The following is a 72089-nucleotide window of genomic DNA, read 5'->3' as shown; positions in this document are numbered from 1 at the left end:
CGTACTTAGATCATTCCTAGTGCCAGGACCCAGCCTAAGGTGTCCTCAGCCTCCATCCAGCCTTGCTCCAGCGAGGTCCCAAAGCATCTGCAGGGAAGGGTTTGGTCTCTGCAAGAGCAAGTTCACCCACAGCACCTGTAGTCACGCCCCAGCAGCTGGCCAGGGAACGGGCAGCTGAATTTGGGTGCTGATACAGAGAGGCACTGCAGTCTGGAATTGAGCTGGAGTTCTCTGGTATGCTGGAGAGGCTGCCCCTGAATCAGTGTGGGGGGAACCGGGCACCTGGGTTCACAGAATGCAATCATTTGATCACAGGCCTCAGGGGAAATACTGCTACTCCTTTTCATCTGTGGGTTTGATGCCGTAAGGTGTTGGTGTCTTTCATGTTCCCATGAGTGTGGTGGCAGCTGGGAAACTCAGCTCCTCACAGAGCTGGGCTAGGTGGTGTAGGGTGGTCCACCAGAAAAACCAATGCAGAGCAGCAGCCCTTAACAGGCAGCCAAGTTGGCTTCAGCACCCTTTTTTTCCCCACTGCTCTTTTCTCACTGTATTTTTAAATAATCTGAAGATTTTGGGGATTGGACTAGATGACCTTTGAAGGTCCTTTCCAACCCAAACTATTCTATGATTCTATGATATCTGAATTCATACCCATGTAACTTTGCGTAAAACAATGTAGATCCACGAAATGCAAGTAAAACGTTTACTGAGAACTACCTAGTACTGACTTCGATGTATGAACATTCTTAACATACTTTACAGGAACATTTATGAGAACGCAATAACTGTGGTGTCCAGCACTTAATGTTCAATGTGCATTCTTGAAACACCTGAATTATAGTACTTAAAGACTTTACAATGCAGAGTAAAAAGGTATTAGACTGGAATATAGAGTTGTACTTATTCACAGTGTCACAGTATCACAGTATCACAGTATCACAGTATGTTTGGGATTGGAAGGGACCTCAAAAGATCATCTAGTCCAATCCCCCTGCTGGAGCAGGAACGCCTAGGTGAGGTCGCACAGGAACATGTCCAGGCGGGTTTTGAATGTCTCCAGAGAAGGAGACTCCACAACCCCCCTGGGCAGCCTGTTCCAGTGCTCTGTCACCCTCACGGAGAAGAAGTTTCTTCTCAAATTTAAGTGGAACCTCTTGTGTTCCAGCTTGATCCCATTACCCCTTGTCCTATCATTGTTTGCCACCGAGAAGAGCCTGGCTCCATCCTCGTGGCACTCACCCTTTATATATTTATAAACATTAATAAGGTCACCCCTCAGTCTCCTCTTCTCTAAGCTAAAGAGCCCCAGCTCCCTCAGCCTTTCTTCATAAGGGAGATGCTCAACTCCCTTAATCATCTTTGTTGCCCTGCGCTGGACCCTCTCCAGCAGTTCCCTGTCCTTCTGGAACTGAGGGGCCCAGAACTTATTATTGTACCCAATTGTATTTTGCAGGAAAATATTAAATGAATCAGCTCTAACACTAGTGCAATTTCTTATTTCCAGCACTAAAACACCTCTGCAATAATGGAAACCCAGTGAAGAGTATTAACGGAAAAGGTCTTTTCGGTGTTCATGTGCTCAGTTCTCCTTTTGGTAAGAAAAAACATTTTTTTGGTCCACATTTTCCACAGATTTCAGTGCATTGCTTTCACTCTGTTTATGACTTGTTTTGACAGTTCAGACTGTATATGTTTAGAAAGGTAATGTAGACAAAAGGCACAACAGAGAAAGAATGGCAAAATTCAGTGCCAAAACATGGAGGTTACTTTATCTAGTAAACATAAAGCAAGGCATTTAGAACAAGGCTGAGTATCATCAAAGTAAATAGCAAATACATAGCAGTCCATTTATTTTCCCTTTCTTCCCATCAGAAATAATTACTATTTAAAGATACCTACCTGAAGACCCATCACATCTAGGAAAGACCAACAGAAATAATCACTTCCTTCAAAACTGATAAGAACTCAAACTGTGCAAATTAAATTTTCCTCACTTTGTCTGGCAAAAACTGTCAATCATACAAGGTATAGCAAACAATTCTCTGATTAAAAGAGCAGAAGCAGTGCATTTTTTTTCCCCAAAGATAAAGCAGAAAAAATTTCTCAGCAGGTTTTATGGCAAATACAGCAATTAGACAATGGAAGGACATAAAAGATACTGTGGTTTGATTTCAGGTTTGCTGTAACTCTGTTTCTTTTACTGGAGTTTGTAGTCCTTTTCATAATTGCCTATCTGCATGGAAAGTTCAAATCAAATTAATTTATTTTTTCCTCAAATACAGCCTCTACACCATATTCCATTTCTATTAAGTGGGACACAAAACCTGAAATAAAAACAACTGAATAAATTAAAGATACCATACTATTTTTAACATTCAGATCATCTTTTACCTGGTAAAAAGAAGAACAAAAAAAAAGAGTAATCACCGGTTGTCCTGGTTTTGTTAAAAACAAGTTTCTCTTTCAGTGAATTTTGCCTGTCAGCTAAAGCCTTCATATTAACTGCATTTTCCTGGAGAACCAGACACATGTTTTGGTAAACATAGCAATGGAATGCAAACTTATTGATAAGCATGGATGGACATCTCGCGAGAGGGGCGATGAGAAACAAGTGACCAAGAAACTGACCAACTGTGTATAACATTCCATTCACGTGAATACTTCATATAAAAGTGGGAGATCGCGAGGATCTCGTCTCTTTTTCCCTTTTGCCTTTTTGCTTTTTCCCTTCTGCTTATGGCCGACCTTAGGAGAGGATCTTGCTGGTCGTCCCTGCGAACTGAGGCCTAGTGACAGACTGAATCCAGCTCCGCTTGGCTGCAGAGTCTAATCCAGGACTTTGGTGGCCGGCTCTGCAGTTGCTGAGACTTTCAAGATTGGTTTTGTATATTTTGTATTATTTTCTCTATTCTTATTAGTAGCATTAGTAAAACATTGTTAATTTTTCCAACTCTCTTCTCTCTGTTCTTCTTTTCCTCCCGATCGCCTGTCCTGAGTGGGAAGGGGGAGAGGGAGGGGCAAAAAGGGGGAAGTCGGGGGGAGAGGGGGTTAACAATACATCTGCCAGGGTATGTCACCCCCGCAATCTTAACCCTCGACACCGGTGGAAGGTTTATTTTTTTGGTCTGGTCTTCACAAGTCCCCAAAATAACATAGAATTATTTTAGTCAATTCAGTCTTGCTTTAGCTACAGGATACAGCCACAGTGATTTGCTGGTACCTTCTCAGGTGCACCCAAGCAGTGCTGGGGGTTCGATGCACTGTGGCACTGTGTGGCCTTTGCCAGCACATTCCTCTTAATCTCATTCATACAGTCAGCATTCCTAGTAAACACAGTGCGAAATCTCGAGGCTCAAATTTAAAATTCCCTTAACAATATTTTTTTCCCCCAACACAGGTATTTAATCTATATTGAGGAAAATAAAAAGTGTTATCTGGACCAATTTATCACAGCGTTGGTAAGGTATTAAAGGAAAACTGAAAGGAAATGAAGCTGTAAAGCAGAACTAGGTAGGAAGATTAATTTGGGGATTTCCTTTTTCTTTATGTCCTACTGCATATTTAATATTTAAAGAAGTTACCTTCTTCTCCAAGAAGCAATAGAAAATACAGGGGAAAAAAGAACATAAAAAGATAAAGCGTAGTCATAAAACAGAGAGGGAAATTATAAAACTGGCACTGAAGTGAACATGAGCTGTTGAAAGAGAAAAAGGAATAGATTTTTTTTTTCTGAAAAAAAAACCCACATGCATTTAAATTTAAAGTGTAATTAAACAGAAGGCTGGCTGGCAATTTAATATAGAGAAGATATTAAACAGCCATTGCACAGTAGTAAAGTGTTTAGTTAGCCAAGCTGATGGATTAAGTAAAGACTGTATGTCCCAACTCTTAACATCACCAGAAATTAAAACATATCTGAACTGCCGACAACACTAGGCATAAAGTTACTGCTTAGACTCTTGTCATTCCAGAGACTGCCTTGACCACCTCACACTTACTTCCTAGCTAAAGGTTGGATATTCATTGCCTGTGCTGTCCAGAATTCCTAAATTAATGATGTTAAATATTTATGTGCCTTGAAGCAATAAAGAAGCGTAAGTAAATGCATTAAAAAAGCTACCAAATAAAACAAAAACAAAAACCAAAAAACCCAAGCATATGCACATTAGCTCTACCTCACTTAGACACTTTGGTGTCCAGGTAAATAAACAGCCTCACAGTCCATCTCCCTCTGCTGACCAGATCATCCCCTGGCAGGGGAGTGTGGGGCGTCCAGAAGACAACTTAGCCCACCAAAGATCCTGACTGTGCTCCAGCGGTGACTTTCTGTGCTGAATAGAAACGTGGCCCAGGGCAACAGGGTCAGAGCTGTGAGACTCGAGGGCACCTAAACTGTAGGCATTACATAGCTGCAAAGGAAAATACTTTCCACACCGTCACTTGAAGACCTTTTAGTATGTTTTAGTTGGAGAACATGATACCTGCATCCAAGAACATCCTTGTTTGGAGAAGGAAACCTGCAGGATTTGATGCCTAGTGCAGAACCATCAGTCTCACAAGGGTTAACCACACAACTACTGGGGCAACGGGCCTGGACATTGTCTTTCACTGGTGGAATTTTGTGGGAAGTCAACACATGTACGAGCGAATGGTCCAAGCCCTGAAACCTCACACACATGAATGCAGAGGTTGTAAATTTCCCTCAGGGGAGGGGGAAATCTTCAGCCATCAGGCTGGTGTTTGATCTGCACGTTTTCTTTTACAGCGTCTCTGCTTAGTCCAGAATTTATTTATACAGGAGTCTTACATGTGGATGTCGTAGGTTTAACATAAAACTGTAATAATGAGGGTCATAAATCAGCTAATGGTGTGATGTTGGTTAATGATTCATTGAAAAGCTGAAATAATAGAACTTAATAAATTATTGGATTAGGGTAGGAAAAAAAAAACACCTGTATTTTAAAACAGAAAGGCATATGCATGACCCCTTACAGACAGTAACAGAAACTTCACGTTTGTTGTCCGGCAGCTGGAACTCTTCTCCCTTGCATACTATGTGGAACTAATCGTTTTCCAAAAATAAACAGTCAGTGTGAGCTTAAATAACAAATACGTAGCTTTTCAGGGTGGTAAAATCCATAACTTCTCAAGGTTCTTCTATATAATTCAGCAATGACCTGCTAGTGCCTTTCAAAGGATAACATAAAAATCAATACTGAGTTATAGAATTTTTTTGGTAACTTTCCCATTATCGATTTAACTCTTTTTAGAATTTAAGGCAATGAAACATTTATTACTTTTTCAAACTTTATTTTCCTGAAAAATTCTTACTCCAGTTTTGCTGTCCTGTCCTTACATGTGAGTTAATGTAAGAGCAAAAGTATTGCCTGACCTGAGCAGAATTTGTAGCAACCATTTGAGGCTTGTTCTTAGGGACAAACAGGGTAAATCACGCACTGCTGCTGTGGGAGGTTGATGTCAGGCAGAAAGGGTGACTGGGCCAAGTGATTTCTGCTTCTTCTTCATTTCATGGTCATTATCTTCTCACCAGCAACCCTGAGTACTACTCCACCAATGCTTGTGAAGCAAATCAAAGAATCATTTTGATTGGAAAAGACCTTTGAGATCCTCAAGTCCAGCTATTAATGTAACACTGCCAAGTTCACACCGAACCATGTCCCTAGGAACCTCATCTATGCATCTGTTAAACACCTCCAGGGATGGTGATGCCACCACTTCCCTGGGCAGCCTGTTCCAACGCCTTACAACCCTTTCCATAAAAAAAAAGTTTGTAATATCCAATCTAAACCTCCTCTGGCACAACTTGAGGCCATTTCCTCTCATTCTATCGCTTGCTACTTGAGAGAACTGACCAACACCCTCTATGCTAAAACCTCCTCCCAGGAGGTGAAACAGGGCACACACACACCAGTGACACCCACACAACTTGCTCTCCTCATCCCGATGAAGGCTCTAGGATGACTGGGAAAATGTTGCTGGGCAGTGGGAAACGCCACCAGACTCAGCCATGGTCAGCAGTTCCCCAGGTCTCCGGTAGCCCAGGTATGACCCCTGCGCTGGGCAAGCACAGAGCGCGTCTTGTGCCAGCAGCCACTGCATGGGATTTTCCAGCAACAGCTTCCCTTGACCTACTGAAAAGCACAGTGGACAGTCAACTCACCTCTGTTCCTACTATTTGCACTAATTGTCTGTTATTTCATCACAGGAAGGATTAAAAATACGTCGTTGGGTGCTGGCTAACTACTTCTGCAATAGAAAATAAAGAGAAAGCAACCTGTCTTCTCTTGATCCAAATTCATAGTCTTGATGACCACTGGAGTAAACCATCTCTTTAGAGATAATCACAGTCCATTCACATGTAGGCATGTGCCCACATCCCTAAACCTTCTTCACTAACTCCTGCTTGCTCTGATGAAGTGTAAGTGTTTGGAAATGTTATTAATGTGCAAACAAGACCTGATCAGACCCCATAGTCATTTAGAGATCAAATCAACAGCCCAATACATAATATTTATCCTGGAGGAGCTACACAAACATCACTTGGCTGATTTTAAATGACTAATCATGCCTTGCAATAACACTTTTCTCATCAAAAATTGTTTCTTACCAGCAATTAAGTTTTGGGTGGTTTACTGCCTTTGGGATATTTTGCATAAACTTTGCTCATTATCCCCATCAGGAACGGCAGAAACAGAATGAAGTTTATTTTGAAGCTAAAATGATCATGCAAGGAAACAAACACTCTGGCTGAAAACTCAACCTGGAGCTGATGGGTCATCACAGTTAATATGTAATAGATCTGTGATACAATATAAATAATACAAGTCCTACCATGCAGTCTGGAAAACACAATAATTACAAGGACTTTACATATTCATCCACCTACTCACATTTTGATTTTAGAGTGGTCTGTGACCTTTTTGCTTTCTAATAATAAACCCTTTTATTCACTTTCCTCTCATCAGAAAAAATGTCAGACTACAATTAAGACAATTATTCATATGTTACAGATTAAATAATAAAAAGCAGAAAACATAGTTTAATTAAATATAGGGACACAGGAAAACAAAAATCAGCTATTTGACATATGAAAACTATATGAAACACTATAGTCTAAGCTTCTCTTCTCAGAAAGAGAGGTAATGAAAAAATAATAAACTTCAAGCACAATGTTCCAGATGTACTCCTCCTATTCTACATATAGGAAAAAAAAAGCTACATAGAAATAAAGAGAAGATAAGCTATGGTAGACTCAACAGACCTTCTAAGAGGTCTTCCAAAGTCCAGTTAGAGGATGGAAATATGCTGCCATGTCCAACAACTCAATCACTACGTAATTTGAAAAATAGAACTATTTCTATATTCTTGAGCTTGAGAGAGAGAAAAGATTAAAAAGGTGAAAACTAGAAGCTTTAAAATACGTATATATACATATAGCTATACCTGCAATTAATAATTTTAACCCAGTACGGTGAAATTTGTATTAAAATAATTAAAGCTAACAGTGGCAATCCCATTAGGTGCAAAAGTGATCCCTAGGGAGAGAGAAAGCGGAAAAGCAAAGAACCAATGGCCAGAAAACAAGTTGTAGTAAGAGTAGTTGCATTTAAACAGTCCTAAAATTACATTCAGCCCTTTGAAGGCAACTGCAAGGCTGATGTGGCCCTTGGTGAAAATGAATTTGACACCCATGCCCTAGAGGAAGGGAATAAATCCTGTATATTGCCCGTGCCCCTTAGGGTTTACATCTACCTCCATTTGGTAAATACACCATCCCTGGGGCAGTGATATCATGACCTTCCTCACCAGCTAAAGATTCACAGCAACAGAGAGGCTGGTGGTGATGAGAAACATCCACCCCCACACCACTGGGATGAGTAATTTCCTAATGAAGAGCTTTACTTTCCACTCCAGCATTACGGATGTATCATTGAAAACTGTTTTGGATATAGCTGTAAATAATTAAATGCTGCTGGATACAACTCATTTATTGACCATCCAGGAGTGAGACAAGGGGTCTTCCTAACTCATGAATAAAGAGCAGCGGGGTCCCATATTGACAAATAGATGAGCAGTAATCAGGAGAAAAGCACGTGTGTTGGGTGAAAGAGTACGGCAGAACAGCAAAGTTCCTATTCACTGTAATACTGGATGAAACGTGTAGATAACAGTAGATCCTCACTGTAAGAGGGAACACAAAGAAGCAGGCTGACAATCCTGTTTGAGTTTTGTGACCTTTTCCAGACATATCCTCGCTAATGGCACTTTGGCTCCTACTGGAGCTAATCCTGCAAAATTTGTACATTGGACTGCCCAAAGAAATCTCTCTTTGCCTGACAATGTCCCTTTCCTGGGGAGAGCAACAAACTGCAGCTACTGCAAAAGGCAGAGCCCTTTTTGCCCCTTATTTTTCAGAAAACATCAGACTTTCTTTGTGTGCAAAACCAAACACAGAAAAACAGTAAGGAGGAACCATGTGCTTGACAAAATGTAGAGGGAAAACTCAGAAAGTCCAGCTTCATTTTGCCAGAAAGCTGTAATTTGGGGTCAGTTAAGTCAGAACAGGGGAAAATAAAGCTATGGTTCTGAAAAGGACACCGAAAGGAGGAGGGAGGGAAGGGAAAGTGGAAGCGATGAAAGCACCACCTCCACTTTCAAGCTGTTAATGATATCCAGCTGGTTTTCACCACTGAGAATATTGCTTTCCTCCCTCTGAAAGTTAAGGTAATGCATTCTATTAAGCAGGAAAGTGTTCGAACTGACTAATATCCACTATTCTGTGGAGAGGTGTCAGCATGGTATTTTTATTCTTCTCCTTCCTACTCCATCAGTAAAGCAGCAAAGGAAGCCGTGTTGAACAGCATTAGGCAATTAACGCAACTGATGCACTGACATTTTCCAGTGAAATCCTTTTGCTAGAATTTAATTATAAAACTTGGTTGACTCCTTTTACACAGTGAAATTAATTTTAATTAAAACTTTTGCAGGGCTTTCAGTCAACTTCCTTTACACAATTTACTTGATGAATTTGATAAACACGTGCAATTACAGTGCTCTGGATTTTTAAATTGGTTTTATTTTCGTCAGGAATTCTAGCAGGCTTCTAAATGTCACCTGGGCAAAGATGATGTGATATGAATGGCTGGGTGGGAGCTGCCCTTGGCCACCATCCTAGTTAAGGGCTCAGTCTTTGATCAAATTATGCCTATCTGTCTAGGTCCTGTCATTTGAGAGTAATGGCCCTGAGTGAAAGCATCCCAGACTCCTGGTGTGACTCAGGGTGAATTACTTAGTCCTATTGCAAGTACCATGTTTTGGACATCCAATCTGGACAGTGTGTCTTTGGAGGTCCAAAATGAAGCCTCAAAGTCTGTGAAGTTCCCTCAAAAGTACCACTTTGCACTGCATGTTGGGCATGAGGTTAGGGCACCATTCTGGCAAGCTGCTGGTCTCAATGCCGTGGTCCCCAAATGCAAAGGGGTGAAGAAAGCAGCCCCTCATGGCCTAGTTGTCACCTCTGACGGGGCACTGAAACTGCGTGGCTTCAGCTTGTGTGCTTGGTTTTTAGGGGAAGCAAGGAGAACACCTTCAGGTGAGAATCTTTTTGCTGCCTCACGGATGGAGGGCATTTGTGGAGCTGGTGTGTGTGACTTGCTGTGCTACTGCATGGTGGGAAAGCACAATTTTGCCTCCCAGGGCCAGCTCTGTGCTCCCAAGGGACTTCCAGTCACATGGGGTTGATGGGATGAAGCCCAAGAGACTTACTGGTTCCTGACAGCTTAGGGGTTAGGCTTAAATTTACATACAACTACATCCATCATAGACAGGATTATTCCACTCATAGCTAACCAGGGTTAAGAGACTCTGTGCTTTTTCATCTCTACTAGGATACCCAACACAGTATTTAAAAAAAAAGGAAATACAGCAGAACAATGAATAACTGAGTGACATTTCCCACACTGCACTGGTCTAGCACAACTATTAAGAAATGGTTAGTCTTATTTTGAGTAATTTAAACACAACAAAACAGTCAGACAATGGCATTAGAAACTCCTTTGGTATCTATCAGACGTGTAGCTACACAGGGACAAACTGTAATCTCAACAGACATCCTAATGCCCAAAGACATAGTCCAGGTTTAAGTGGCAACAAGTATCCACTTGTGTATGTGGTGCACAAGGGTAAGAGAGTAAGACTTAGTCTGCTGCCTGTGCTTGGCTTGTTTTCTGAATAAACAAAGAGCTTCTCTTTTTTTTTAGTTATAAACAGCCAGTACTTTTCAGCAAAGACAGAATGTGGTTAAGAAAGCTAACACAATTTTCTGGTCCTCTATTAAGAAGATCAATTTATGCTTTAAATTTTTAACCAGTCAAAGGCTTCAGATTTAAAGCATAACTTACCATAACCATATAGAAGTTTTTTATGCTTCAGTTGTTTACAAACTACACAATCATTTAGAATTTTCTCTCAGGTCACCTGTGGCATTAACTTAATGCTAACCTAGGTGGCACTAATAAATGATGAAAACATCAAAGAATGAAAACAAATGTATATTTGTTGAAAATGAACATAATAAATAACATAATAAATATCTGTGCAACTGGCTTTTGAGTACAAATATGCCTTGATTAAATAATAGAAGTCCCATGCCTTGGGCCAGCAATGTCTGGTTACTTGGCTGATCAAACAGGAGTTTCATTTTTATAGTTACGGCTACATTTCCTTAATATCTGCTGTGGCAGGAAAATGACAGTGGTGACAAATCTGTTTTTTGGAAAGTTTGCACCATATGGGTTGGTAGCAAAGATTAACATAAAGAAAAAAGGAGACTGGAGGAATCAGTCTGAACTGTGCACATACCCAAATAAAGGGATACCATCCCTGGGGGCTTTCTTTAAAACTCTTACCCATAATTCCTATCTCAAGTGCTTTAGAAGTTTTCTTCATTGAAGAAAGATTACTTTTGAATAGATTAGCTTTATTCTACATTGTTTAAATTAGGAGTGTCATGCAACTTAGCCTGAAAAACAAGCTATTAAAATTGCTGTGATAACAGTCTGGTTTAGTTCAAGCCCAAGATGCCAAGGCTAGGTCTGCAAAACGGTTTCTTAAAGCACAGAAATAAGGCCATTTTGCTGTGGTAAGACAGAGATTTTAGATCAGTTCCCATCTAAAAGGCCAGTGAAGCCAGTGAAAGCACAGCATTGCCGCTATGTCTAACGTACATGGGTGCTAAGGTATCAACCAAGCAAAGTGCCCGTGTCCCCAGGGGAATCACAGCTGTGCTGGCAAAGGGTTACAGTGTGGGCTGCACTTCAGCACTGAGGTGGGGATGGAGAAGGATTATTTGAATTTATACAAATGCAAATATACTTTTTTCTTCTGAATGCTCTTTTCCAGAAGCAGTTTTGTCATGATGGAAACCAGATCCACAAAAATCCCTATAAGGTACTATCCTGAACCCCAACAAACACCCAATGTGTGAACTTCAGCATCACTCTTCTTCAGTTCATCCCTCTGTACAGTGTTTCTTTCATACTGTAGCTACAAGGCCATCTGTCAAGAGGAAGGATTAGCTCTGTAAAGGTGGATAAGGAGTACACACGCTCTGAAAAATGTATCTTTAAAGTATGAAAATGTCTGGCATGGCTACATTTTGTCTAAGACTGTCAGACAGTATCTCGCTACAGTAGCAGGGTGAGGGGACAGACGGAGAAACCCCAGCTTCTTGTTCCTGTACTGGAATGGCAACACTTTTACTGACATGAGGTCCTGACTCAAAGTGATGAGGTAGATAAGCAAACCCCAAATAACAAACAAACAGCTATTAGCAGCCTTCTGAGTGGATAAAATGTTTGAGTTTTTTCAGGGCCAGAGAAAAGAGGTAGAGAGAAAGAGGTACCTTGGAGATGCCTGTGAAAAGGTATTAGCTTAGTATAATTTCAGGCACCACAAGAATGAGAACCCATGCCTTATGCACTGCAAAACCTCTAACTTCAAAATAAAATAAAATAAAGAGACATGGATCCCAGTTATATGTGTTTTCTTCACTATGGAACATCAGTTCATTTAAAAACCTAGGCAGTGTCCAATATTAAATAGCCATAGGGAGAAAGAAATTACATACAAACTGGGAGACAAGATGCTGGAAAGCAGTTCTGCAGAGAAGGATTTGGGAGTTTTGGTGGACAGCAAGTTGAAGGTGAGCCAGCAGTGTGCCCTGGCAGCCAAGAGGGTCACCCGTGTCCTGGGTGCATCCAGCGCAGCGTTGCCAGCCAGGCGAGGGAGGTGATTGTCCCGCTCTGCTCTGCACTGGTGCGGCCTCACCTGGAGCACTGTGTGCAGTTCTGGGCAACACAGGGTAACAAGGGTATAAAGCTCCTGGAGAGTGTCCAGAAGAGGGATACAAAGTCGGTGAAGGGTTTGAAGGGGAAGCCGTATGAGGAGCGGCTAAAGTCACTGGGTTTGTTCAGCCTGGAGGAGACTTAGGGGAGACCTCATGGCAGCTACAGCTTCCTCACAAGGGGAGGAGGAGGAGCAGATGCTGAGCTCTTTTCTTTAGTGACCAACCACAGAATCTGAGGGAACGTCAGGAAGAGGTGCCAGGGGAGGTTTAGGTTGGACATGAGGAAAAGGTTCATCCCCCAGAGGGTGGTGGAGCACTGGAACAGGCTCCCCAGGGAGGTGTCACGGCCCCAAGCCTGACAGTGTTCAAGAAGAGACTGGACAACGCCCTCGGACACATGGTGTGAACTGTGGGGTTGTCCTGTGCAGGGACAGGGGTTGGACTCGATGATCCTTGTAGGTCCCTTCCAACTCAGGACATTCTATGATTCTACCTAATTATACTTTAACGGCTACTTTGTGCATATGGAGTATTAGTTCTGTGTGTAACCTTGGCACTGGAACGGTGTGAATTTTGAGTGAAAATTTGTAACCTTACAAGTCTTAGGGGGATTTCTGTAAACAAGAATTGCTACATCTCTTGTTTTTTATTTTATTATGAAAGAACTCACTGTCTGTCCTCATACGCAGTTATTACTATGCATTTACTGCAAACTAGTTTGGTAGCACTGATCTACAGTGTGTAAATGAATTGCTCATATGCTGATGTTATCTTTGTTTCTATTGTAAGGTAGTACAGCCGTGACTCATGTTTTTGTATAAATATTTAAATTATTATTTCAACATTTTCATTTAGAGAATACTGTGCCAAATGCTGCTGTGATAGCTTCAACAGATGCGATTTTGAAAGCAAGTAGGAATTTCTTTTTTCTTTTTTTTTTTTTTTTTAGTGAAACTATAACAAAATCTTCCAACAATTTCAGAAATTCAAGGATATTATGTAAACCACTATCATCCTACTACTATGACCCGCAACCATCCTGTTGCTTGTTATATTGATCTACTGTTGCTTACACTTGATTCTGCACTGCTAAAATTCTGGTATGTTTTTTCCTATGTTTCCTAAGTGCTTATCTCACACACCAAATATTAAAACCATGCCTGCATATTCCAACATACAACAAGCCTCATTTACGTAGCAGTTGGGACTTGGTGTTTCACATACTCATGAATAAACAAATAGCCTATTTCAAGATTAGCAAATAAAATCTTTCATCACTACTGTAATATGTTTAACTTAATTAATTAATTAATATGAATTCTACTTAACATTACTTAACAGTTAGTAGTTTGACAAACCCTGCACTGTATATGCTTGTTTGTTGTAGTATCAGTGGGGAAACAGAAAGATTGGTATCAAAGAAATGATAGCATGATCTGAGATCTATTGCTGGCTATGACAGCCCTTGGTCGTGCTTGAGTCTGAAGTTCATCAATGAGCTGAAATGCAAACCAAGGTCAGGTACAATTCATTTACTTTAAGGCTTATGTATCAGAAAGTCACAGAATAGAGGCATCATGTTGCATATGAAGTGGTATGCACCTCGTTGAAGACTAACTAGAGTTCAAATAGAATAGGTTGTGTTGGTAATACAAACCTGTTTCTTGAGGGGGCGTGTCTTAAAGAGACTCAATAATACTTGTCTTGAGGTTTAACTGAGATACACCATTACTTAGAGAACAATGTTAAAGTTATCATCTCATATTTTGAAGACAGGGTTCTTGCATGTTCCATATAGGTCACTCTCTCCCCTTTTCCCCTTCTTCCTTAACGCAAAAAGTTTGGACAGTATCAGATGCCTCCAATATTTGTAGCATGAGAGCTCTAGAAGCTTTTCTTCTTGTCAGCATTTTCTTCAGCTGAAGAATTCTTTAATGTTTGTGGATGAAAGTGATGTTAATATTGAAACACAATGCAGGGGAGTGCATTAATATTTGTGTAATGCGCCCTCTCAACTGTAAGCTGACTTCAGTTTTTTCATATGGAGTATTAATACAGTAGGCATTTCTGTGCTCATAAAAGCTGACAAGAAACACTCATCAGTCTTGAATTCCTCTGTATCAAAGAGTAAGCTCAGGTTTTCAGTAATCAGTTCACCTGCAAGATAACATTTGCAAGAAAGATGGGTAGGGCTGATGCAGTCAGAAAACTTAAAAAATAAGTAGCTGCAGTGATATGCTCAAAGTTCCTGATGCTGTTTATGAAGGAGCCTGGGAAATGCAGGCACTGCAGAGCACACTGACTAACCCATCCTGTTGCCAAAACAAATAGAAGACCACCTGAACAGCTTTGGAACTGCGAGGGAAAGTGCTTGTTCAAGGCAGTGACAGCTGATCACCAATACCATCCTGTCTGCAAGGTCTTTTCTAGTTGCACAAGACACAAGAAGTGTGTCAGGTGATCCAGAAGCTAGAGCTCCTGGACCTTCAGTTCTGGGAGTGCTCCATCCCTGCAAAAATGAAAAATAATGGTGCTGGAGATTCTTCCAATGGAAGTGAATGTAAGGATAGTCAGAGAAGGAAGCCCCAGATCAGAATCCCATGGATTTAAAGAAAAAACACCATAGACAAAAAGAAATTACTCCCAAACTGGTATCTTCCCATCATAAAAGTTTAAGGTATCCATATTTTTAGGTTTTGCTAACTACAATATAACTACAGTCTCTTTGGAAGCATGTCATACCATGGCTGGCTTTTGGGCAGTTTTGAAGCACCTGGTGGTATAATTCCATATAAAAAATAGGGTATTGAACTAATGCAATCAGGAATCTGAAAAAAACAGTCTGGTTAAGCTCCCACTAGCAACTGCTTAAAAAAGCAGAGTCAGTGAGAGCAGGGCCATGTCCCGCTGGGTTTTGAGAATCTTGAAGGATGGAGACTCCACAACCTCTCTGAGTAACGTGCTCCTGTGTGTGACCACCTTTTCTTTTGTTTGAATGGAATTTCCTGCATTTCAGTTTGTGCCCACTGCCCCTCGTCCTGTCACTGGGCACCATAGAGAAGGGTCTTGCTCCATTGCTTTATTCCCTGCATCGGTATTTCTATCTGAGCTTTCTCCAAGCTGAGAGGTCCCAGATCTCTCAGTGTCTCCCGTACAACAGATGATCCCATTCTTTAACCATCTTCGTGGCCTGTCACAGGACTCACTTTGGTATGTTCGTCTGTCTCTCATACTGGCAATACCAGAGCTGGACCCAGCACGCCAGGTGTGTCTCACCAGGGGAAGGATCACTCCCTTGACCTGTTGGAGATGCTCTGCCTGATGCAGCCCATGGTGCTGTTGGCCTTCTTTCCTGCAAGCACTGCCTCATGTTCAACTTGGTGTCCACCAGGGCCATTTCTGCAAAGCTGCTTCCCAGCAGGTTGGCCCTCAACATGCCCCAGTACAACAGGCTGGACTTGGCACTTCCCCTTATTGAACTTCACATGGTTCCTATCAGTCCTTTCTCCACCTTCTTGAGATCCCTCCGGAGAGCATGGGAAAACCATTCCAGTAATGTTCTTTCGTCATTTTTTCGAGATTTAGAGGGCTGCTACTCATTTGCCTGCCCTTATCTCCAGGACTGATGAGTACTACTTCCATGAATGCTGGTAAATTATGATAATGAAAAAAACCAACCCCAACAACAGCCAAAGATCCTGGGCTTGTGTTACAGCTCTTAATGGGACAGCATTCCACAGCTACAGATCTCAAATTCTTTAGATGGAAAGATTAGGGCCTGGATGCTGGTATGGATATTAAGAAGCTTATTTGGATAGGGCTCCAATAATAGACTAGACATTGTTTTAGCTTTTGTTGAACAAAAAAATCTTCATACATATAAATTTCTGCTACTAATTACATTAATAAAGTTCTCATCTCATAATATTCCAGCTTGATGAATCATGGGATTTGAGTGTGCTCTTGTGCAGCACAGCCAAGGGCAAGCCTGTAATTTTGCTGTGTGAAAGGAAGACTGAAGTCTGATATTGAGTAATAATGTATTACCTCAGGTTTCTGTGTCCCGATGTGATATTTAAATGCCTTTTTTGGCAGGGGGGTGAGGAGGTGTGTTGGTTCTGACTCACACAACCGATTTCGATATAGGGGACTAAAGACTCTGTAAAAACTATGGATGAAGGTCATATCCTTGGGATCATTATGCAGCATCAGATGTGCAGAACAGAAGTGGGAGCTTTGTAGAGCCAGAACAAATGAGAATCTGGCAGGTACCCTTCATACATGTATCATCTCCACATATACATGTACCCCCATGCTTCTTTCTTAAAATAACACCTGACACTCCTGGCTAGTGCCCTCAGCAGTGTTTTCTATTCCATGAGCATTTCTTCCCCCAACCCATAAAGGCTTTTGATCTGTAGCAGTTACCAGACCATGGTATAAGAGCAAAAGCCATTGGGCCTGTTGGCCCCACCATGCAAAGTTGTTTGAGATCTTTGGATCAAACCTGTATTATGACTGTATCCTTTTTAGTTTTTCTCCTTGTGTTTTCCTGCTTTTGATCCTGAATATGGAGGGACTTGAGGAAATGTAATTTCTAATCCAGTCCTTGAAACTGAATATATCACTGAAAAGCAGAATGAAGTACTGCATGGATTTGAGGTGTACATGAGAGCACATGAAAGGACATCTGTGATATTTAAAGAGGGTGCTCTACTAGAGAAGAAACTTCTTCTCAGTGAGGGTGACAGAACACTGGAACAGGCTGCCCAGGGAAGTTGTGGAGTCTCCTTCTCTGGAGACATTCAAAACCCGCCTGGACATGTTCCTGTGCGACCTCACAGTATCACACAGTATCACAGTATGTTTGGGATTGGAAGGGACCTCAAAAGATCATCTAGTCCAATCCCCCTGCTGGAGCAGGAACACCTAGGCGACCTCACCTAGGTGTTCCTGCTCCAGCAGGGGGATTGGACTAGATGATCTTTTGAGGTCCCTTCCAATCCCAAACATACTGTGATACTGTGATACTGTGATACTATTTAATGTGTCAATGTATGCTAATGCCTCATGCAAAAAACATTAATTAAAATGTGTCTGAAATATAATGTGCAAGAATAAACTGACAGCTTATATTGATTTATTTATGGTATTTTAATACCAAGTTAACGTATTTCTCAAGTAAGAATTTTATAAATCTGGCAATTTATAGAAAAAAATAAATCACAGCTTCACAAAAAGCTAACTTTCAACAGTTTGTTCCCTCCCCCCCAACACGCAGTTTAAAATATATTTCAACTATGTTGGTAGAAAGTTAACAGTGGTGTGAAGTTCTTAAAAAACATTTGCAACAACAATTGAAAATAAAATAACGATTTTTGCTCAGTGAAAAAGTAACAGGAATTGTGTTTCCCGGTAAAATTCAGAAAAGCAGCAAAAAATCTCCCTTCTACTTATTATGTGCTACTTTTCCCCCTGCCACGTACATCACCAGCAAAGGCAACACTTCAACATTAACCATTCCCAGGTTCAGTACTTCAGTGTTTTTGGCAAGAAGTCAAGGGCAGAGGTCCGGTGTTTGAGGTGTGTACTTCCCTTGCCCTGTGTGCTCCAGAGCCTGCTGTCACTCTTGTTCCTTAGGGTGAGGTGGGATCAGTAACAACCCCAAGTAAAGGTAAGGAGTATAAAGATATTTCTATGGATTGACGTTGATTTTTCATTCTTTCTTTACCTCTCCAATACAAACTGGAAAACACAGAAATTTTAGCTGGCACACCTCACATTTGAGTATTTATGAGACAGAGGATTCGAATGATGTTGTTATATTTTCTCCTGTGCACAAAACCCCCCTCTGTTGAATTTATACATGTAATCACAGGACAAAAAAAAATGTTCCCTTCTCTAACTTCTTAAGTAAAAGTCACATTTTCAAAAGTCATTGCACTCAATAATAAAAAGGCAATTAATATGCATTTGATATTAAATATATTGTACAGACCTGAACTTCTGTGCAATCCATTGCTTCAGACACACACATATTTAACATCTTTTTAAAAACTAAGCCTCTAAACATAGTTTCTATACTGATCTAATGGCACTAGACAAAAATACATTTTCTTTTACCTAAGCAATAAGGCTGACACTTGTCATGCTCTTGGTGCAAACAGGAAAGCTGAACATACTATTATTGCATCACTCCTTTACCCCTGGAGGACAAAAAACTTCCAAGTGGATGCAACTCAGTTGTCATACACGTTGCCTGTGAATTCCAGTGGCCCAGTTCAGGTGCCAAGTGCTTACTCTTTCAGGTCAGGGTTTTGGTTGTCCCAGCATACTTTGTGACAACTTGCTGTTAAAACTATGGACATTGAAACTGAGATTTTGGTCCCTGAGATATACTAAATGAGATCAAGAACTAAAGCACTGATATTTAATTTAGAGTGGACTCTCTTTAAGGAAAACTAAGTTAGCTTCAACTTTCAGAAGTTTAACAAATATCACTAAAATATTCTTATGCAGGATGTCAGAATATATGTGGTATTGCTGAAGAAAAGTGCATTGTACAGAGTAGTTTTAAGAGTTATCGGTTGCTGAGGACCTGTCAGCAGTCCTGTATCAAATTTATCTTTTCAACCCAGCAGAACAGCACAAGAACATGAAACATGGCCTTAACAAACACATCTGTTTAGTCCTATTTCTTTAAAGAAACAGCTACAGGACTTAGTCCTGAAAAACTGAACACAAATGCCAGAAGGCAAACCAAACTTTTAAACTTTGTAACTGATCATTTCGACAGTACCCTGTGGACCATACCAGCAACCTCTTCATTGCCAAACCAGTGGCGATGTGTGCTACTGGTAATACATTTTGAAATAGTGTTTAAAAGATTTGTACCATTGAAGGTGTTTCAGATCAGCAGCAACTACAATAAAACATCTTTGGCAACCATAAACATATGAAAGGTAATTCACAGCAGCTGGAAGAATTGTAAGATGTTTACAAAGTTCTATAGTGCATTGTTAACTTTCTGCAGTGTGTTGTATAAAGTACCAAAGCCCTGAAAAGGGGAGCTAAACATCTGATATTACTTCAGAAGGTGCAGGGTTTTGATATACCAGCTTTCTCACACAAAGCTAGGGCTTGTGAAATTTTAGAGCATGATGTGAGAAAGTCCATGCAAAGACCTCCAGTGCAGTTGGAGTTGATGGGGAAAGGAGCAGAGTAATGAAGGGCTGAGGACTTAAGTTTCAGAGTACCACTGGGAGGTTACACAGGGACTGGGAACAGATGGATTCATGAACGAATTTAGTCACACAAATAGTACAATCACATTGATGGTGGAACCTCTTCAGAAAACAAAACAAAAGAAAAAAATCAGCTGCATCTGGACAGTCCACTAAGTAGTTTCATTTACCAGTACCTTAAATAAGAAAAAAAACATGTGTTAGTAATATAGAATTTACTCTAAAACATTAATAACACTCTATAATACAGCTGAGCTATTATATAAGAGGAATTCAGTATAACCATCTTTTGTTTTCAGTTAATGGGATTATAAATTAGGTGTATCTTGTGACATCAGATAAACCAGCACTTAAGTGTGTGGGATGTGCAGGAGAGAAAGATGGGTAAATTTTAACAAGTAGAAGAACCGAAGGAAGGTACTCTAAGCTTTTTTTTTTTTTTTTTCCTGAATATGAGCTCAGTTTTCACAAATTTGGGAAACATTATTGCAACTAACTTGCAGAACTGCACAGTGATCCCTATATGTAAATTAGTATGCAATCTGGCGGTATCTATCACAACACAAGAAACTAAAAAGGAAAAAGAGAATCTTAAAAAGACCACAAAGCATATTTAAGCAGGAAGAATATAGTTTTACTATCAGTATTGATGCCTTATTCTGTGAGAATAAAGTAAAAGAATTTATGTCACGTAAAATCCCATATATAGCCAATCCCCATTTACACCTCACTTGAGAGGTGTCAGTTTAAGCATGCAAAGGCATGTCTTTAAATTTCAGTCTAATAAAATATAATACCACTTTCAGCTAACTTCCATGCCCTAAAGAAGTACAGCTGCAGAATATGTTGAAACCTCTCGCATGTCCACTTCCAAAACTACCGTGAAAACTTAAAAGAATCTTAGCATAACAATTCCAGTCGCTACACACAACTTAATAGTGACATAAAACAAAATACAGGCCCTTTCTCCCCTGGGAGAGAAGAAGAATGAGGATCATAGAATAAGGTACAAGTAATGATCTGATTTTGATGAAATTATGAAATGATATCATGCAATACAGTATTGTACTTCATATGCAGTCATCAGGTGCTGCATGAAAAGGCAGTTAGTCTAGCAGTTCTGTAAATGGGTTTTTGCCACATTAGTGTTCTCTGTTCTGCCACAGCAGATTTTTCCTTCGCATTTCAGTAGCTGTAAAATCATGGCCCTGCCTTACAGAGACATGTTCAACAACAGCGCTGTTGACGTGCAAGACTTACTGCTGTTTCAGCACATGAAGGATGAATTCAATCCTCAGTAGAATCAATCCTCAAACCTACAATACTGATGACTGCGTTCCATTTCCAGTGTTTTATTAAAAGGTAAAATATAACAAATTAATTAATGGAGTTCCTGTACTGAATTAGAAAGAAAGTCTGGTCAGCTGGTTCCAGCTTTTAAAAGCAGAGAATATTTACCAGAGGAAATGTCTAAGGGGGAAGCAGCCCTGCTCCAATCAGCAACACAAATTCTGTGTATCATGTTCTACCCTAACACACAGCTGAGCAAAACTACAACCTGTACATATTATCACTGATGCTATTCCTGTTTAGAGATCGTCGTTTTCAAAACAAATAAAAGCTGGACATTTCTTGCAACTTCTCCTGTCCCCAAGCTTAACATGTAAATAATACACCAACATATTGGTATATAAAGTTCCTGTATTGGTATATATTGTAACTATATAGAGAGAATAATTTGAAAACAACGGTAAAAATGGGTTCTGAAGGCCAGAGTGATGGGATGAATGTTTCCCACTTGTGGGTTAGAAAGGCACTGACAAGCTTAGGGAAGGGAGAAAAATATATTTTTTTAATGAGTTCCAGCAGTGCAGGTTTAGATATTTATATGCAGGTTACTGATTAGTTAGTTTTAAAAAGCAATACACCCAGAATTTAAATTGCTTATCTGCCTACTTAACATTGTTCTTCTTATTATTTTAGGTATCCTCCATGTGGTGAAGAACCTGACCTGGAATTAATATTCAAGTTGCTTAGTTCAGCTTGTTAAAAATTTACCCACTTAATCACAGCTGGTTTTATTTTGTTCTTCACAATCAAGATTGTTTTCATTCACAGATACATTCCAGAATTAGTAAATTAATGTCAATCCATTTGTTCAGTTTGATTTTTGCCTAGCATTTGTTTAGTTTGAATTTAGTTCTCCTACAAGCTCAGACAGTCTCTTTCATGCAAGAAAAATTACAATTGAATAGTTAATTCAGGCCGAATGAGTAGAAACAAAATACAAACACATAATCCCAGGAGCATGCTAGAGTCATCAATTGTCTGTTTAATTAACACCTCCCACTCAGCCCACCAAAACCAAAGAAAGAAAACTAAACAAGCACCCCCCAAAAGCTTACTAAGTGGTAACAATGGCTATACTGTAAAATATTTTATTTGGAATGAAATTATGAAACACCACAACAAAGAAAAATGACATCACCATATAATCTTTTTCTTACCATAAGAATATCTTAACGAAATGTCTTACTCCTGGCATAAGCAACTAACACCGTCATCCATGTTAAGAACTTTATTTTCAAATAAAACATATATTAATAGGTTGAAGATGCATCTTCATTGCATATGCACACAGTCCCTTTCCCCAGTTTTGCAGAGAGGCCTTTCAGGGTCTCTTTACACAAAATGAATTCAGTTATCCATCAAGAGTAAAGTACAAGAGAATATTCTATAGATTTAGTTGATGAAGATTTCTAACAATACAACAGTTCCAAGGGGACCAGAAAAACTAAAAGGATGCATGAAGCCTTTCAGGGACAGAAGAAAAGTCTTCCTTTTCTTTAAACAAGATCCTCAAAATAATTTTGAACATTATGAGAAGAAATAGAGAATAAAGGATGGAACCTTATTCTAACTGCAATACACACAGTAATGCAGGCAATGCAAAACTCTGCTGGGCTGCTCCAACCTATATACCCCTTTGGTAAACTGTGTACAGTCTGTGTAGCCAGATATAGGGAAAGGAGAATTCAAAGTTTCATGTGCATCTAACAGCTATGAATTTCATGGCACATGAGGATGAATTGAAGATGGCATTCACCTGGTTCCCCTAGGTACCATATGTCTAATTCACACCCTGGAACACTCGTGTGCATGAACAACAAAAAGCATCAGACATTTTTGCTAAAAATAAACAGATGGAATACAAAAAACCCCAATACTTAAACCAGTGTAGACAGCTTTTAAAGTGATCTAGTTCAAACAATAACTAACCTGAGACGTACTTTGCTCCGATTAACATTATCACGCTACTCATAATAAAAAAACCCAAAGGCAGACTACAGAAGATACTAGGGTCAACTGCTGTCATCCAGGGGAGGGTGTTTCCAGTCAAGCAAATCAAAAGAGAGATATATATATAAATTACAATATATGTGTTAAAAATCATATGAACAGCAAAAAGTAACAAATGTAATGACGTTTGCAGAAAAAATGAAAAAGATCATGTATAACCCCCACAATAATTCAAACAGGCTCTCAATATAAGAGTTCAAATCCAAATTCCACTGTTAGCACTATCTAGGTTAAGCCCAGTTCTAGTATTCTTCAATCTTAAATATTCCTAGCAGGCAGAAGACAGAGTTTCAAAGCACGAACTAAGGAAAGTAACATTTCCCTCCCCCCAGCGTTAAACAAGATAATCACTGAGGGTAAGTTTTGATAAGCATATCCCTTTTCATATGAGCTGAAGAATAAGACAGAGTTTTAGTTTTCTGCAAGGTAGAATTTTCTATATCTTTCAAAATGAAATAATGGTATCAAGTAAGACATGCATCAAGGATTTGGGATTTTAGCATACATAACAAAGAGTTTAGATGTAAGGCTATTAAATGATAATGGACAACACTGAAGTGAATCTTGTTATTCATTCAAAGTAACCTACTTCCCTTCCAAATAGCCTTGACAGAATTCTTTGTATAACCATGGTGTTAAATAAAACACTTAAACAAACATATAAGATGGTAAAAGGAAAATTTTAGCTTTAGCTTTTAAGAATAAAGGAAGAGACTTCATGCCACTTGAGGGCTTCAACTGTGGATTGTGGGGGTAGATTACATTTTGAGGATTCTTTACTTAATACTTTTCATTCTAACAGTTTTTCCAGCCAAAGGAAAGTGAAATTAAGACAAAGCCCATAAATGATGTGTTGTAGGATGACCCAGGACTAAAAACCTACCCTGAAATAGTGCTGAAATATAAATTCAAATTACAGATCAGAGAAGACTGCAGGTTTATTTAATCCACATCTGACAGATGAAAAAGCCCTCTACTTCGAAAGAAAAAATTTGTTCTGTCCCTCAAAAGTGTTTGTATATTCTCTGTGTGTGAACAATAGGTTTATGCAATTTTTCACTTTGTAACTTCTTGCTCTTAGTCCTCATGGGTCAAACAGGTTTTGATGTGGCTATCAATCCCTCCTTCCTATACAGCAAATAATAAAGGCAAGCTATAGCAAGAAAAAACACAGGATGAAACTTTTCTCCTTTGCAACGTGAGGTTATAGTATAAGAAGAAAGTTTATTAAATCCCTCCACTGTCTTAGAATTGTGCTGTTTCTCTTCTACTAGGTAAGATTTTTTTTCTGTTGTAAACCAATGCTATTCTGCAAAACCTGCACTTAGTTGTGATTTCATGTCCTCTGTTTTTAGAGGCCTACAAGATATTGCTTGTGCATTCCTTTCAAAAGGAAGACCTGTCTGTCTGTCTATCTATCCATCTTCCTGATTTGTTTCCATAGTGGTTTTAAGTAACAATTTTAAAATCATCGGAATAGTCCAGAGATGCTATGAAAGGAAAGGTCACGAAACTCAAGATTAACTACCTAGGCTAACTGGCTAATTAATAATAATTGACTTGCATTAATTTCTGGTTTACCATTTGACGGAGCTTCAGATGTCTCCCAGTCCATAGATCTCATCACAGCTTTCTTCCATCTGGCGTAGCGAGATTCACTTTCTGAAATTGAGAAATCAGCAAACAGAAAAGCTTATCAATGCATACGAGAGAAAGTATTTAAAAAGCAGAGACTACAATATTAGCTTTCCACTCTTTTGCACAGTATAGTTTGTCTGCACAGAACAACTACTATAAAATGCTGTTTTGAATACAAAACCCAAATGAAACCAACCCCAAACCCTACAGTTACGTATAGTAAGGAGAAATAAGCCTTAAAACCAATTTTATGCATGTATGCCAATAAGAAGATTTACAAGTAGGACAAAATGAAGCAATTGTTATTCACGTAGAAGCCTATCAGTGCTGAAAATACTGTCTTAAGTAGGGATTATAGCAGTAATTGTAATCAAAATGGTAAGACAAAATTCTGTACCAAAAACTAAGAAATCACTGAAAAGACAAAAATTCATTGTTTTGTATATGGATGAAATATGTCAAGACCATCCTTCCCATCCCTAGGAGCACATAAGAAAAGTCTCATCAAAACAGTCTGTCCTTTCTACATCTGTGAAAACTCACAACTGCACAGGAATTTTAGAAGACATCTTTCTCAGTAAAAACCTTCCAAGATTTCTTTAATTTTACTTGCTATAAATAAATAGCTACTAACTGCAATGCTCAGTACAAAGCTTATTTCAAAAAGAAGGAAAAACCCCAACAACACATTCCCCTGTGGAATTATGTTGTTTTAATCATTTTCCAATCTTACTAGTCAATAAATGGACAATATAGCAAGTGAAATGCACTTTTCTCTAAACCAAACACTATAAATCTGATCTTCAACATTTGTGAAGATATTCATGTGTGTAGCTGTTTTTTAGATCAGTATATTAGACCGCAACAAAGAAAAAACCTTATCTGTGGACATAAAACATTGATTTTGCAACTTCTTAGATAACATGAAAGGGTTTTACCCTCTGGGTTGATCTGTGGTTCAAATCGTTCACATGTCACTGCTGTCAAATCTCCAGGATTCAGACTCCAAACTCCAACTCCTTCTGCAGCTCCTGCTGCCATAGCAGCTCCTAGAGCTGTTGTTTCAGGCATTGATGGCTTTACTGAAGTAAATCACAGAGAAGGTTGGGATGATTTTAATGAAAGTCACCTTGATTACATCAGAACTAAAGATTCACATATGTATCTAGAATAATATATATTTTCTACAACTGCTATATGCTTCCTTTAAGTTTACCAATTGCAAACCTCATTTTATTGCCATTCACATGGTTATGAGGCTAACTTCACCTATGAGTCATCCAAGTTTTTGAAATATCTCAGATCACTACTTCCTTCAAGACTGAATCATGCAATTGCCCATTTTCATGCCATGTACAGGGCTGCTGACCTCAACCATCAGTTTCCTTAGAGTACTCCTGTTCACGATATAACACTTTTTTGCCTTCTCCCTTCTCAAAAAAGTAATCACTGGCTAAGTTATCAGTCTTGTTCCCATGCTCTGGATATTGTGTTATTGAAAGCATTTAGAAAAGGCATCTTAAAAGAGGCTACACACCTGTACTTATCAGCTTGCTTGCCTTCCAAGATACTATAGAGGACCATCTCATGGTCATCTGTTCTATTAACTCTAGAACTGCCTGCTTCTCTGCTTCAGCTAGGGAATCCTTTAAAATCTGATTTTACCAATCAAGTCCTTTCATCTGCTAACTATGCATCTGCATTGCTAGTATGAGCCCTGTGTATTATGTATTATTTAAGGCAAGATATAATACCTCTAGAGTCAAATACTTTCCAATGAAGTGTCTCACATTTATGCGTAAGAGACAATATGATGTTTTCCTAAATGATTTTCTAGAAGCTGCATATTAGGCAAGATTATTACATTTATGTAGCAAATTATCAGTATAGATGAAGATATATTATATCTTTATGTTAATCAGTGACACACCGCATCATTGAGAATGCTACTGTATGGCTTACAATACTCAGCAATTTGGGATCAGCTGCTAGGTGTTAAAACATGTCTTCAGAAAGATGCACCCTTTTCACTGATGCCAAAATGTTCCAGGTTTCAAGTAAAGTCTTTAAAGAACTTTAGTGTACTGAAATACATCCTTTAAAAGCTAAAAGCCGTTTTCTATTATTCTAGGGGGCTTCTGTGAAAGAAATGTTACATGTTCATTTCTAAAATGGTCATATTGATGTTAGATCAGAATAATGGTATTGGAAACTTTTATGTGCCTCAGAGAGGAACGACCCCATTTAGGTTTGTATTTTATCTCACGCATGCAAAGAAAACTGTTTGCAAGATCCCCACTTTTATTGTAAACTCGATTCCTTTCTTTGTTGCTGCTGTGGGAGGAAACAAAATGGACAATGTGTTCTGTGGGTCTTCTTTTACATTGTAAATGAAATCAAAGTTTTGTGCAGGCAAAGAAAACAGAAAAAAAGGGTATTTGCTGTTTGCTGAAATGCAAGAACAAAACATTAGCAGTAGAAGTGCAAAGTTCTGATTTTTCTCTGAGTAAGATTCTCAGGGACAACATGTTGCAGGAGGGCATTAGTTTAACTAATTTTAAAATTGATAGATGTTTAGCAATTTATATAAAAATTTTGAAGTTCAATATCATCACAGTACTGTCATATCTCAACACAAGAAAGAAGTCAGTGATTCTCTATGAAAGTGAATCTCAAAACTGGATGCAAGATCTAAAAACTTTTTCCTGAAAACAACTCCAACATTCTCAAACAGTAGCAAAAGACCAACAAAACCAACAATTTGCCCTCATTAGTCATTACAAACCAATGTTGTTTTCAGTTTTAAAAAGAAATTCAGAGTTGTAATTTCATCTTACCTACTGGAATACAGAGAATGTCTGATTGGAGTTGCATGAGGAGCTTGTTATTGGTCATTCCTCCGTCTACTTGTAACTGGTGTAGTGGTATCCCGCAGTCCTTGTTCATGGCATCTAAAATCTTAAGTAAGAGCAATATATGTTATGATTTCATTGTAGAGAAATCCACTGTACACTCTCATTGTAAAATACTACTATAAATAATAAATTGTTATAATAATAAATAATTATTAATAAGTTAATAATAAAGAATGAATAAATAAGGAATAAAATTATTAATAATAAATTAAAAATAAATAATAATTCAGCATTTGCTGAAGTGTATTAAGTAGGTAATTGCCCTCCCCTACATATCAAGAGGGCAAAATAGAAGCAGTGGCAATACATTTTTGTTTAACATACAGCAAATGCATTCTATTTATTACAGAAATGGTAGTGCAGGAGATGTTTCTCCTTTGATGCTCTATATCTAGCCAATGTGTTGCTTATTTGGTCTGAGAGGAAGAATTTTGAAGAAAAGCTGATGACAACTACAACATTTATCAAAGCAAACAAAGGAAGAAATAACACTAAGTGGAGGCCTTTAGCTGACTACAGTTTGTCTAGACACTTTCTCCAATTTGATGCATTAAAGACTTGAAAAATTTAAATATTTGAACTGGCAATCTGGAAGACACTTCAACAGGAACTGCTGAACATCAAACTGTTTTGAAAGAGCAGCCTCTTGAAATATTTGCAATTAGTTGGTGAAAATTTTACATTACATGAGATAGACTGGAAAAATCAACTTAGTGTAATTTTTTGTAAAATTATGCTACCTTCTTTTGAGCAGAGTAGAGGGATAAAAATTAATGAAAACTGTTCAAGTGTTTGCAAGGGATAATTAACTAAGAGCAGAGTATTTAATTCACTGATACCCATCAGTATGCATTTTAGGGGTCTGAAGCATCTTTCTTATTAAAAAAGATTGCGAGTCTTTTCAGCCTGCAGAAGAGAAGGCTGAGAGGGGATCTCATCAATGTTTATAAATATCTCAGGAGTGGGTATCAAGAGGATGGGACCAGATTCCTTTCAGGGGTGCCCAACAACAGGATGAGGGGCAACGGGCACAGACTGAAGCACAGGAGGTTCCATCTAAACATGAGGAGAAACTTCTTTACTTTGAGGTGCCAGAGCACTGGAACAGGCTGCCCAGAGACGTTGTGGAGTCTCCTTCTCTGGAGACATTCAAAACCTGCCTGGACACATTCCTGTGCAATCTACTCTAGGTGAACCTGCTTTAGCAGGTGGGTTGGACTAGATGATCTCCAGAGGTTTCTTCCAATCCCAACCATTCTGTGATTCTGTTTCCTAAAAATGTAAGATTTGCCTTAAACCTTAGCTACTGGTAACACCACAGCATTATCCTACAAGCACCTATTAAATGTAGAACAGTGGGTTTTCTAGGGTTTTGTAAAAGCAACCAATTACATACCTCATTTACATTTTTTAACGTTAGAGCAGAATTTTTGTTGACAAAGTTAGGCATTAAGTAGTGGAGAATGATTTTCTCTTTGAAATTTTTCTGTTTATTTGAATAAAAAAGAGGTGTGCTTTTCTCAGCTTTAAATGATTAAGCAAGATAAACCACAAAAAAGACCAAAACTACAATGCATTCTGTGTTGCTCTGTAGTTCACAAAGTACCCAGTTATGCAATCCTTACTGGGAAAAGTCAACAGGTTTTTTAAAAAAGAACAAAAAATGTATAGGTTTGTAAGGCAGTAAAAACTATACAGAGATGAATTGTCCAGTAGATTCTACCCATTCTCAGGAAGTATGTCAGCCAGGTTCCTTATCAGAAAATCTTCAAAGGAACTAAAAGAACTACCAAAGGATAAATAACGGTTACAAATTAGAAGGTAAAAGGCCAGTTTTCATGGTGGCAGCATCTGTCCATAGGTCTGCACTGTTCAACGCATCAGAAATAACCTGGAAAAGAGGACTCATAGCACAGCAGCAAAGTTTGCTGATACTACTAAGCTAGTACTGTTCTCCACCACTTATTTCTTTCACCTGTATCATTTTACATTTGTCTGTGCTGATTCCATCTGTCTTTTTAAGATTCAGAATTTCAGCAGTGCCTCATAATCTCAGCTTTACATACAGACACTGCTGGAGGCTCTGGCTTTGTTTACCGCCAAGCAAGAGTGTGTTGTATCATACTATGCATTCAGTAGAGACTAAAACAAAGAAAAGAATGCTAGAAATCCAGAAGGGATGAAGGAATAAAACATATCATGATCATGACGCTGCTATCCCCATTGTACTGAGGTAGGATGAAGAATAAGGTATTCAAGTATGTAAGTTTCATCTAATCACAGCACTGTACAGCTCCTAGAACTGAAAAATTGCTTATTTTTCCATAATGCCTTCTGGAATAAAAAATAAGTGTCATCCGTCTGCACAAGGAAGGAGCTTTTTGGATAACAAGGAACAGAGACTTTGAAGGATTGGATGGCACAATAAAACAAGAAAAACTCCAATGAAGATGAAATGTGAAGGTTTTCCTGAAGGATACAAAAGATTTTCATTTTAACTGGAATGAAAACAAAAGCACTTAATTTCTGACAAGACAAAACTAACAACGTGTCTTTGAAAAATGTTGCTAGGACTTAATCTATTAATTTAAGCATGTCCACAGACCTGATTAGGCACTCCCATCATTGTGATAACAGCACACTGGCTAAAATATGAGGAAATATTAAATCTTTTCAGTTAACTTCACCCTCACTCAGTATGGGAGCTTTATTCCTTTCCCTCCTACTCCCAGCCACACACCCTATCTCTTGTTCTGATATTTGCTACACTCATCTATGAGGTAGCTGAGGTCATTAATCCAGCAGAAAAATTGCCCAGCAAAATGAGGTATAATTTCCTGCTGGAAAGTTAATTGAGCTGACACATGAAAAGGAATGGATGGGAGGAGGCACAAGGAAAGAGAAGATCACACAACAAACTAAACTATCAGTTCAGTTCCCTGTGACTTTACCCAGACTTCTAGTACCAGAAGCTTCCAATCTCCTTCAAGACTTTCTGAGGACTTAGAGGCTGCTTAGCACAGCTTCAAAAGCAGACATCTGGGTGAAATTTCTGCCTTTTCCTAGATGAGTGCTTTTTACTCTATTCTATGTTACTAATGAAACAGCAAGTTGCTTTCCTCCTCTCACACAGTTTCAGCTGAGTGTTATTTTAAAACTCAGTATAAAAGCATGCAATCAAATCAAGGTTTGACTGTTACCCTTTGGTGTCTAGGGATTTCATTTTATCCTGTATTTGTATGGAACACAGGGAGTGTAAATTGGTAATAGATGGTGACACAAAGGTTCTAACACTGAGAACATACTGATATCAACCCCTTTGATTTGACTGGAGGATTCATTTCTTCTGTGAGAATTCATGTTTGCTGTTGCAGAATGCAGCGAAGGCAATACAAGATGTAACAGGCAGGAGGTGAGTCCAGATTTCACTTGGTATGTTTGCTCCTGTCTTGCTTAAACTTATTTTTGTTCTCATGTACTGGAAGCAACATAAGCCATCTCTGTCACAGCAGACAATATAAAATGTAATCTCCTATGCTAACACAACTTTTTAGTTACAGAACAGGCCTTGTTTAATGTTTAATGTTTCTATGTTCTGCCTCTCAAAATATTCACAAAATACATTCACCTTATTCTAAGTGCTGATAAAAAGCAGCATTGCCACCCCAAAATAATGTACCACCCAACCTCATCATTGTAGCTAGGCCCACAGAAACAGTTTTTCAACATTAGCACCACATAAAGAATAGCATCAAAGTATAATAAAAAGCAAATGATTAATCTTCCTGAAGAGTCCCTGTTATCACCGTAATTTGCAATGAATTTAGGATCAAATTTGTCCTTACCTCTCGTGTTTGAAAGCAGACTGCTTCCAGTGCAGCAAAGGCAATGTGGTTTTTATTTGTAAACTGAGTAAGGCCACAGATAATACTGTTAAAACCAACCAAACAAAAAACAGTTAGGACATACTTCTTTACCATACATCATTACTTCAGACATAGGCCTTCTAATTCAAAGCTCACCCAGTTCCATTGAGTGAGGACTGCTTTTTAATATTAAAAAGCTTTTTTCTCTTTAAACTCTCTAATCCCTGTTTTCCTGACAAATATGCTTTCAACGTCCATCCAATACAATTGCTAGAAATTAAAACTGCTTGCCAATCTGCATGCAAATGGGTACATATTCGCCCATACACACACAAGCACACACACAGATTCTGGTCCTCCTTTAAGAAAAGGAAATGTATGATCAAGGCTGATTTTTCTTTAAAAAATTATATTACCTATGACTAAAATCTTAATAAGTTCTCTAGTGCTTTCAGTTCTTAAGGAAAAGTCCAGTGGCGTCAGTGCTGCGCTCTAAATGCTTAATATTGTTTTCAGATCTATTCTGATCATTAGTTGCTTCTGCACCTTCAAAGATTTTTGGATATGGAAATTATGCTACATCTAACCATGAGTAAGCTGAATTCTGCCAATGTACACTGAACTGCAGAGCTAAATAATCATCATTTTATTCTATTTAAACATCTGAGGAACAGTATTGTACTACATGGAAATGCTGCTATATTTGGTGTTGGATATGTGCAAGTTCAAAGATATTTAAAGGACATTTTTAGTTGTTGCCACTCCAAGGATCAGCTTTTAACAGTGAAAAACTTAAGCTCTTTGATCTGAAAAACTGGAAAAACATCTAAAACAAAGATTTTTTTCTTCCTTACGTACAAAAGGCATTGAAATTCTAAAGACGCAACTACTCAAAACCTTGGGAGATAGATATTCTTTTAAGTTATTTTGTATTCAAATTTGTTATGCTTCTGTGACTCCCACGGCACGTTGTGATTCCAGCAACGGTAGGCAAGCACAATAGCAGAAAAGACAAATAGAAGGCTACTGTTTGAACTAGTAGTTCTAATGAAAAACAGCTAGTTAAGTCCTAAAAGCCAGGGAAGGGACTGGAAGGAGAAAAGAGTATTCAATAGACTGGAAAGAAAGCTGGACATAAGGGAAAGGAGAGGGAGAAGTGGGGAGGAATTAAGTAGCCTGTACCATTTGGTACAGTGAATGCAGCAACCATGGGCAACAGCGCTCAAAAACATCATCAACTCTGAAATCTTCATTTTCTACTATTGTTGCCTGGCAGCTCACAGGTATGCAGACCTCCTCTTTCTCTTTAGTGAGATGAAAATCCTTACAGAACCAGAAATGTGTCAAGAAAATAGCTGACAACATTAGCAGCAAGAATGATAGAACTATCTTGCACTTGTCCCCTGAAATGCACAACCCAGACCAAATGTTTTCCCTCTCCCCAGCCCCCTTTTTTTTTGTTTTGGAGGGGAGAGGGAGAGCAGGGTGAGTAGCTGAGCTAGCTAATCCTTCTTTTTCTCCCTGTTGCAGCTGCTATTTTGAACAGAGTAAACAGAACACCAAAACACAGTAGTTACTTGAAAATACACCTGACAGTGATATATTGACACAGGTCAAAGGAACAAAAAGAACAATTTCACATACCTGGAAGGACTAGCAGCGGTATTTGTAAAAACATTAAATCTCTCTGTAAATGCAGTGTTTAGTCAGATTCTTACCCCCTTGCACTGGGTTCCCAGTATGGTGCATATAGTCCTGAAAATGCTGGCACAAAGTAGCAGCCGTAAGAAGTCCCTGCTTCTGCAGCCAGTTTTTCTAAGGCACACACACAAACAGTCTTCACTTAGCTTTTCATAAATGTACCAGCACTTAAATATGATACTTACAGGCATTATTATTTAAGTAGGGAAAATATTCAGAGTATGTGAGATGATACCCACAAAAATAAGCCGCATACAGTTAGACAATACAACTAACTCCAGCACTCTGCTCCTCATTAACTAGTTGTCCACTTGCAGCAACATGAATGGCAGACAGGTCAGAGGGAGTTTTGGGAATGTAAACTGAGAACTCAAAACTAAACACCAAAATTGTGTACTCAATATTCTGACCTAGATTCTGTGTGGTTTTCAAAGGGCATCCTGTGGGTAAAGAATGCAACCTTCAAAGCAGTCCAGGAGGTCACACTTGACTTGCATTTAAGTCAAGGCAAGCACGTAAAACTGGATCAAGACCAAAGCGAGCTAAGAACTAAATTCCCATTAATTTCAAATGGATTTAGAGTTCTAAATTCTCAGCTTACATATGTAATCACAAGGCCACCTACAAGGAAATCTGAAGTTTCTTAATATCTGAGTAATAACTTTGGATAACTGAACTAACTCCTCAATATTAAAGTATTTGTATTTTTAAAAATTACATTAAAACATCTAGAACTACAAAGGAAGTAATGATAATGTGCAGCTCCTTCCTATAACAAGAAAGTATTTTTTTCTGCTTTTGTAAATTACTTCTGTTTGTATTGATCAGAGAAGCGTAACAGTAGAGGAAAGAAGTAGGAAAACTTATTCAAAGTCTTTAAAATGGTAGTTTCGTACAGACTCAATTCAAAAAGGGAGTCAAGGGAGAAGGAAGAAGGAAGGATGTGTTGAGGGAACCATGAAAAGATGGTGAAGTCTCATACATATGACTTCTACAACTCTGACAAGATTGAAGTCCTTGAAGCTCAAACCTTCTAAAGGTCTAGTCAAACTTGTAAAGCCAACAGGTGCTGTAGTGTTTCAACAGCTGGCTAACTCATGTGACAGTAGTTTATATTCTTCTCTATAATCTGTGAATCTTTCTTTTGGAAAACAGACCAATGTTTTAATTTTTTTGTTGTTTTCTGTCAGTTTTATGTAAAATTTGAATTCTAAATTTTTCCACCCTTGAATAAGATATCAATTAAAATATGTAACAAATTGCTTTTAAATTCTAAATCTCATTTTATCAGTCATTGTCAAGCTGTCGCACTTGCGAGCATCTTACATTTTTTCCTTCTTCAGAGTCTGATACATTCCTGGTTTTCATAATGTTACACACCAGCTTGTTCCAGTTCAGCTCAAGCAGAAAACATCATCTACCCAAATGCTAAAGTATTACTGTATTCGTAGCCAAAACAGATTGCCATTCTCCACAATTCCTTTAAGAGGCAGCTTTGTACACTGAGGTCCCTAACTCAACGGATATGAAGCCTTCTACATAAACCATTGCATATGTAGGGACTCAGGTTCTCACATTTATGACAAGAATGAGTATGTACATTTAGGATCAAACATGCTCTGACTTCTGTAATAGAGACTAAAATACTCTTGGCTCCAGAAAATTCAATACTGTACGAAACCAGGAAATATGCGGTAAGTATAGTATCTTCCTGAATATCTGCTTGCTAGGGAAACTACTAAAAAGTACAGGTTGCAATAGAACAAAGCTGGCAAAGGATTTCAAAGACTGTATTGGTATTCTGTACGAAATACATACCAATAAACAGTGATTTAATGGGTCTAAACCAAATTGTTCAAACACAGCAAAATATATACATCATCCAGCTTCTCTTTACTTGAATATTTTGAGCTTTCATTCAGCATTAGAGTTATCAAGACACTGGGAAAGAAAACTTAAAGAAACTGAACAGCTCCAAATTGTGAATACTCACCAACTTCCTGCGAAGTCTGAACGATACCTAGATTGTCCCTCAGCCAACGAACAACAGCACCAGCTATAGCAACGGATCCCTGAAGGAAACAAAATCACTGCAACATCAAGAGACAACAACTGGTAGCTTCATGTTCCTTTTCATGGGACTGAAGAGGAGTGGTAGCTGTGGCCTTCAATTGCAGGCTGACAGTCATAGCCTAAAGGACTCCCAAGAATTCTCACAACCAAACCACATGTTTCTTGGCAGCTGGAGACTGCCATGTAAAAATAGCAGCCTGTTACACAGGCTCCATGTAGAAAAGGATAGATATTGCATGATTTTGTCCATTGGGGGGAGTTATCATGACATTTCCTAAGCAGTCTTCTTGTCTAATTTAGGTATTCTCCTGAATATACCGTTATATGGTTGGGTAGCCTCAGCCTTCTTTTTCTGACAAATGAAGATTCTTATGCTTTGATTTAAAAATCTAAGATTGATTGTGTCTAGAGTCTAAATACAAATACCCAGATAGAGAGAAAATTTAGGCACTTGCATTTACCAGCAAAATTTTTCTGTTGCCTCAGCAAACAGCGCTGAGTGGCTCCATCATGCCATAGATGAATGGCACGGTTCCAAATAGACGTCTCTATGAGACAGTCGCAAGTCTAGTAGACTAAGCTTCAAGTAAAATGGGAGCAGCATTATATTTTCATTCAAAGCCATTGCTAGAAGTACCAGGGATGTTTTCTAACCAGCTAGCTATTACATTCACAAGATATGAGTTTGATAAAAGACTGAATCCACATTTCTTGCCTCTCTGGAAAGTGTCTCAACCAGCAGATTGTAGATATTTCAAGCATGGATACAGGATAAAGAACACTTAATATTTTCTGTTGAGGTCATTTCTTTAGACAATATCATTAAAGACTTGGAGATGAGGAATAAGCAAGTATACATGCATGTGTTTCAGCATGCAGAAATAAAAATCACCTCTCGCATATCTGCACAAAATTAAAACCACAAAGTTTGACAGAACATGACAAAGGCAAGATTAACTGTCTTTAGGGACGGAAAAGGAAATGAGCCTGGCCTAGTAAAGTACTGTAAGCCACAAACTATTCTGCCAGCAAAGAAAATTGCGTGTTGCCTTTGTCTGTTTCACATGGAAAACATAGGCTCTCTACAAAAGCTCAATGGCAGCAGAGAACTCAGTATGTGTGTTTTGAGAATAACTATTAGATCAAGCCCACTAAGCAACACAGATGGAAGAATAATCATTCCTCTGATCGTGATGAAGCTTTGGTGCCAAATAGGTGCTCAGCTGATCTGTGCTTCAGAATCAGCTTTAGAACAACGAACCCTGAAGTTATAGTAAAAATTCAATTTTTCTACAGAATTTGGATGCGCTCAGAGCTGTGTAGAGAACCGAGGAACTGAATTCTGGAAGTAGGTACCTAAGTCTTAGAATGTAAAAAGAACTCAATTGTTAGAGGATTCTTGTATCGGAAATTTTATTCAGAGTTTAAAAAGTTAGAAGTAAAATCCATTAAAATGAAATAAAAACCAAAGACATTTAATCATGCCTTTTATCATGAGAGGATAACTGAAACACTAGTACTTTTTCCCCTATTTTTAAACCAATTTTAGTATAAACATTTTAATTTTTTTATTTATTTGTAACATTTATTAAAGATTTGGACTGTGTAACAGAAAAAATGTGTTAGCCAGCATGCCCTGAAAATATAGATGATGCAATGTATAAATATTTTTATTAGATTATGTGATATAGATTGGAAATAGGGATAACCAAAACCACACATAAGCCTTAAACCACACATAAGCCTTGAGGCATGCAAGCTATAACACAAAGCTACTTTGATCTCCATGCAACTGAAGAGAACATAAAGATACTAGTAAACAGAAGTAAACAAGAACATGTAGCACTACAAGAAGCAAGAAATTACTGGACTTACCTCTAGTGCATAACAAACAGGTTTGTCTCTGCCCAGTTTGTAAGCTATTGTGGTTAGAAGACCATGCTCAGAAAGCACAGACTAAATTGGGAAAGGGGACAAAAAAGGTAAAGCATGAACAGAGACAGAAAATATTGAAATACAAATATTCAAGTGATAATAAACAAGAGACAAACTCTTCACTAGGAAAAAAATAAATATGGGAAGTTAAACAAAGTAAATTATCAGTTACTCTTAATAAACAGCTAAGATAGAACCCTCAGTTCACTGGTGTTAATTCTCATTTCCACAAGCTGCCTCACATCTTTCCAGCCTCCTTATAGCAAATAATTTGGGCTCTTTAGAAGGAGATGTGAATGAGAAGCAAGCCAAAGCTTTGCATTATTTACCCAACTTTAACTACAAAGAAAACTATGGGAGGAAATGAAGAGAAGAAATAAAATAGCCAAGACAAAGAGAAAAGCAAGTAGTTCAGTAACACAACACTCAGCACTTCTATGTGAGGTTAAGAAACATATACAAGGAAAGAGCAAGAAACATGCTATGAAAAGTTCTTTTTGGAAACCTAAGGAGCTAGGAAACAGTCTTACTGAAACGCCTTGAACACATTATTACTTTCTACTCTTTCAGATTTCAGCATGCACTTTTCCTTATCTCTAGTGATATAACTGTTGCTAGTAAGTTTAAGAAAGGCTAATACAGAGTTGTACTCAAGAACTTAAATAAAGATTATAAAAAGAGAGTGAACAACTAAAAAATGCAACTGACCTTCTGACCTGTATTGCACAGCAAGAAACATCCTGTTCCATACCTGGCATGAAAACAAAGGAAAGTTAAAACGAGAATGTTTAAAGGATAAACTGTTAATGCAGTTCATGACTCCCCTGTGGAAAATCGAGACAGCACATTTTGTACCTTGAAGGTTATATTACTATTAACTAATGATAAAATAATCCTGAAAAAGTTGATTTAAATGAAGCCGGCAGCTGAAAAATCTAGCCACACACCTCTCTCTGGCTATTTTTTGTGTAATACTTGATCAAGGAGCAGATATGGCTGAAAACTAACTGCGAATTCCTCTTTGGTGGCAGTGTTTACCTACTTAAATTTAAGCTGATTATGAAAGCTACTTTATAAAATAAATATTTCACAATATAAAATTCATGCTTTTAAAGGGCAAAATTTAAAAACCTTTCTTCATGTCACAAAGAAGAGGGTTTTCTTTAAACATATTCAGCTCAAAAATTTCTAAAAATGGCATGTTTCTCATCTGAAGACTACATCACATGTATATGTACATACATATACAAGGACACAGTTCAGTAAAGGGAATCCACTCTAAATTATTCTAAGAAATCGCTAGTTTCCTACCTTGAAAATTAACAGCTTAAAGTAGTATTGAGAAAGTCTTCAGTTATATTTTGAGAAAAAAAGGGTAAAGCAATAACACAAAGTGGTTAAAAAACTTTTACCTTTTGGTTTAGATGGATTTTTTTCAAAAGGTCTCCTGTGTTATAAAAGTATCTCTTATAAAAATACTTTGTGATATTATTTAGAACCATGTTTGTTTTGCTAAAATACAAGGCCATTAGCCATTACATCTGTGTATAAATATAAAAGATAGAGTGAAGGTTAACTAGCAACAAGTACAGATTAACGTGTAATTAAATCTGTGAAAGTCCAATACTGTGTGTATGTACCTACATGCTCAGTGAAGCACATGGTTGTAAATGGAACAGTAAATCATTTAAGCAGAGAGCTTTTCCTCAAATGAATGTTTGATTACAGCAGTTGCCTGATTTAGCTGATCAGCTATTTTAAACAAGGGACACTAAAAGGCTGAGAAATAGGAAAAAAAAAAAAAAAGGTAAATTCTCCACACTGAGCTAGACAAAGAAGCAAAACTAGGCATTGCAACTGAAATGAACCTTTCCCATCTAGCAATGCTGTGGGGTTTTTTGTTATTCAGGTCTATGTAATCTAACTTACACGGCCTGTATTTGTTTAACTTTAGGTCACAATTTAAATGCTACTGCAACTGTTTCCATCTGTGTTTTGGAGAATTTTAAAAAAGTAAAACCTCCTGTCACAGACATTTCCTCACAGTGACTTTGTTTCAAAATACACCTCACAAACCATTTAACTTTAATATCTGCACTATTTTATATGAAAGTCAGGGCACTGTTTACTTTGTGGATCAATACAGTCAAAAGGTAGAGCTGTAGTTATGCAGTAAATACAAAAGCATTTGGCAGTTAGCTTGAAAGAGAACATAATACTAAATTCAAAACAGAACAGTGACATACTGTTTATCTTACAGCTTTCATAATAACTTACGTATTTTTTGCCTGCCCATCTTGAAAACACATTTGCCCAACAAGAGCAGCAGACTGGTCACCCAGGCACTGAAAAGAGAGATTTTTTAATTTTAGCAAATATCCGCACATGAATCACGTGCATGAGAAAGGAACATGAACATATGCATTTAACTCTAGTTCTAACCTATTAGGAGCACCTGGGCAACTGAAAGTCTCTATAGAGACAACCTGTGCTTTTTACTACTATTCATAAGAACTGAAAATGAAATGTGTTGTACCACTTATGGTGAACAATTGAAAGAAATCAAATTTAAAATGTAATATCCTTATGTATATTGTGTTGGAAAAGCTGAGAATCTGCCCAACATTTCTGAATTATGTATATACTGAACTCTTTCTATATATTAATATAAAGCAGAGCTTGCTTCAATTTTGTAAGTAAGTTTACTTAGAGATCCTACATATCCAACAGCACTAAACATTCATACACATTAAAGCTGTCAGCTGTATTTCCACGGCCAGACCCTAACTTAATAATGAAGAACCCAGTCAATTAATAATTAAACTTCAGACATTTACTTCATGTTTGGCATGAAGTAAAAAACAAACAAACAACTTAATTTGCAGCAGGGTTCACTCATCTTAAAGCTTTTTCCAGTGAAGATATGTTCATGCAGTATCAGGTTCTCATGCCAGAATCTGAGTTGAAGTAGGACTTACCCCAGAAATTGGTACACCTGTCAAAGCTCCAGATTTCTGATTTGCAAAAAGAGAAAGAAAAGCTACAAATCAGCTTTCCATTACTACAATTTAAGCAATGAAAAAGAAGCTAAACTTGTAATGCTAAAGGAAAACAAAGAAGGGTCACATAAGCGACATGGTTCAGTTGACATATACATTGGACTTCAGCTTAATGCAGCTCATGCCTAAAACACTAAAAAAAGAGAGCAGGAAATTTACAGGTATACTTTAGGTCAGCTCAACAGTTCTTAACATAAATTTTGTTGCAATCACAGCATACAGAAAATGAGATTCAGCATAATCTGTGCAGTCAACATCAAGTGTAAAACGCAAAAATACAAAATGGTAAAGTGACTAAAAAAAAATGTGATTGTGATGACACACTAAGCAAAGACAGATGCTGAATTTTAAGATACAGCATTTTAAGTCTCATACATAATTTCTTCCATACACTACCATGTAGTTTTTCTTGCAATAGTTATCATAGGAAATTTATATCCTGACAATTTTTACTTCTTTATTTAAATTGTTTCTTTGTGCAATTGTGAAAATGCATTTCCAGTGAAGTCATGCGAGTGCATTTCCAATCTGAATCTTTTTCTTTAATTCTAATTTTAATTAACTGGATTCAAGGTAACTGAGTTTATAAATGCACTAAAAAACCCTGCATGAATATGAAGTTTCATTACAATAGAATGAATGTTTGTAGAGAGAATGGCGCACTTTTCTCATTTATAAAATGAGACAGACAACATTTATTGGCCAGTAGCTGTACTTTTTTATTTCACTATAACAATAGCCCTCAAATTAAGGCAAAAACATGCAACAAGACATTCTAGAAACACCTTTGGCATGAACTTTAATCATAGTATCTCAAATTTGGAAATACCTTCCAAATTTATTGGTCTAGAAAGTGTACTTTTACTAATCCTTAAACCAATGGAAATGCACAGCATCTGAACAGAATGAATAAGACACAGGTGGTCAGCCTAATTGAAGCCTCTACTCACCAGGCTAGAACAGATTTTCTACAGTCAGCAAAAGGAAGAAAAAAGAAAAAAAAAATGGAAGGAAAGGGGAAGAGAAATAAAAGTTCACGTAGTTCACGTTTAAAGTGACCAGCTATTCTGTTTCCCTTGCCAGGTATTATCTTTTTCCATTTATCTCATTCAGCCTACTATAACCCACTGTCATCTGACTTTCACATCAATAGAAGTCAGCAATGACTTCTACTGGCATCTACACTAACAGATTAGCAAAATACTTACATTCCAGGCAAGATAGAGTTACATTAAAAAAAAAAAAAAATCATAACTTGTCTTAATTACAAAATGGCTGTATGTTTTTAGTAAACAATAGAACAAACTAGCAGGAAAAAGCATGTAAAATCACAACATCCAGTTTATCCAATTCTGAAGCTTTTAAGAATAAATTAGATGCCACTGTATCCGAAGAGTTGGTGCTGCGTCAAAGTAAACTTGAAACTTCAGCCCCACAATAACAATTAATGATTTACTCCTAAGTAATATTCACAGCTGCACTGGAAGCAGTGTGATTACAAAGACATCACAATATTCCAAAAAATATATATTTTTTTACTGAGTGCTATGTAAATATACACAGCAAGAGGAGTTTATTTTTCAAAAAGAAGGCAATCTAAGGTGTCGCTTGCAATTTTGTAATCTTGCCTTTAGTTATGTAGAAATAAGACATTACACAACTTGTCCAGTCTTCTTGGATCATGAAGACTTCCATAGTGACTTTTATCTCTTCAGTTATACAAGAAGTAAAAATATTGTGCTCCAATAACAGCAATCCCATTGCTTTAATCTACTGATAATATATTGCATTCTGATGGCTAGTTTCTAAGTCGATAAGTAATTGTAATAAAAGCCCCAAATTTTTATCCTTATCAAAAACTTCTCCCATTTTGTTTTGTCTAATTGACACTTAGAAGAGAAAACAATAGATACTCAACTTCATATAACATCACATAACAGTAGATAATGACATACTAAACATAAACAATACTGGTCTAGAAAAAGCCATTAGTCTTACTATGACAATTCTGTCAAATCCATATAGATAGTTATATTTTTAAAAGATTAACTTCACACACATACACAAGAAAACATACCATCAGGCCATAAATCTCAGAGGAGCTTCGGACTTTAGGAAGTATTTCCATAGGAATATCAAAGAACCTGAACGTAATACAAAACAATTTATATATATCATCAGAGCTAAATCGGAAAGCATTTTGCATTTATTTTCTTACATAAGTTTAAGCAGTGGAGAAAAAATATAAAAGAAGCCTTGATTTCTAGGGTTTAATCCATCACTGTGTTTTTCCACTTGTTACAGTGACACTGAATTACAGAGTAAAACAGCATATATTTGAATATTTTGAAGACATATCCAAGTCCTTCATGTGGGAAGTCATTCCTCTTCTCAAAATATCTTTATAATACTGTTATTACTAAATATAATTATAATTTTAAACAGAGACACTATCATTGTAACTGCCTTAAAAATTTGATTAAGAAATAAAGAAACTATTAAATGTCATTGCTTCATGAACTGGTCTTCCACCTTCCGGAAAAAAAATTAAGGCTCTCATTGTTTTAATTAATCTAGACAATTGTAATTTGGACATCTGCAGAATGTTAACAGTAAATACAATAGTAATTGCTGATCTTAGTCTAGATATTAAATTAGTTTCTTTACACATCACTTACAGAATCTATTTAAATAACACTATTACTGAAAAACTGAGCTTACTGGCAGAGCTCAGGATCCCAGTCCAAGGAATGAATGTTGAACAACATTGTCCTACTGGCATTGGTTACATCTGTACAGTGAACGCCTCCATTCTTTCCACCTGTCAAACACTAAACAAAAAATATCAACAGTTCTCACCAAGAAAAAGGTACAGGTTTACTGTAACAAATTACAAAATAACTATTCTACATTCACAAAGCTTTCAGTGTGGGACTGGGAACTCCAATATTTCTGCAACAACTAAAGAGGCAGACCTGAGGTAGCAGAAAAAAGCCATGAGAGAGGTAATAAGGGTACAGCAGTACCTCCTGGATTCTTATATTGCAAAGGTGGCTAATACGTTTCTGAAATCTGAGATTTTTCCAAAAGCATGAGCAAAAGTTTACAGCAATGTATAAATGGTAAACTATACATAGGCATCTACAAAAAATACAGGAATACAGGGACAGTAAAAGTTCATCTTGTAAGGAACTTCTTTAGTGGCTTCTACTGACATCACTGTGTGATCAGTCTGCATCATGTGTCATAGTACTTTGCACAGACATTCACATGATGTGGTAATTAATTTAAAAAAGTGACAATAAACTCACAAATACATACCCATATAAGCCATGAATCAATAGTCCCAAATAGAGCTCTTCCATCATCAACTGCTTGCTGAATCTCTTTCACATTATCCAAAAGCCATCGAAGTTTCACAGCACTAAAATAAGTGCTAAGTGGAAGACCAGTTCTAGACTGTAAAATTAAAAAAAAAAAACCCAAACCTTTAATCATAGAATCACAGAATCATCTTAGTTGGAAAAAACTTTTAAGAGCACTGAGTCCAACTGTTAACCTAACACTGCCAAGTCAGCCACCAAACCATGCCCCCAAGAATCTCATCTACATGTCTTTTAAACACCTCCAGGGATGGTGACTCCACCACTTCCTTGGGCAGCCTGTTCCAATGCCTGACAACCCTTTCCGTTAATAATTTTTCTTAATATCCAGTCTTAAACCTTCCCTGGTCCAACTTGAGACCATGCAAGTATCTTTTCCATGAATACTGTAGTTATATGTAAAACTGTGATAATAAGACAAAAACCAAAGACACAAAGCTCAGAGAAATGACACAAGCTTGTTCGTTAAATAAGTATTAAAGATACAATACACAAGTCTCAAAATATCAAAATCAAATGAACAGTGCACTGATGGACAAAGATCAAAGCTGATCTACATGCTGTTCAAAGACCATTTATGCCGAAATACTTGTTTGCAGAAGTCCTGTCTTATCTAGGCTATGACTAGACAGCAAGTAATGCCAACAAAAATGAGTTGCAGGACCCAGGAAAGATCAAATTTGTATTCTATTAGAAATTAAAAATCAAATAAGTTTATATGCTTTGTGACATCCATTTCCTGGCTACAGGAAAATACACAACATACAAAATACACAATATTTATACAATCAACCAAGGAAAACATAAATCAAAGAATTATGACACCTTTTTGCAAGCATTTTCTTCCAATTTGTTGTATGTATATATGCAAACATATATAAAAAAAGAACTAATTTGCTCTTCATAAAATATCTTCCCAGTTCTCAGGTTGGTTGCAATTAATTTCAATATTAAGGCATAAAATAAGAAAGGATAATAAATTTCACATCAATAAATTATTTTCCAAGTTTTTTTTTCTACTTTCTAATTTTTGTGTGTGATGCTTACTTATCATTCGACAGGTAGCACATGACTAAGTCTTACTACCCATTACTCATTTAACTTCTCTAGTGAGATAGGTAAGGAATGTTAACCACTTATTTTGAGGAAAATAAACATTTTCCAGTCTCAGATCTGTAGTATAGTATTATGCACATTTTTTATTATTTGACAAGCTAAGAGGGACTAGAAGCTAGAACTGACTGACTTGGTTCTGGGGAATTCTAAGCACACACCTCCAAAACATTATATACTGTAGCGATAAGAGTTCAGCTACTATTTAAAAGTTCTGGAATATCTCTTACCTTAAAATATGCTTTGTTTTTTCCTGGAATTCTTTTAAGAAGCCGTTCAACTGTTGACTGGGTTCTCAGGTCAAGCCATACTAAAAGCACAAGTAAAATTAACTGATCACCTGATTTAATACACAAAAAGTGATATGTAGAAGCTGCTTCTACAAAACTAGAGTTCTTTCCAGTAAACCCATGCCTTTATTTTTAGCTTTTCATGTAGTTGAAAGAATATTGTATTACCATTGTATTTTTAATGTAGTGTTGCAAAAATTAAAAATGTTTAGATAAACTCATTTGATTTAGAAGAACAAATGATTTGAGAAATCAAACAGAATTTTCCACATAATAGGATATCTACTTTTCTCTACCAGAGCATATGCAAATGATTAATACTACCTTGTTTACAGCAGATGACTGTCATTAAACTAGGAAGCTAAAACAAATAGCAGGTTGATTATTTACTATTTCTATGAAAACTTTGGACTAAAGTGCTATGTCAGAGTTATGAAGGTACAGCTGGACTTGAGATAAAGCTGTAAACAACATCTATTTGAATACAGAGAAGTCCTGGGTTTTCAGTGATACTATGTTAAACTAAATCTGCTACTTGACATGGCCTAAAAGAGCAAATCTAAACAATTATCATTTCTCAGCTGATATAATCTGAAAAGCCAAGGTAAGTTAAAAATAAAAGCCCAAATCAATAAGTAGTCATTAAACATATTTAACACATTTTTCCTTTAAAGTTAAATCAAGAGCATCCAGAAAATTCAGTAAGCTACTTCATTTAAAAGGAAGCGATTGTCATTCAGAGGAACCTTGACAGGCTTGAGAGGTGGGCCTGTGAGAACCACATGAAGTTTAACAAGGCCAAGGGCAGGTCCTGCACATGGGGAAGCACAATCCCAAGCACAAATACAGGCTGGGCAGAGAATGGATGGAGAGCAGCCCTGAGGAGAAGGACTTGGGGATGTTGATGTGAAGCTCAATATGAGCCAGCAATGTGCACTTGCAGCCCAGAAAGCCAACTGTACCCTGGGCTGCATCAAAAGAAGCGTGCCCAGCAGGTCGAGGGAGATGATTCTCCCCCTCTACTCCATTCTTGTGAGACCCCACCTGAAGTACTGTGTCCAGCTCCAGGGTCCTCAGTACAGGAAAGACATGGACAGGTTGGAGAGGGTCCAGAGGAGGTCACAAAAATTATCAGAGGGATGGAACACCTCTCCTGTGAGGTCAGCCTGAGAAAGTTGGGGCTGTTCAGCATGGAGAACAGTAGGCTCTGAGAACACCTTATAGTGGCCTCCCAGTACCTAAAAGGGCTTATAAGAAAGCTGGAGAGGGACTTTTTACAAGGGCATGTAGTAGCAGGGCAAGGGGTAATGGCTTTGAACTGAAAGAGGGTAGATTTGTATTAGATATAAGGAAGAAATTCTTTACTGTGAGAATGGTGAGGCACTGGAACAGGCTGCCCAGAGGAACTGTGGATGCCCCTTCCCTGAAAGTGTTCAAGGTTAGGTTGGATGGGATTTTGAGCAACCTGGTCTAGCAGAAGGCATCCCTGCTCATGGCAGGGGGGTGGGAGCTAGATGGGTCTTTAAGGTCCCTTCCAACCCAAAGCATTCTATGATTCTACAAGTCAGAGCTTTGTTACATGCCAGGGATGTACAAAACCCCTCAGGAACATTGGTTTTTTTTTTTTTTTTGTTAAAAGCCCATAAAGCAATTTATTAAGTAAAAATTTTAATGGAATAGGCTTTTTAAAAATTGCTGTGATGTACACAGACATACAACTTAGGACACAGATACCAGAAAATCAAACAAGTTAGTAGTCTAGGCCACAATGAGATCTGCACAGGATACTAGGAAAGCACTTTTCTACAACACTCTCATTTTATGATATTACATACTCAGAAAATATAGTAGTTACCAATAGCATTAGAAAGAGGTTCTCCAGTTGTCTTGTCCCAAACCACTGTTGTTTCTCTCTGATTGCTGACTCCAATGGCTTAAGGACAAAATAGAAAGAAGTATCCTTTTCAGAAGGTTTATTTTACCCAAAATGGGGGTGAAGGAGAGTAGGGAAAGGTAGAGTGGAAAACAGGTAAGGAGAAGAGGAAAGTAAATGGGAAATAAAAAGTTTCCAACTTTTCCATGTTATGATCTAGAAATGGTACTTCTAAAAACTCGTCATTCAACTTTTGCTGTTTAATCTATGCACTCTAAATATTTTTTTTTTTTTTTTTCACAAGTGGAGCCAGCAACAACACTGACAGGGAAGCTATCTGTTCCTGTTAAGTCCTAATTTAAATTTCAGAATTTTTTAATTTGTCACTCGCCTCTGTAATTTTGCAAGATTAGGTTAAGTCTACTTTGTAGATTTTGCATTGCTAATATACACGACAGACTTATTTTCTCATTATTCCTCCCAAACAAACTGCTCTCAATTCCAGTTTAACATCTTCTTTGAGGCCAGCACATGCTGTCACCGTTCTTTTTATTGACTTAAAAACTAGGGAATCTGTCTTGTTCAACGATTAGTATGTTAAAGCCCTTGGTTACCCCTAGGAACGAGGAATACCTTTTATGTTAGTGATGTCTATGTTCAGTTGTTGCAGTTTCTCACAGGTCCTTTCAACACATTCATGGACAGACTTTAATATTTCCTTTGGATCTTGTTCTACCCATCTTTAATAAAAAGTAAACACAAGTTAATAAAAAGACAAAAAATTACATTTAGGGGAAAAAAAGAAATTCTAGTCTGAAAAAACAGCTGAGCATTTTGTCACAATCATGACTACAAACTATGTTTTACATATACAGAAAAAGTGTAATGAATTTCAAACCTTTTTTAAACAGTAAGCTGTATTTTCACAAGAAAACTATGTGCAGAAAACAAAGACATTTGTTTTGGTTTATTCTATACAGAGGGCTTTGGCAGCAAAATAGTAGGTCAGTTAAGAAGAAACAAACAAAAAAACAATGCTTAAGAGAACAAACCAAGCAATTTCTATGGACTAAACTGAAGACTATGATTAAATTGTAATAATGACTAGTTTTACCACTTTAAAGCAAACTTAAAGTCTTGTTTAAACTTTAGATATGTTAATGAGTAGTCAAACACAAAATATTTTTAGTTTACGTAACTCAGAGCACACACCAGACACCCATGTGTCTTTTTTAATGCAATTTTCCCTACTACACAATATTTTATAGCAGATACTATGTTCTTAATAATTATTAATCAACTTCAGTTGTGATCATTCACAGATAAAAAAAAAAACATAAGCTCTACAAAATTGTACACAAACAAAAAAACCAGAGATAATTCATACCCTTCTTTGGGGAATTTCTGCTCTATCTCAACTTGATGGTGACTCAAGAGCTCTGCTGTTTTTGCATTAAAAACCTGAAAATAAATTACACAACAGAATTTTCTAGAAACACAGAAGTTTAAACAACAATTAACTAACATTTATTCTTCTGAACAAATACAGTGCAGTGATAATCGATAGTCAGAATCTGTCATCAACCCAAATATCCATATAACCCGGGTTCATATATATGGATTTTTGTCATGAAGGTGAGCAAAGAATATTTTGGTGAGCTTTGCTGTCAATTAAAACTGCTTTTTTTTTTTTTTTTCCTTGATGGATTGGGAAATAACTACATTTTTTCTTATGGAGGTTGTGGAATTAAATTAATGATGCATTTTAGAACATACGTCTCAGTAAAATACTCACTGCTACTCATAGTAACATCTATTTAGTTCCTGCTCTGCTACTCTAATGCCAGAGCTATGCCTTTTCTTGGGTTAGCTCAGTTAGCTCACTTTTAGGAAGAGTGATTTTAAGAGAGACAATCACACATCATCTAGAAATCACAGAAGGGACCGAACTATGAAGAAGGAAAAAGCACCTAGGCAGAAACAAACTACAAATACAGAGCTCGCGAGCAATCTGACAAAAAAAGTATCACAATACTTTTAAAAAAGAGAAGAAAATGCAGAAAAGTGACTTGGATTTGGATATACTACAATAAAAAACAGCAGAGTAGAGAAGTCTGAGGACTTTACTAATGGTTGTTCTTAAGGAATCACAAGTTAGAGGCTCCGGCTTGCAGTAGAAGCTCTGCTAGAATACACAGTGATCTTCCTTTGCTTGTTTCCAAAAGTAATCTACTGTGGCAAAGGTATGACAACACCCAGTAAAACATCCAACTTAATTGTACAATGAGTAAGTTAGCATAACTGACTGGGCAATGATGACATTCCTGTGAAAACATCTTTCTCACAAGTATCATGCAGAATCTTCTGCTTGAAGAATGTTCAGGGACCTAGAAATTAAAATCTAGCAGCAGAGAGATGAACTGCAGAACATGCCAGTAGGACACCATCCTATCTTTCTATGGCAAGCAGAGGAGTGTCAGACTGAGAAATCACTCTCATGCCAAGGGCACAAAATTCAGTTATACCCATCCACAATACAACTGAATCTTTTCTAGACTTCCATGGTAATGCTCTCTTCTCATTCCACACATTTTAGGAATTTCTCTTAAAAGCTTTTAATCCATAAACTCTTGATTTCATTTAGATAGTACAGTTTACTCTGAAACTATTAGAACAAATCTGACGAAGAGCAGATGAAGTTCTGATTCTCTGGTTTCTTTGAAACCTTAAAGTGTATCTTTAGAGTGAAACTTTGAAGTTTAGAAACATTCTAGTTATATATTAGAATCATAGAATAATTCAGGCTGAAAAGGACCTTGAGAAATCTTTAGTACAATCTCCTGCTCAAGGCAGGGTCAGCTATGAGATCAGACCAGGTTGTTCAAGGATTTTTTCTAGACAGGTCTTGAAAACCTTCAAGGATGGAAACAGCACAACCTCTCTGGAAAACATGAAAAGCTAATTTTTCACCTCCTCTCCCCACAAAAGAAGTCTTTAGAAGGTATATGTTCATCCTTCCCTGTTATTAGTTGCAAAGATCACACAGAAAATGCATCACTGTATTCTTTTTACCATATTTACTTATCAGTGTGTGTTTCATCTACCAGCTCAGGCTTGACATGATGCTATCTTAATAAAAGGGTAAGCTTTGTCAGTACTGCATGCTTGGAAGGAACTAATATGATAGGATAAGGGTCTTAAAGCACTATGCAACATAGTAGCAGAGATTAAGTTTTGCATGTATGCAGCAAGATTTTTTGTACTTGAAATTGCCTTTCTGTCAAAAGCATAGTAACATTTACGAAGTTTTTATAAGACGGAAATATAGAAGACATTTTATTCAACATGTATGTATCTGACCTACTAACAATATTAAATATCACTCAATAATCATTCACCATTACTCATTCAGTATTCCTTGAAACAGAAGGATTCCTACTGTTTTCAGGAAGTAAATATAGATTTAATTAGACAAGGTCATTCATTGAACCTGGCATGTGTGACCTGCAGATAACAAAAGGATGAAGCTCTAGCACAGCAAGGCTTTTTGCCTCCTTCTAAGAAACCTGTTCTAACAGCAATAAATTCTCAAGAAGCAATAACACTACAAATGCATAGACTTTTCATGCCCATAGAGAAGAACCATGCAAACATGCTCTCCTAATCTATCACAAGAAAAACTGCAAGCTTCTGACACCCTCAACAAAAGCAGCAGACACTCCCTGTACCTCAGGGCAAAGGATTAAAAAAGTTTCACTGAGGACAATACCATGTTATATAGTGCTAAACAGAAGTCTGATACACAAAAGGATGCCAAACATAAATGACTCATTACATTTACACTCAGAAGATGACAAAGTAGGGAATAAACAGAACAAATGGGACCACCTCTCATTCCCTGTGCCTTCCTCCCCACTCCAAAAAAAACAACTGTTGCCAAAAAAAAAATCCCCAAACCATCCTTGCTTCTTTCTGACAGTGATGACAGAAATAGATGACAATAAGTAATTCAGATAAGGTCAATATATTCCTGTTGAAACAGGTATGAAGTGTATTTTTGTCACTGCTCTCCTTCCTTTCATATTCATTAAGAACTGATTCCAGTTTATGATACTGATCTCTCACTTTTGGGGGGATCTCTCACTTTTTGGGGAGAAAGTCAAAGTCAGTTTTGCCCTAATTGTAGCAGCAGTAATCACAAAAGAATTGTCTAGTCTATTAGGACATGCAGAGCTCTCATGAACAGAGATAATTTGATGAAAGCCACCAGGTATGTATCGAATTCTCTGATGAGAAATTAAAGAAAAGGAATAAGTAGCACCTTCCTTCCACTCCCAACAAATTATCATACAAAGAACAAGAGCTTGAGCCTTGAATCTCAGAGTGAAGGAGAATGAAGACCTACGTAGCTATACTGCATGTAAGCAAGCAGACAAGCACAAGAGCTGATCACTTAATTCAAGCTCTTTATAGGGTCTCTAATAGAATACACGACATCATACGAAGCAGTGCAAACAATTAATAGTCATAGAATCATAGTATACCAGGTTGGAAGGGACCTCAAGGATCATCTGGTCCAACCTTTGTTGGACAAAGCTGGACCAGCTGGACCAGCACCCTGTGCAGCTGAATCTTAAAAGTTGCGTGGTATTACACTGAGATTCAGATCAATCAGCTCTAATAGTTTTCAAAGAATGAAAAGAAATATGAGACAGCTAGACCCATGAGGCTCATGGAAGCGCACAGCTGAAAGGACAATAGTGAAAACAGATTTTAGAAGTAACTTTTCATGACTTTCAAGCTTTGCCATGTAACTCTGCCTACAGAAACACTACTTCTGTTAGCCTATGCTGTATCTTCACAACTTTCTGTTAAGCTGGAACAGCTATGGCTTTGCAGGCAAACAAGCTCAGAGCTGGAGTTCTGAACTTGCATTGAAATCAGCCCAACTAGGGGAAGGATGACAAACAATAATTCCACCTTTAGCATTTAACTAGGATTAGCAGCAGGTAGTCAGAATGTATGAATAAGCATGGTTTAACAAACCTCTTAGAAATTATCTTGCTTGGAAGGCTCCTGATGAACAGATCTTGCTCCTCTCTCAAGGAGGTGCTTATGATTATGGGAATACAAAGCAAAATACAATGTATTTTAAATTATAAAAGCTAAGAGTTAGGGAAAAATTGAAGTATTTGCAATATTTTTAACCCTTCATGTTAGCTATACTATTGAGTTTTGCTTTTTCCCAGAAGGTCGTGTTACTTCAGTAGAAGGGTGAAATGGATTTCACTCTGAAGGGTAAGCTCAATGGATTCTAAGTTTTTCCTTATCTAAAACCAGTTTCTGTTTACTGAAAAAAATGCTTACAGTGTTATAAAGCTTTATTTAAATGTTTCTTCTGGAAATGAAGTAACAGAAGAAAGAAATATTCCACTGAAGTCGAAAAAAAATTGTCTGTGGCTAACTGACAAACCTAGAACTTGAAGTACTGTATACATACTTCACCGTTTGTGGACTTCACTGAGTATTTAGAGTCTTGCTGTTCCTGGATAAAATGCCAGAAAGACTTCACGCAGCAAATACCCTTCAAGAGATCAGGCAGTTGTTCAGATGGCCATTAGCACCTGATCTTAAGACTTTTAGCAAAAGAGTGGATATTTATTACAGGGGACTTTTATTACATCATACTTGAATAAAATCAAATGGAAAATGAGAGATGCAAGTATTTGACAGAAATATTTGGCAAAACATCTTGATCAAAATTTAGTCATCTGGGTACATTTGTTTAACTTACTCAATTTATTTTCCTACTTGATATCTTGAGGAAAATGAGCCTTAAGCAATTGCACTAGTACTCAAAGCACTGCACTCTCCCTGGTAAATCTGTTACCCAAGTTCAACCCAACCTAACAGAGAAGTTGACATCTCAAAAATAATTACAGCTAATTTTGCAAAAGCAAGTAGCTTAGCAAAACAAACAAACAAACAAACAAACAAACAAACAAACAAAACCAGCAAAATCCAAGTTAGGGTCCCCAGAGGGTAGAACTACAGCATAACCTAAAACTGTACTGTGAGAGGCAAGGATAAAGGAGTGACGGTAACAGAAATGCACCCAAGTTCCGGTGTTTCTTGATCATCTATGCTCATACAGCCTCATTCATGTAAGCAGGAGAATCTCTCAAAATTTGTGTCCATACACAGAATAATTAATTCTGGAAGGAATCTCTTGAGGTTGTCTACCACTGCTCAGGTAAGCTTAAATGTAAAGTCAGACCAGGTTGTTCAGGGCCTTTTTCAGGTGTTGAGTGTCTGCAAGGATAAAAATTCAAGAGACTTTCTGGGCCTCTGACTCAGAGCCCCTCATAGTGAGACATGTCTTCCTGACATCTATTTAGAACTTCACTTGCTGCAACTCATGTTCATGTCCTGTTGTCTTTTTCTACACATGTCTGAGAAAAGGCTGATTCTGTGTTCTCTACAGACAGTGGTTAAATAGCTGAAGACAGCCCCTTAGACTTCCATGTGACCAAACAAACCCTGATTTCCCAACCTCTCCTTGCATGCCTTGTGCTGCAGACTCTCTCTTCCTCTGGAGGGACCAAGACCAGACAGTGTTCTTGATACTGCCTCCTAAGTGCCACACAGATGGCAACAATTACTTCCTTTGATCTGCAGTCTGCGCTTTTCTTAATGTGGTTAATCTTCACCGCAACAAGGACACACTGCCCACTTATATTCAGCTTGCTGTCCAGGAGGAATGCAGGTCCTTTTTCACCAAGCTGCTTATTAGCCTTCTGTCCCAAGTGCTAAACTTCTACGAATTTCATGAAGCTTCTGCCAGGCCCCTTCTCCAACTGGAATTCCAATGAACTGCGCTCCCTGGTCAGTCATCATCTGCATGCTTGAGAGGGTACTCCAACACATTCCCAAGGCTGTTGATGAAAATACTATGTATGGGGTATCAGCCCTCACTACTGACCGCTGTGGAACACCACATGTAAATTGGCCACCTGTAATTGTAAATTTAGACTCTGAACTGTTGACACTACTCTTTGGCCCCAAAGACCAGCCAGGTTTTCACGCAGACACCTTTAACCTGGTAAAAATCATATGCCTTCCATCTTAAAAATCTAGGTAACAGTTGCACTGTACTACTGAAGGCATGTGCAAAGTAACCAACAATTAGATTTTGACTGTTGACTTGGTGAAAATTGTTGGAAAGAGAAAAAAAAATTTAGAAATCAGTGAGAAAGGTATGCAAAATAACACAATAAAAGACCAAGAGGTAATAAGAGAGTCAAGGAAACTAAAAGAACACATTATATTTTGGCTTAAAATATTTCAAAGCAAAGTCTCTCTTCTAACTGTGGCAATCTCTTTGCAGCATAAATTCTCCAGATACATGTGTTATTATTTGAATGACTGATGCAACTTGCAGCAGAAGCCTGCACACTTTGCCCTCTTCTTCCCACCTACCCCATGGTCTGATTTAATTCAGTGATAATGTATCTTTTTTGCTTAAATCCATATAACTTTATTAACATAACAGTTTGGTCACACTGACAAATTTAAGAAAATGCTGTATTTTGAAATGAATTGAGAGAAACTGAGATGGATACAAGAAGAATTGAAGAGCAATAGACACAATATACTCTAAAAAAAAAAGGAAAGAACTACGGCCTCTTATTTATTAGTGTGAGCATCTGAATCCTCTGACAGATGAAATATACCTCATGTAGACAGAAAAAAACCCCTACTGTATAGAAGCCATTGGTGAATGCATCTAGTGTAAGAAACTCCTTGCTAGAGGAACTTGTAAAAATACTTGTAAAAAGAGCTTGAGTATAAACTTAAAGCTTGCAGTGTCTCTTTTAGTTCTACTAGTGTTATCCTTTTTGGCTACAAAAAAACTTAACTTGGTGTACACATATAGCAGATAGAGTTTATCTTCAGGTGTTACAGTGAACTTTTCCAAATTGTTTTACAAAAAGGACTCCTGACTGGCATTCAAGAGAGCCCGCTGGTGTCATTTGTCAGTTTGGAGTCTCTCCACCCCCAGATCTGTGTTTTGTCATTTGACAATCCCATGAAGGTCATGACACTAAGCAATAACGGTAACACAGGTCAAGAAGATATTCTGCTTCATGAAAGAACATTCAATAGAGGGGAAGCATTAAAAATAAAATAAAATTAAATTTAAAAAAAGGACATGCATCTTCCCAGTTCAAAGTTGTGCACATTTTGTATCTAGCTATTATCTCTATTCAGCTTCCATAGTGGGAATTATCACTGGGATCTAAGTCAAACTACCATGACTTACTGACTAGGTGATAGGACATTTGTAGAGATTTGCAAGCAGGAAGTTTATACAGTAAGTTTCATATACAATAACAACATTAGTTATTGTCTATTGCATAATCTGGAAATAACTAGAGCCTGAAACTAAAGGACTTGTATATATGATTACTATATTAATCATCCCATCCTTAAACTGTCTTTCTCCAGCACTTAAACAGCCCCATCTTTCATAAGGTGTACAAGTTCAGCTGCCTGAATACACACAGTGCATGGGGTGCACTGACACTAAGGTTGTAGCCTCCAGAACCACAGCAGTCAGTTCAACAGGCCCACGTAGATTTCAGAGTAGAACAAAGCAGAGTCATTGCGTTGTTTGCACGCTAGCTAATCACAGCCACTGAACTCTCACGGATCTGTTTCTCCAGTGTCTGAGCACCTTGTCAATTTAATTTCGTTCAGGTGGAGACGCCTGACAGATTTAAAACACAGCAGGATTTTGCAGCCCCCTCAAGCAGCAGCCAGAAACGCTGGCCTCCGGCTTGCTCTGGGGCCGGGCGGGCACTGCTGGCACAGCGGCCCGGCCCGCTCCCCTCTGTTCTGTCAGACGAGCAGCGCTGCTCCCCCCCTATCGCGGCGGGAAGATGACAGGGGTCTGATCACCGGGCGACACCCCCGGCCTGCGGTTCCGCCACACCCGTGTCCACTGGCGCCCGCTTCTCGCGGCGCGGCAGACCCGCCCGCCGGGGGGCAGAGGGATGCCGGCTCGGGGCAAGAGACGGGAGCCGGGGCGGAGGCAGCAAGGCCCTGCGCGGCCCGCTCCCCCTGCCCTTCCCCAAGGACACAGCAGAAGCCGGAGGGACCCCGCGAGGATGCGGGAGAGGAAAGGAGCCGCCGGTCCCCCGCACTCCTCAGCGCCCGGAGCGGCCACGAGCCCCACGATGTGCTCACCAGGAAGCGAGTGGAGCTGGTGCCCTGATCGATGGAGCCCACCAGTGGCCCCAGCACCATCCGGTCCGACGCGGCCATGAGCCCCGCTCAGCCGCCCGTTGGGTCTCCTCAGCGATCCCTCAGCGAGCGGTTAACGGCCGCGCCAACGCTGCCCCGGCAGCTCGCGGCCAGCGGCGCGTGGCTGCCGAGGTGAAGCCGGCGGAGGGGCGGGGCGGGGGGCGGGCGGGGCCGGGGGGCGCTGCCGCACGCGTAGTGAGCCCGCAGCCAACCAGAGCTCGGGGCGCGGCGGGGGCGGAGGGGCGGGGGCGGGGCCGGGAAGCGCAGGAAGTGGGACAGCGGCCAGGGGGGAGAAGGGAGGGTGTGGGGGGAGCGGTGAGGGGTCACGCGACGGTCACTCCCCCTGCCCCGCCCGCCCGAGCGCGGTTGGCGCGAGCGGAGCCGTTGGCGCGAGCGGAGCCGTTGGCCTGAGGGGAGGCGCGGGAAACCTGAGGGGTTTCCTGACAGGAGTCGCTTGGCGAGGGGCTTCGGAGGGCGGTGAGAGGTTCCCGGCAGAGCCTGCTGAACGACGTCCCGGGGCCCAAGCCTGGGGTCGTTTGTGCCGTGCGGCGGTGTTCCCCGGGGCGAAGCCTGTTTCGCTTGTAATTGGGGAAAAGGGGGGGAAAAAAAAAACCCTCGCGGGCCCGGCCGGCGGCTCTGCCATCTCTGAGGCGAGATCCAGCCGCTGAGGATGGGTGCTTGGGTGGTGCCAAGCCAGGATGTCCGCTGGAAATTTTCTGTTCAGAGCGAATATTGCCAGGGATGCAATTCAAAACTGAGTCACCATTGCCATGGTGATGGCTGAAAAACGTTACCAGGCCCAAAGGGTCTTGTTTCATCTTTCAAAGCTTTACCCTATGTCAAGCAAAAAATATTAACTTTTAAAAATGAGATCTTGATCCTCCTTCCTCACTATGTGTTGGTAACTGGTGCTTCAAGAAAACTGCTGGTGTTGCAACACCCATGATAGAATTGCAAAAGCTAATAATGCTGACTAAAGCACATGAGAAGTCAGCCCCCAGAGAAACCATTACATAGGTTTGTCTTTGCTGAAACTCTCCATGAGTGGTAGTTGTCCAAACTCATGGTGTTTTGATGGCATTGCTGCCTGATCAGCAAAATCTGATTGCTGCCGCTTAGTAATGTTTTGCGTGACATCTTACCCAGCGGTTCTGACATACCCTTTTTTTGTCTGTTAGTACTTGAGCTAGCATCTAGGAGCGTTGGTTTGGGATGTGAACAATGCTATCTGCTAATGTGTAATAGATAGCAAGGGGTTTAGCTGCAGCCCGTAATTACAAAATCTGAAATGAGACAAATGCATCTTAGTAGTAAGATCGGTATTTTCAAGAGTAAGAAGAATGAAGCACTGGAACCACTTACCAAATATTATGAAGGATTCTCTCTTGTTCTAAAATTTTATAACCAAGACCGGTATTGTTTCTTAGAACTTAAGCTGTAGTTCAGAGACCAGTTTGCTCAGGGACATGCTGCAACCCACAGGGAAGGATCCAGAGCAAGACATACTAGAAGGTCATGATGATTCCTCCTGGCTTTGCAAGAGACCCCTCTTCTACTTCCTTCAGTTGTCATGGTCGATGCTGCAGGCAGCTCCTACTTTAAAGCCACGGGCAACAACTGCAGTTGGCTTGTAAAGCTCATGCAAGACTACAGCATCTTCATATAGATTAGTGATTTGAGGAATTAATCTCATGGGATCATAGTTAAGTCCGAATCCATTAGTATAGTTGCTAGGAAAAGTGTGGGGTTTGTGTTATTTCTTCTGTTTCTTCTAAAAACTGCCGTATGGTGTTTTGAATGTATTTTATCTCAAGATAAGACATGACTATTTTCAGCAAAGATTGCGGTCTCTCAGGTTCCCAAAAGAGAGGAAGCAATATCATAACTGATATTTATGCAAAACATGAAATACTACTTCACCTATGTAAAATTTCTAAAGATCACTGTGTTACAGAAATTTTCTAGGAGGTACAGATCTTCCATTTTTTGGGGGGTATTCTTTAGCAGTGCCTGTGTGTTTTCATGGACTGTGAACAGGAGGGGTGGCAGTGATAACCTATGCCATTTATTTAACCTGAAACAGACACAAGCAAGAGAGAATAAGGAAGAATTTTGACTGAAACTAGAAAACGCAGAGTTAGGGAGAATTGCCTATTCTTCCTAGCTCATTCAGCAGTGTACTCTCCCTTCTTTTACATTTCTATTCAGTGTTTGAAATGAACATTTTTTCCTGTAGTATGTATTATACAATACAGGAGCATTACTATTTGCAGAGTTATTAGTACAGGTGTTGGGCACTGTCCCAAGGAAGATGCCTGCAGGGGAAGGAAGGGTGGAGCTGTGGTGGTACCTTTGTTGTATGATGGTGTGAGGCTGCACTCTGCTGAGATAGTTTTAAAGGAATTAGTTTTCCTTTAAAAGAAAGAGCATGGGTATCTGTGTGGACTAATTTCTTCTGCTTCTGGCTCAGATCTCACCGAGGCAAGTCTACACAGTGCAGCCTAAGTTGTTAGCTATTCTATTCCCTGCTGAAGAACATATATGATGGGGGGGGGGGGAAGGGGGAGGGAAGAAAAAAGAAATCAAGCTCTTATCTAGCAAGTGCTAATTGGGAGCCTTGTCTATATTATTTATGACAAAGGGAGAGATCCTGGACTAAAACATCTTGGGCCTGGCATCCTTTGATTTTGGAGAACTTAATTACAACAAAGTTGAATTCAATTCCGCAAAATACTATATTTGTGAAGATGGAACTTATTTTCAACTGCCTATGCAATGTGGATTCCTGCACATGGTGCTCTTGTTCCACATGCAATTTTTTGACCACTTGTTCTGCAGACTGAATTTGAGTGGAAGTTTTATCCACCTCTGAATATAGCCCCACTGTTTTCTTGGGTATTTTAAGGCAGTGAACATGCTTGAAACACATTCATTAAGCACATAAATATTTACAATGCATTTTTCAGAGACAACGTAATTCAGTTCCTGGAGAGCTATTTTCAGTAGCAAATAAACCCAGCTGTTTACCTTCTTTTTTCTTTGGTATGTTGTTGTTGTTTTTTTTTTTTTTCCCTCCAGTCTCAGTAGAATGGAGGGATGTTGGTAATTAAATTCTGCTCTTTCTGTCATATTCTTTTTTATTGACCTCAAGTTAAGGACAAAATGTAACTGCGTCAGGCTACTCCAAGCATGTGACACAGTGTGAATTGAAGAGTGAATGCCAGACGTCCACGTGTCTTTCCTTTCCGTGTCTTAGTGACAGAGGAGGCTTGGCAGTCGACTCCTGCTCTTCCTTACTGATGTCCGATCTTTGTGTTCCCCCGGGAAGAGCTGCAGGCAAATACTTTGAACTATCCTGGAACAGGTGTAACTATAAAGTGCACAGTCTGCCGAGATAACGAGTCATGCTGTCACATACACCCTTTTGCCTACTGGGAAGATGAATGGCATGTGTGAGAGTGAATATGCCTGCACAGGTGGATAAATTCAGTCTGTCTCACTGGCTCAGGCAGCAAATACGAGCAGATCATGACCTTGGCTGTCAATGTCTTTGCGTTTATGTATGTCATCTGCAGTGCCTATATGCAGGGAACCTTCTCATAGGTCCTGGGGAAGGAGATTAGTACGAATAACTCTGCATTCTGTCTCCTCAGCTTATTTTGGAAGGTGTCCACATGCAGTACTCTGTCACAATTTGGCAAGAAGATTTTTATTGTGAAGCCATGACTGTGGTGAAGCAATGAAATGTCTTGCAGGATATGCTTTACTTTTGACCTGATATTAGACAATAGTTTTCCGTGAATGAAATTTTATATTTAGAATCACTCTCATGCTGTTCAAGCCCTGAGCAATCACTATTGCAGTTGCTCTCTTTCTGGTGGATAAAAATAAAACTTAGATGAAATAAATTCACATTTTAAAGATTACTAATACTAAACACTTTGAAAAGTAGCTATTAAGCCAATAAATCTTTACATGCATATTATTACTCAAATCAAAATGGGAAAACCAGAAGTTAAATCCACTCAAGAATTTTATATAAGTAAAAGTAAGTATTCTTGGGAATTAAAATAAATAATTCAGAGAAATAGAAATATTCTTTAGTGTTATAGTGGATGCTTTGTGCTTCAAAATCCTTAACTCTGAGATACTTCTAGCTTCTGTACAAAAATATGACAACTTACTGCAAAATTTACTCCTGAGGGAAAATGTACACTGCATTGAAAGGAAGCATGAAAACTGAGTTGGTTTTCTATTGGTTTTGTAGCAGCTGTATTTTGCAAGCTTTTTTTTTAAAAAAAATATTTTTATCAAATAGGTTAATCTAGTTTGTGCTTCATAAACAGATGATATGACCAGTTCTCATAAGCTCATTCTGTTCTTTCACTTTCAAATTAGCAGAGGCAAAGCAACTGCTGCTCATACAGGGCATCTATTCACATGTGTCTTTTTTTTTTGCACTGGATAATGCATATTTCCAAAAATAAGCTTAAGTGAAATTGCTATGTATAATAATAGGATTAGAAAAAAGGTGAATTGCTCTGAATTCTGATATTTGATGCTTTTGTCCTAAATCCAGGCTTAGAATTGAAAATTTAGTGATGCACTCTACAGGCTCTGGTTTCCATGTGTGACGATATTAAAAACAAGAAGCAGAATTGTGTGAGAACCCTGAGACTGTCACTGCACTGGATTTAAACTAATTCTGTTAATCCTCCACTACCCTGTGCTCTTATATCATACAGAAGAACTAAAGCACAGAAGAAAAATATAATGTTTCAAGTGAGAGGTGCCATGTGTCCACAGAGAGTACAGGAGGATAGTTTATTAAAGCATACTATCAAATATGCATTAATTTTTTAGAAATATATTTAATTAAGGAAAATTCATATTTAGTAGACCTAAGAATATAGACTGCATACTTTTGGTTTTCTGTTTCAGTTTGGTTATTGCATGCTGAGTTGCTGTGCAACATCCTCAGAAAGGGCACTGAGAATTTAGTACTGATTATTATATTTTAGTCTAGTCATTTATTCTAGGTAATTAGATGGCCCCAGGATCCATACATTTCTTTGTCCATGAACTTCAAAAGCGTTTGATATCATGTGTCCACAAAACCTCTTGTGGAAGTTTGGTTTTTTTTTATAAATATGGAGAAAGGCTCAGAGCAGCTAAATTACTGGCCCATGTCATGTAGCAAGTCCTTAGTAGAGCAGAGGTAAAGGACAGTGTTCCCTCAGGTCCAAAGGCTGCATTCCTCAGCCACTGCCTTCTCAGGAATCAGTAACCACATTCCTGTTGACCTCAGAGAGAACAGAACTGAATTATCTAATAATAACCAGCAGAGGAAGGGTTCCACAGGGTACGCTGAGCTACCTGCACATAGGTCCTGAAAAATGGTGTTTTTACCACTACTATCCCTGGTCCCGGCTGTGCACAGTTTCTGCTTGTTGTGCAATGGGTCTGGTTTTTGTTGGATCCCTTCTTGAGTTGTCTGAGCTCATTAATATGGCAGAAAACATACCCAGACAACATAAAAGCAGATTGTTTTCTGCCAAGAAGCTGCATTGACTCATTTAGTGCAATGAGTGCCAGAGCGGGTGCAAAAGCAGAGCTTTCCACAGCTAGGAGCATGGGAAAGGTTAAGAATGAGTAGGAGATGATGTGGGGGAGACTAGGGACAGCATGAAATATTCAGCAACTGCAACCTCTTAGATTGCCTCAGCTGCTGATGGACCTTCAGCCTCTATATCATCAAATCAGATGTTAGCTATCTGTCAGGAAATTCTGGTGATATTAATGGCTACACTATTGTCACGAGGACTCAACTATACTCTCTGTTTTTAAGAATAACTTTAACACATTGCTGTTTTCAATTTTACATCATAAAATGAGTGTTTCTCTCATAAAAGTGATGGAACAGCTCACCTATACAGAGGTCTTTTGATGATTCTTTGTACTCTGGTTATATTCTAAGGCAAAGTGAGGTTAGTTACCAGCAGCTGGAGTTCTCGGGCACTGGTAGGTAATGTACGGAGAGCATCTGAGAGAGTTGTGTTTGCTCAGCCATAGGAAGGCCTAGGGCACATCTTACGGCTGCTTATAGCTACCTTGTGGGAGGCTATAGAGGAGATGGATCCAGTCTCTTCTTGGAAGTGCCTGGTGACGGGACAAGAGGGAAGAGACACCAGTTGGAACACATGTAATTCTGGTTAGATGTAAGGAATGGCTAGTAATATCCAGCTTTTTTAAAAAACATTTTTCCCCCTTCCTACAGACAGAGTTGTCAAACAGTGGAGCAGATGCCCAGAGAAAGCTGTAAAATCTCCATTCTCAAAATACAACTGGACAAGGCCTGACCAGCCTACTCTAACTGGGCCTGCTTTGAACAGGTCTAAGACCAGTTGGCCTCCAGACATTCCTTCCAGAACACATGATTCTGTGGTTCTGTGACTTTTTTGAGGGTAAGTGAACAAGTGCTCACTGCTGAGTACCTGTAGCCATGCTCCCCCTCTACTCCCTTTAACTCTGTGACAGGTCTGTCAGTAGACATCAGCCCCATGCCGTCAGTTCCTCTCCATCTGCAATCTAAACAGAGACACAGAGGAGAGCATGAAGCTGGTATACTAGTGGGTTACAGTTCTCAAGAAACTTAAACTGTGGCTAAACAACCTGTTTTCCTTCCTTCGGAAATACTGTGTGCCACAGTTTCCATGTGATGTCTCCAGGCAAAATCTGAAACAATTGAAGTAGTTCAAGCAAAAAATGACCTCAGGACTGCTGCCACTACCTGCACTGTTTCCAACTGTTCTAGCAATTGTGTTGTGCTTTATAGTCTATAGGGGTTTAATAATGAAGTTTAGGGGGCCATCATATAGATTTTGAAGATGGAGACAGTGTCTAGATCATTTTGAGACAGTCATTCACTGATGTTACCTTTGCCCTAAATACCCAGATCGAAAATACCTCTGTGGGGCTGGTGTTAGCAATAGGATTGAATGGTATCGGAGAACATCTGATAGTTTTGAATTACAAAAAGGCAGATCCCTGTGGACATCTAAAGAGGAGTACTGTGATTCTTCCATTTTAGAGACTGGAGGGCTAGGAAAGCATACAATTTCAGCTACTTGGCTAGTAAATTTGGCTACATTCTTACGCAGAAGCATGGTATGTGTGTGAAGAGATACTTCATTAGAAAAACTGGTGTGTTAGAATGATATTCTCTTAAGTGCCCAAATGTCATGTACATTCCAAGTGGAACTGCTGATAACTGCAGTGGTTACTCGCATTACCACGTCATAAAGGACTCAGAAGTAATGGAAACCCCAACCTCAGATTTCACAGCATCAAGGAATTTCTTACCAGAAGAGGAGCACAGGACACTGCTTTTAACTTTTGCATCAGTTTTTAACAGGTGAGGAATGGGTGGAAATTGCTACTAGATTAATAGTTACACAGAGATATGACCCAAACAGATGGTTCAAAATAGAGGAATGAAGACCTAGAAGCAAAGCGTGGTATGGTAATTGAATAACCCAGTCCTAAGAGTTGCTGCCAGATTAAGACTTTTCCCTTATTTTTTGACTAATATTTTTAGGTATTTTTGAGTTTTCTAGCTATTTCCTTAAATGAATGAAGAGTGTGGTTGTTTAAACAAAAAGTCTATAGTCCCAGCAAGGACTTGATATTTACAGTCCACTACTTCTGCAGAAGATCACTGAGCAAGTAAGAAGGGTCCAGCAGAGCCTGATTTATAGGTGAAGACATTCTGGAGAGATTTGTTGTTGGATATTGTCATATAAACCTTGCTCAGTGTTGCTGACTCCTCCAGCAGTATTTGGGAATACTTTCCATAAGAGATTATGAAAAGACCCTGAATTTATGTTGTGAATCTAGAGGTTCTGTATGTAAGGAGAAAAATCCTTTCTGAGTGATATTGGGGGTAAATGAACTGTTTTCATTTAAAAAGCAGTATTTAGAAGTGCAGAAAAAGACTGAGCTTTGCAGAAGCCTAAAAGATTTTCTTCTTAGTAACTCTTTCTTTCTTGTTTTCTTTTTTCCTTTCTCCTTTCCTTTCCTTTCCTTTCCTTTCCTTTCCTTTCCTTTCCTTTCCTTTCCTTTCCTTTCCTTTCCTTTCCTTTCCTTTCCTTTCCTTTCCTTTCCTTTCCTTTCCTTCTTTCTTTATTTTTCTTTCAGCAGTACTAGCCGATGTGGCAGGAGCTGTAAAGAGTTCTGGCGGCTCAATAAGGCCAAGCACTCGGACCTTCTTTTCTTCTTTTACTTCTCCATCAAGGCCTTGCAGGTGGAGGGCTTTGAAACCCAGTCTAGAACCTCCTGAATTGGCAACCGGATATTAAGAAAACAAAGTTCCTTAGACATCTCCAGCCAATAGTCAAGAATTGGGAGAAGTTGTGGAAGGATATGTCAGATGAGGAGGTCTCAATTCAACCAATGATTCCAGGGACCAGGATATGAAGGACTGTTGCAGAGTAACAGATCCTTCCTGATGCCAAGGTCTGATATTGATATGATGGCACTCACCAGCAGGAGCTATTCCTGAAGCTTATGATTTCTACTTTGGAGTGTTCTAGGTTCAAAGGAATAGAGACAGACACGTCTAATTCACAAGTTTCTTCCTGACACAGAAAACTCCTTTGCTATGTAAGCTGGCAAATACAGCTCACTGGGAACGCCAAAATGTACACCAGCCTTTTTGAACTTCATAAAAGATGCCTTGCTGTGTTTGAATTGGGAATTGAATTGGATTTGAAATTAATTTGGAAGATATTGCATATATTTCTTGCTGGGATTGCTAAAGCAGAACCCCAAAGCTATGCTTAAGGGGGTGGAAAAACAGCAACCCAGCTCTAGGAAGACAAGAAACTCTCAGATAGTCTCAACTAAAATGAACTACAAGAAGAAAACAGAGGAAGACGACCAACATATCAATCAAGCTGCCTGAGAGAGAAGTGATCTTTAGCAGCAGAGAATTGCAAAGGTTGTGAGGTTAAAAAAACTGTAGAGTATCTTGAGGAGAGCACGAGAAAGTTGAAACATATCTAGTAGATATCATAAGGGCAAAAATCCCAGTCAGACAGAGAAAGAGTATATGTGGACTGATCTTCAAAGACTGAGTTTGTCGTTTTGATAATTTATCATGTGCTTTGTGAGCATCCGCTGAGACTACATATCTTAAGCACTACTTAGGGCAGCTAATCTAAAGAATGTACATTCCTGGTGCAATAGTGGAGTAGCACGACACATGAAAAGAAGAAAATTGTTAGACTGAAACAGTGACTGGTTTAGCCGTTCTTGCTCCTCTCCTGGAAGGTGAGGATGAACTGCTCAGCATACAGTCCTGACCCAGCATGGGACCCAGCCTGCTGCAGTCCAGGCAGCCCAGGGTAATTCTAGTGTTAAGACCAGCTTCTGTCAGAGCCACCTGGATTATGACCAAGCCTGAAGGGCAGGATGCTAGACCAGAGGCAAATGTAAGGATTGTCTTTCCCTGGAGTGACTATAAGGTGACACATTAGTAGTGTCAACTAGAGTAATCAGATTTGCATACTTGATTCTAACGCACAGGCACTTGTGCAATGGGAGGTGTTTGTTACAGGTTTATGTATGAAATGTAAAGATGGCTCCACCTATGCTATCAGTTATGGCTATTTCAGTAGGTTATTATGCAGTTCTGTACATGGTCAAATTATGTGAATCTTATATACTGACTGGTTTTCCAACAGCAGGTTCCTGATTTTTTTTAATATACCTCAAGACATAGTTTCCTGCTCATGTTTCCCAGGCTAAGTTGCCGATAACTGCAGCACATTGTAGTCGTGTTATTCCATCATATTCTAGGGCCTTCAACATTTCAGTCTACCTGTCAGTGCTTCGTTAACAGAATGCATTTATGTATTCATATTGCATCTACTCGTTATCAATTTCTGTCTAGTTTTAGTAATGCTCTTGGTTCATTATTAGAACAGCTTACTCACAGGCACTTGGTTCTCCCCAGCTTAAAACACTCTTCTGCAGGAGCAGAAGCTCCTTAGGGGCAGAGTTGAGAGCTAGGGTGGAAACTGCTCCATCTGCCTTGTTCGTGAGTCATCCTTATGAGTACCTTAACTTCTAGAAGCTGGATTGATTCTTTTATGCAATTTTATAACATTCTAATGACTACAAAAGGGTGATTTGTCAGTATATACTCCTTATGGAGGCAATTGGGCCAAAAGATACTGAAGGCATAGATAAAATCATAAGGATAGACATTAAGATGATGAACATCAGTGTAGCAGCAGTAAAATTTATCTGCTTATTGCAGAAGTAGAAAAAAAATTGCCTTTCTAATGACATTATAAGGTTCCTATTATTCTAAGATAAATTTATAGCTGTTTATTCTGTATGAAATTATGCTTTTGGTATAATAATAATAATACTACAAAGAAATTTAATTGCTAACCGTAGTGTCTTTTATACATATTCATTTCTACTGTATTATTTGGGACAAAAAAATCAGCCTGAGGCAACACACTGCTCAATTGATTTCATATACTATAGATATAGTTTATTCTCTCTGTTCTGTGCAGAAATATTTATCTGGCTAATGACCAAGACATTGCACAGTGAGTGCACCACAGCTGAATGTTTGAAAATACTTTAGGAAAATTCTTGCTCCCCCTGCAGTCAAAGGAAGCTTTTGCAGAGTATTTAAGAAGGAAAGGAGATGTACATTTCTCCTGTGGATGCTGTAAAATATATTTGATGTTTGTGTGTGCATTTGTTTGCTTTGCTTTGTCACTGCTTACTTAAGATAGAAACTAGATTAAAATTTTAACATCAAAATACATTTGTCATGGATATCTTTGCTTACTATCTTTGTTTGCTGTACTTTTGTAAACAAGATAGTGAGTAAACAGAAAACATTACTTCCATGGTGTGTTTTGTACACAGTTCTCAGATGATTAATGGTGGAGCATGTGAGTCCGCTAAAACAAGAGGACAGAGAGATTAGAAATTTCAGAGGCATTTGGAACACAAGGAATTACAGCTCTTATTACTTCCCAATAATATTTTAAAGTGTGATATGAACATTGAAAATAAATGGTATTAATACTAAATAATTATTGTATGTGTATATAATATTTATGATTTAGTAAATGTCTTCTTATATACATGTAATATAAAGATCTATAAAGTTTTGTGTAATAATGTAGTATTTCCAGATATTATATTAAAATAGTACCACAGTATACATGAACATGCATGAAGTGGTAAGTGGTTTTATAAGAGTTTAATGCCATTAATTTTCATAGAATTATTTAGGTTGGGAGTGAACTCAGAAGGTCACCTCATTACCCTCATCTAAGATTAAAAAAAAAGAACAACACCAACCAACCAACCAACCAACCAACCAACCAACCAACCAACCAACCAACCAACCAACCACACTTCCCCCCCCCGCCCCCGACATTCTATTATGCAACTCCTTAAGTTCCCAGAAGACACAACATTCAAATAAAAGGATCTTTTCTGTACATTATTCTGGAAGGACTAATTCTTATCTTTTTTTTTGCCTCTTCCTCTTTAAAATTTTATAATAGTTAGAGTCCTGATATAAAACAAAGAGCTCTTGTGTAGCTGAAATGCTATGTTTTCCTTATATACCACAGCAGAAGGTTTTGCTTACTATCATTTTGACAGCTGAGATAGTGTATGTGAAACAGGTGATCCCAGCTAACAAAGCATATTTCTCATGACAGCTTGCTGGACAGGAGAGGATGGATTTAAGAATTGCATAACAGAATTAAGCAGTGAACATTTCAGATGCTTTAAAGTCAGTTCAGAGCTATGTATTTTGGCAAATAAAGGAGAGATTTTTTAATCAAAATGGATTAACTCTGAGAAGTTATTTTTAGCTTGGAATATTAGTTTTTCTCCAGGCCAGTCCCATAAAATTTGAAAATCAGATTTATACTGTTATACAGAAAATACCTCCTAAAAGAAACATCCTGCAGAATATCTTATGGCTATGCAAATAGCCCTCATCAGGTAAACTTTAACCAGCCAGACTTCCAAAGACATCTGATACGCAATCTGTCATTGAAGAAGAGGCTGCTGTGGAAGAAAGGTGAGAAGCCATTTTCCCTGAATGTGTTGTGTCCTTCTGCACGTAGAGTGGCTGGTGTGTTGATACTGTATTTGTTAGAGAGTCACTTTGCCTCTGTTTTGTCAACTGGAGTTCAGAGACTATCTTGTTTGTAACAAATTTCACTGGTCATGGGAAAGTTCATTCTATAATTTTATGAGCAATGCTCCGTTCATTTACCTCATGAGGTAAAGAATGAGGAACTGGAATATGCTCTGTCAAAGAAGCAGTTCAAGGGTGGAGTGTCCATTTCTTACCAAATCTTATAAAATATATCTTATCTCATGAATGCAAACCTGAAGAGGCCCAGACTCTCACCTTTGTGCCTTTAAACGTGAGCCTTGCCACCTGCAGCAGGTGAGTCCAATAACCTGTGGTTGTGGGCCTGAGGACTGGAGAAGTGGGGAAAAAAAAAAAAGCAGAATGATTTCTTCAAGTCTTCAGGGAAAAGAGTTTCTCAATTCCCAAATAGCTTCATAATCATTTTTTGAGAGAACAGGACAAAGACACCATTGTGATGCTTTGAGGCAGATCCTCTCCTCATTTCATGAGGACCCTGGCCTACCAGCACAGATTGGATCAATCTATAGCTGACAGGGTCACGCATCAAGGTGCTGATAGTTTTATTTCTCTTTCCTGGGCTCCTCTAACACCTGTGTATTGGTTGGAAGTGCCCTTCAGTTGCTATGCAGAGCTGGTCAGACCTGCTCAGTTCACCGCAGAGGTCATGTTGTTGGCGGGAATTAAACAGAATAGTTGAAGTTAACTCTTGTCTGTCCTCTCCTTAGCCACAGCTGAAAGACAGCAAGGCAGTGACCAAGCAGCTTCTGCTCTTCAGGAGAGCTTGTGCTTCATGCTGGAGATACAGCTGAGTCTTTGGAGAAGCTGCGGCCTGCAACCCTCTCCTGGTCTTTTCTTTAGAGTGATGTAGCTGATTCAAACTCTTCAATTAAGAAACAAAGTCCAGCCCTTGAGAGCAGTCATTAGAGACCAGGTCTTTTTACACAGTTGACCTTAGCAGTCATACTCTAAAACTCCTCAGGACTACCAGAGAACATTATCTGTAATGTAACCACTTTTCTCTGCAGTTCAGAGTCTGTGAGTGATAAGCAAACAACCTGCTTTATGGGCAGCAAGCGTCCTTAATCCTGACTTTTGGCTAGGCATAAAAATACTGCGTTCAAAGTACTTTGTGCTGGTACAAGGCTAGATACACCTTCCTGTGACCATTGATTGAATCACGTATCAAACATGGGTGAGTCAGCGTGGTTGTGAAATACTTCCTAGTTACTTGTAGCAGTAAATCCATAGCAGAATGTGAATTATACTCTGATTCTAAGTGTTCCTTATCTTATCATGACATCTGGGTGTGTATAATTGTTTTATAAGTTTCTTCTATTATTTTATTTTGCCTTAGCTGACCTAGCATGAATGGCTACTCAGTTTGATGATGATAGAGATGTCTGTAGGATCACTGTAATTTTTAAATTACAATTTCTGTGTTGTAATTAATGATGTTTGTGCTGCTTGGTGTGATATGAGACAAAAAAGGAAATGGCACAAATACTAAACATATCTAATATCTGATTTGTCTAGTTCTCTCCTCATAAAAATCTATATCAAGTCATTAAAGATCCCAACTATAACTCAAAACAAAAGATAAACAAGTTAAAGAAAAAAAAAGTAACAAACTTTGCCTGACAGCATGGTCCTACATTTTTCAACATTTCTAGAATACCCAGAAGGATACAAATGTTCCTTAATACTGCCTTAAGAGTTAAACCTTTCAATTTAGTAGGTGCTATTCCCACTCTTCCTGGTTTCATAATTGCTTCTTTAAAATGAACAAAGAAACAAACAAAAACCTGTGTCATCCACATTGTCCTGAAGCCTCTGAGCTTTCTACCTCCTGTTGATTTTCCAAAATACTTTACTCTTTTGCAATTATTGATGCCAGCGTTCAGACTTGTTCTGTTATGGAAATATAATTACTTGGCCTGTGGCTGCCTTCTTTGGTTAACTTTCTCTTGGCTTCCAGTTTTGCTTAGTGGTTGCTGAGATCACTTGAAATTGTTCCCCTTTTGTGAGACCAAATCCACAAGATTGTCTTGTTTTCCTGAAACTGTTATGTAAACTAGTATTTGCCAGTAAGTGATTTTATGAGTTGAGAAAATTAGTCATACAATATTTATAGATCTCATTCAGAAACATGTAGGATGTTGGCAACATTGGCAATATATCATGAGTTATCAAATATCAAAAGCTGCTTTGAACACAAAAATCTTTCTTTACCTTTAGTCCCTGTTTTTCTCCTTTGTGGTTATTCTGTTACCTCTTCATCTAGTTTCATATGAGCTGTTAGCTATTGTGTTGTTGTGCTTACAATATTTGTGTATTGTATCAATGTGCTTTCACACATCACTGTTTTTTTTATGTTGCAGTAGCAACAAACATTCACAGAGAGGCATTTGTTGTCTTTTGTGCAAAATACTGTATTTTCTACCTCCTTCTTACTTAGAATCACAGACCAGCAGAGACAGGAAGGTACCTGTGAAGATCATCTGGTCCAAACATGTGCTTGCTCAGAGCAGAGTCAGTGAGAGCAGGTTGCTCAGACCTGTGTCCAGTTGGGTATCTTCAAGGACAGAGACTCGACAGCCTCTCTGAGCAACCTGTTCCTGTGTTGAATCACCTTCACAGTAAAAAAATGTCTTATGTTTACATGAAATTTCTTGTATTTAGTATGTGCTCATTGCCTCTTGTCCTGTCACTCAGAAGAGGCTGGGTCTGTTGTCTTCACTTCTCCCATCGGGTATTTATGTGCATGGATAAATCCCCCTGAGCCTTCTCCAGACTGAGAAGTCCCAGCTCTCTCTGCCTTTCCTCTTATGTCAGGCACTCCAGTCCCTTAATCACCTCTGCAGTTCTGTGCTGGACTTGCTCCAGTATGTCCATGTCGTGGGGAGCTCAGCACTGGGCCCAGTGCTCCAGATGTGTCTTGCCAGGGGTGAGTGGAGGGGAAGGCTCAGCTTTCTGCTGGCAATGCTCTGTCTAATGCAGCACAAAATGATTTTAGCCTTCTTTTTAAAAAGACACATTGGTGGCTAATAATTTCTTTTTTTTTTCTTTTTTTTTTCTTTTTTTTTTTTTAATTAAAATGTTCTACCTTATTCCTAAATCTTTGTATTGTTTCTGTTGCAGTCTTCCTGAGTACGTATATGTGTCTTCAGAAAATCTTCCAAGCACCATGTCAAACATACACTTTTCATTAACCCAGCTGAGTTCCACCTTAAAGCAAATATATTTGTTTTCAGAAAACACACTGAATGCTTTTTTCTTAAATTGCTTTTCTCATATTTATGTGACTAAATAACCTTTTGCTATCACTTTTCTTGCAAGATCTCAGTTTTAGCTTCCATCTGAAAAAAATTCCTTGATTCTCTGTGCCTGTATAATTGTTTGATTTAATGTTTTTCTGCCCCTTACCAGGAACCATCTCTTTCAAAAAATAAACTCAGCGACACTTAGCTTTCAGTCTGCTTTTCAGAAACTTGTTCGTGGTACCATTCCTCCCTCTTACCCCCTCTGCCAGGTCTCATGCCCCAATGAGCATCGTTTCGTTAGCAGATGGAACTGACGATTTGTCCGCGGTCATTCCAGCCTGTAACATTTGCTGCTTTTTCTTTTTTTTTTGTTCAAGAAACAGTTGCCCAGGAATCCCTAACTCAAACAAAATCACGGGCAATGTTTTGCTGGCATCTGGTTTGTATAGACCAAAGTGCAGGAGGGTTTTCTATTATTATCTTGTTAAAAGTACTCTG

At 38.6% G+C, this 72089-nt stretch overlaps 1 protein-coding gene across 3 annotated transcripts; it reads right to left on the bottom strand.

Annotated features, from left to right (window-relative positions):
• Positions 1-17490: 17490 nt before the first annotated feature.
• GK (glycerol kinase) lies at positions 17491-56249 on the bottom strand. Of its 3 annotated transcripts, none has more exons than XM_082043509.1 (20): positions 56067-56249; positions 48205-48278; positions 47451-47557; positions 46800-46877; positions 44885-44964; positions 43480-43617; positions 42880-42989; positions 42236-42302; positions 40078-40113; positions 39377-39444; positions 37808-37850; positions 37040-37120; positions 35085-35163; positions 33109-33205; positions 31370-31454; positions 27447-27567; positions 25548-25691; positions 24553-24633; positions 22891-22980; positions 17491-19787 (listed from the first exon to the last, which is right to left on the bottom strand). In XM_082043509.1, exons 1-20 carry the CDS (start codon positions 56142-56144, stop codon positions 19774-19776), a joined length of 1671 nt encoding a protein of 556 aa, XP_081899635.1. In that variant the 5' UTR covers positions 56145-56249; the 3' UTR covers positions 17491-19773. The 3 variants fall into 3 exon arrangements, with proteins under 3 accessions (XP_081899635.1, XP_081899636.1, XP_081899637.1); XM_082043510.1 differs by having other exon boundaries at positions 22891-22977; XM_082043511.1 differs by lacking the exon at positions 22891-22980.
• Positions 56250-72089: the final 15840 nt, after the last annotated feature.

Source organism: Streptopelia decaocto, assembly GCF_964273445.1.
Source record: "Streptopelia decaocto genome assembly, chromosome: 1".
In the NCBI taxonomy this organism is placed as follows: domain Eukaryota; kingdom Metazoa; phylum Chordata; class Aves; order Columbiformes; family Columbidae; genus Streptopelia; species Streptopelia decaocto.
Note: the sequence above shows the minus strand (reverse complement) of the source record. Positions and strands in the feature narration are given on the sequence as shown.

Excerpts from the sequence above, each read along its gene's own strand:
- GK (XM_082043509.1), bottom strand. The coding sequence starts at position 56,144 with ATGGCCGCGTCGGACCGGATGGTGCTGGGGCCACTGGTGGGCTCCATC. Across the intron at positions 46,878-47,450 it reads AGACATCACTAACATAAAAG|CCATTGGAGTCAGCAATCAG; the intron begins GTATTCCTCGTT and ends TTTGTCCTTAAG. Across the intron at positions 25,692-27,446 it reads CATTCTCTGTATTCCAGTAG|TAAAGCCATCAATGCCTGAA; the intron begins GTAAGATGAAAT and ends GATTTACTTCAG.